This window comes from Erinaceus europaeus, chromosome 2, assembly GCF_950295315.1.
Source record: "Erinaceus europaeus chromosome 2, mEriEur2.1, whole genome shotgun sequence".
In the NCBI taxonomy this organism is placed as follows: Eukaryota; Metazoa; Chordata; class Mammalia; order Eulipotyphla; family Erinaceidae; genus Erinaceus; species Erinaceus europaeus.
Window position 1 is genome coordinate 184638072 of NC_080163.1, and position 72089 is coordinate 184710160.

Consider the following 72089-nt stretch of genomic DNA (forward strand, 5'->3'; position numbering starts at 1 on the left):
GCTCTGCGAGCAGTGGATTCATAGTGCAGGCACTGAGCCCCAGCAATAACCCTGGAGGCAAAAAAAAAAAAAGATGCATAATTTGAAATGTTAAGGTTAAGACACATACTTTAAATTAAGTTGGGGCTGAGGAGACAGGTTGATGGTTCTGCAAATGACTTTCTTGCCTGAGGCTCTGAGGTCCCAGATCTAATCCCCAGCACCACCATCAGCCAGAGCTGAGCAGTGCTTTGCCCCTCGTCTCTCTCTCTCTCTCTGTATTTTTCTCTGCATTGCTCTCATTAAAATATTTTAAGAGAGAGAACCACTCTTATAAATGAGTTGGTGATATTTTAGTGTTTACTAGGTAACAAAGAAAAAAGTAGAAAAATTAAAATATATATCTAGGAGAAATGTGGAAATGCTCCCTAATTTCATAACTCAGTATTTCCTCAATTAAGCACATGTGGCACAAAACGCAAGGACTAGTGTAAGGATCCCGGTTCGAGCCCCTGGCTCCTCACCTGAAGGAGAGTCGCTTCACAGGCGGTGAAGCAGGTCTGCAAGTATCTATCTTTCTCTCCCCCTCTGTCCTATCCAACGATGATGACAACAATGATAACAACAACAACAAAAAAAAAAAACAAGGGCAACAAAAGGGAATAAATAAATGCTTTGCCAGTGTTGCCTTTTTATAAATAAAAGTTAAAAAATGAATAAACTGAGGAACAGAACAGTGCATTGTTTGCTCAATTCAATCCAGTCAATAATTGGTGGGAGTTACATAGTGTTAAGTAAGAAGTATGTCATGGAGAAAGGCACATCCAGAAAAATTTTAATAGGATCATTTTCTACTAGGACTCTGAAAAACTTAACACATTCTGAATGACAACAGGAGATTTTTCTATATTGTCATTAACATTTAATTTTTTTCTTTCTTTATTAATTGGATAGAGACAGCCAGAAATCAGGAGGGAAGGGGGAGATAGAGAGGAAGAGAGAGAGAGAGCGCGACCTGCAGCCCTGCTTCACCACTTGCAAAGCTTTCCCCCTGCAGATGGGGACCGAGGTTCAAACCTGGGTCCTTGTGCATTGTAACATGTGCACTCAACCATGTGCACCACCACCTGGCCCCTTTCATTAACATTTTTTTTTCAGCACAAGTTTTCTGTGGCTTAATAAATAGTGTTAGGGCCCCTTTCCCATTCCATATTTACTGAGTTTTCTTGAGTTATCTGGAAGTGACAACTGATGGCTTTCAGACATGAATCACTTTACATTACACATGATCTAGTAGTGAATCACATCTGAACTCCGCATAACGGCCTTCCCCTATCCTTAATAATCAAAGTTTTCTAATCAGTATGGATTCTGTAGTGTTCAATGAGCTGGGAGCCAAGAATAAAGGCCTGTCCACATTCTCTACATTCGTAAGGTTTGATACCTGGATGAATTCTCTGATGTTCAGTAAGTTGTGAACTACGGATAAAGGCCATTCCACATTCTCTACACTGATAGGGTTTCTCACAAGTGTGAATTCGCTGATGATGAGTCAGTTGTGAAACACGAATAAAGGCTTTCCCACACTCCTTACATTCATAGGGCTTGTCACCTGTATGGATTCTCTGATGTTGAATAAGGTATGAACTTCGACTAAAGGCCTTCCCACAGTCCTTACATTCATAGGGTCTGTCACCAGTGTGAACTCTCTGATGTCGGGTAAGTTGTGCACGCTGTCTAAAGGCCTTCCCACAGTCCTTACAATCATAGGGTTTCTCACCAGAATGAATCCTTTGATGCCGAGTAACTTCTGAGCTATGAATAAAGCCCTTTCCACATTCCTTACATTCATACGGTTTCTCACCGGTATGAATTCTCTGGTGTACAGTAAGTTGTGAATGCTGTCTGAAGGCTTTTCCACATTCTTGACAATGATAAGGTCTAGCACCTGTGTGAATCCTCCGATGAACAGTAAGTTGTGAGCCACGAATAAAAGCCTTCCCACAGTCTTTACAAACATAAGGTTTCTCACCGGTGTGAATTCTTTGATGCAGAATAAGTTGTGAGTGCTGTCTGAAGGTCTTTCCACATTCTTTACATTGGTAGGGTTTTACACCTGTATGCAGTCTCTGGTGTAGTATAAGTTCAGAAGTGTGACCAAAGGCTTTCCCACACTCCTTGCATTCGTTAGGTTTCGCACCTGTATGGATTCTCTGATGTTGAGCAAGGTGTGAAGTGCGACTAAAGGCTTTCCCACATTCTTTACATTCAAAGGGCTTTTCACCAGTATGAGTTTTCTGATGTTGAATAAGGTGTGAAGCATGGCTAAATGCTTTTCCACATTCATTACAAGCAATTAGCTGTTCACTGGTCTCATTTCTTTGCTGTAGCATGAGGGATGTATGATGTTCTAAAGTGGGCATGCTCTCACAGGTGATTTGCACTTGCTTCAAAGAGAACTCCTGATTTCTTAGTCTCTCATGCTGACCTTTGTATTCCCAGTTATCAATAAAATGGGAGCCCTCAAAACCACAGTATTTAAGCCTTTCCATTATCTCCCAGTTCAGTGGCTCTACTTCAAGACTATCTTTTTGTGAACATTTCTCATGACTGGAATCCACATCTGAAAAAAAATATGTGTAGAAGTTTTTCTAAGAAAAATAAAAATTTCTATCAGAGCAGAGCAACAAAATACATGAACTCCAGAAAGCATTAGAGGGCAGAGAGAATAGAATCTATGAGGCTGAAGACAGAATTAGCAAGATTGAGGATGAATTAGAGACAACTGAAAAAGAAGTAAGAGATCTCAAAAAGAGATTAAGAGATGCTGAAAACAACAACAGAGTCCTATGGGATGACTTCAAAAGAAACAATATACGCATTATTGGCTTACCAGAGGAAGAAAGAGAAGGGGAGGAAGAAAGCATTCTCCAGGCCATAATAGCTGAAAATTTCTCTAGTCTAGACAACACCAAAGACATAAAGATTCAAGAAGCCCAGAGGGTCCCAAACAGAATTAACCCAGACCTAAAGACACCAAGACAAGTCATACTTAGATTGGAAAGGAATAAGGATAAAGAAAAGATCCTCAAGGCTGCAAGAGAAAAACAAAGAGTCACCTACAAAGGAAAACCCATAAGATTAGCAGCAGACTTCTCCATACAAACACTACAGGCCAGAAGAGAATGGCAAGATATCTATTGAGTGCTCAATGAGAAAGGCTTTCAGCCAAGAATACTATATCCTGCTAGACTGTCATTCAGACTAGATGGAAGCACCAAAACCTTCTCAGATAAGCAACAGTTGAAGGAAGCAACCATCACCAAGCCTGCCCTGAAAGAAGTTCTGAAAGGTCTCCTATAAACAGTCAGACCACCACAAATAGGACATATATCAAAACACTCTAAAACTCTACAAGAATGGCGTTAAAATATCTTCAATCTTTGATATCAATAAATGTCAATGGCCTGAATTCACCTATTAAAAGACACAGAGTAGGAAGATGGATCAGAAAACACAACCCAACAATATGTTGTCTACAGGAAACTCACCTAACTCAACAAGACAAAAACAGACTTAAAGTGAAAGGATGGAAAACTATCATACAAGCCAATGGCCCACAAAAAAGGGCAGGAACAGCTATTCTCATATCTGACATAATAGACTTTAAAATAGATACAATTAAAAAAGATAGGAATGGACACTACTTAATGCTCAGAGGATCAGTCAATCAAGAGGACTTAACAATTATTAATATCTATACACCCAATGAGAAGCCATCTAAATACATCAAACTTCTACTGAAGGAGCTACAGCAATATATTAACAGTAACACAATCATAGTAGGGGACTTCAACACCCCACTCTCTCAACTTGACAGATCATCCAGGAAGAAAATCAGTAAAGACATAAGGGAGCTAAATGAAGAGATAGATAAACTAGAACTATTGGACATTTTCAGAGTCATTCATCCCAAGAAACTGGAATACACATTTTACTCAAATCCACATGGATCATTCTCAAGGATAGACCATATGTTAGGCCACAAAGACAGCATCAGCCAATTCAAGAGCACTGAAATCATCCCAAGCATTTTCTCAGACCACAGTGGAATTAAACTAACACTTAACAATCAACAAAAGATTAGTAACAGTCCCAAAATGTGGAAGCTCAACAGTACACTTCTTAACAACTTCTGGGTCAAAGAGGAAATCAAGGAAGAAATCAAAATGTTTCGAGAGTTCAATGAAAAGGAAGACACAAGCTATCAAAATATTTGGAAACAGCTAAAGCAGTCCTAAGAGGGAAGTTCATAGCTATACAAGCACACATTAGGAAACAAGAAAAGGCACAAATAAACAGCCTGATTGCACATCTTAAAGACCTAGAAGAAGAACAACAAAGGAATCCTAAAGCAACCAGGACAGAAATCACTAAAGTCAGGGCAGAAATAAATAACATCGAGAATAGGAAAACCATACAAAAGATCAATGAAAGTAAATGTTGGTTCTTCGAAAGAGTAAACAAAATCGACAAACCTTTAGCCAGACTCACAAAACAAAAAAGGGAGAAGACCCAAATAAATCGGATAGTAAATGAAAGAGGAGATATCACAACAGACACTGCAGAAATTCAACATATCATGCGAGGCTTCTATGAACAACTATATGCCACCAAGCTAGAGAACCTGGAAGAAATGAATGATTTCCTAGATACCTACCAACTTCCAAAACTAAGTAAAGAGGAAGTGGATAACATGAACAGGCCCATCACAGCTAATGAAATTGAAACAGTTATCAAAAATCTTCCCAAAAATAAAAGTCCTGGACCAGATGGTTTTACAAATGAATTCTACAAAACTTTCAAAGAAGAACTAATACCTCTACTTTTAAAAGTCTTCCAGAAGATTGAAGACACTGGAATACTCCCTGCCAGCTTCTATGAAGCCAACATCACCCTGATACCAAAAGCAGACAGGGACACAACCAAAAAAGAAAACTACAGACCAATATCTCTGATGAACATAGATGCGAAAATATTGAACAAAATTCTAGCCAACCGGATACAGCAGTATATCAAAAAAATTGTTCATCATGACCAAGTGGGGTTTATCCCAGGCATGCAAGGTTGGTTTAATATACGTAAATCAATCAATGTGATCCACCACATCAACAAAAGCAAGACCAAAAACCACATGGTCATATCAATAGATGCAGAGAAAGCCTTTGACAAAATACAACATCCCTTTATGATCAAAACACTACAAAAAATGGGAATAGATGGAAAATTCCTGAATATAGTGGAGTCTATATATAGCAAACCTACAGCCAACATCATACTCAATGGTGAAAAACTGGAAGCATTTCCCCTCAGATCAGGTACTAGACAGGGCTGCCCACTATCACCATTACTATTCAACATAGTGTTGGAAGTTCTTGCCATAGCAATCAGGCAGGAGCAAGGAATTAAAGGCATACAGATTGGAAGAGAAGAAGTCAAACTCTCCTTATTTGCAGATGACATGATAGTATACATGGAAAAACCTAAGGAATCCAGCAAGAAGCTTTTGGAAATCATCAGGCAATACAGTAATGTGTCAGGCTATAAAATTAACATTCAAAAGTCAGTGGCTTTCCTCTATGCAAACACTAAGTTAGAAGAAATTGAAATCCAGAAATCAGTTCCTTTTTCTATAGCAACAAAGACAATAAAATATCTAGGAGTAAACCTAACCAAAGAAGTGAAAGACTTGTATACTGAAAATTATGAGTCACTACTCAAAGAAATTGAAAAAGACACAAAGAAGTGGAAAGATATTCCATGTTCATGGGTTGGAAGAATTAACATCATCAAAATGAATATATTACCCAGAGCCATCTACAAATTTAATGCTATCCCCATCAAGATCCCAAGCACATTTTTTAGGAGAATAGAAAAAAATGCTACAAATGTTTATCTGGAATCAGAAAAGACCTAGAATTGCCAAAACAATCTTGAGAAAAAAGAACAGAACCGGAGGCATCACACTCCCAGATCTCAAACTGTATTATAGGGCCATTGTCATCAAAACTGCTTGGTACTGGAACATGAACAGACACACTGACCAGTGGAATAGAATTGAGAGCCCAGAAATGAGGCCCCACACGTATGGACATCTAATCTTTGACAAAGGGGTCCAGACTATTACATGGGGAAAGCAGAGTCTCTTCAACAAATGGTGTTGGAAACAATGGGTTGAAACATGCAGAAGAATGAAACTGAATCACTGTATTTCACCAAATACAAAAGTGAATTCCAAGTGGATCAAGGACTTGGATGTTAGACCAGAAACTATCAGATACTTAGAGGAAAATATTGGAAGAACTTTTTTCCGCATCAATTTTAAAGACATTTTCAATGAAACGAATCCAATTACAAGGAAGACTAAGGCAAGTATAAACCTATGGGACTACATCAAATTATAAAGCTTCTTCACAGCAAAAGAAACCACTACCCAAACCAAGAGACCCCTCACAGAATGGGAGAAGATCTTTACATGCCATACATCAGAGTTTAATAACCAATATATATAAAAAGCTTGCCAGACTCAACAACAAGACAACAAATAACCCCATCCAAAAATAGGGGGAGGACTTGGACAGAATATTCACCACAGAAGAGATCCAAAAGGCCGAGAAACACATGAAAAAATGCTCCAAGTCTCTGATTGTCAGAGAAATGCAAATAAAGACAACAATGAGATATCACTTCACTCCTGTGAGAATGTCACACATCAGAAAAGGTAACAGCAGCAAATGCTGGAGAGGGTGTGGGGTCAAAGGAACCCTCCTGCACTGCTGGTGGGAATGTAAACTGGTCCAAGTTCTGTGGAGAACAGTCTGGAGAACTCTCAGAAGGCTAGAAATGGACCTACCCTATGACCCTGCAATTCCCCTCCTGGGGATATATCCTAAGGAACCCAACACATCCATCCAAAAAGATCTGTGTACACATATGTTCTTGGCGGCACAATTTGTAATAGCCAAAACCTGGAAGCAACCCAGGTGTCCAACAACAGATGAGTGGCTGAGCAAGTTGTGGTATATATACACAATGGAATACTACTCAGCTGTAAAAAATGGTGACTTCACCGTTTTCAGCCGATCTTGGATGGACCTTGAAAAAATCATGTTGAGTGTAATAAGTCAGAAACAGAAGGATGAATATGGGATGATCTCACTCTCAGGCCGAAGTTGAAAAACAAGATTAGAAAAGAAAACACAAGTCGAACCTGAAATGGAATTGGAGTACTACACCAAAGTAAAAGACTCTGGGGTGGGTGGGTGGGAGGGGAGAATACAGGTCCATGAAAAATGATGAATGACATAGTGGGGGTTGTATTGTTAAATGGGAATCTGGGGAATGTTATGCATGTTCAAACTATTGTATTTACTGTTGAATGTAAAGCATTAATTCCCCAATAAAGAAATAAATTATTTAAAAATAAAATAAAATAAAAATTTCTACAGTAGACAACAGAGAGCAGATAAAATAAAAACCATAAAAGGCAAATTATCTAAGTCTCAAATGTTACTGTGAATTTCTCTTTTTAAAAGTTGTTTTTTACTTATCTTTATTTATTTGTTGGATAGAGATAGTCAGAAATTGAGAGAGAAAAGGGAGATAGAGATGGAGACAGACAGAGAGACACCTGCAGCCCTGCTTCACCACTTGTAAAGCTTTCCCCCATACAGGGGCTCAAACCTGGGTCCTTGCACATTGTAACATGCACACCCAACCAGGTGAACCACTGCCTGGCTCCTGTAATTTCTTTCTTTCTCTCTATCTTTCTTTTTTCTTCTCCTCCTCCTCCTCCTTCTATGATTTATTAATGGAAAAGAGTGGGAGAATGAGAATAGCGGCATCGCTCTGACAAATGTGATGCTAGAGATTGAACTTGGGACCTTATGCTTGAGAGTCTAATATTTTATCCACTGTGCCATTTCCTAGGTTGCTATTGTGCAATTTCTATAAAGCATATGAAAACGCAAATATGATGAGCAAATATGGTGCTAGGAGGGAGCTAGGAAACAAATTAAGTTATGGATCCTAGAGTTTGATATAGATCTGAATTATTCAGAATGTCTGTTAACAATACCTAAAAAAATCATTCTAGACTGATTCAAAATCTATAGGAATAAGGCTAATGCATATGATTGTGCATGTGCTTGTATATATATTTCAAGAGTAGACGTGTGTTCTTAATTAAGGTAAGATACATATTACATAAAAATTCCCATTTTGGAGAGTCCGACAGCAGCATAGTGGGTTAAGTGCACGTGGTGCAAAGACCAGCATAAGGATCCTGGTTCAAGCCCCCGGCTCCCCACCTGCATGGGTGTAGCTTCACAGGTAGTGAAGCAGGTCTGCAGGTGTCTGTCTTTCTCTCCCCTCTCTCTCTGTCTTCCCCTCCTCTCTCCATTTCTCTCTGTCCTATCTAACAATGCTGACATAAATAACAACAACAGTAATAGCTACAACAATAAAAAACAAGGGCAACAAAAAAGGAATAAATAAATAAATAAAATAAAAAAGAATACAGCTCCATTCTGCTATATGGTGGTGCTGGGGTTAAACTTGTAGAATCAGGGGCTTCAAGCATGAAAGTTCTATGCTCTAATAGACTGCACTATCTCTCTAGAACAGTTCTCAACCTTTTTTTTTTTGTCAGCAGCATTTTACTCCTCCAGGCTGAATTACATACTTAAAAGATTTATTCATATTGATTTCTGCCATGAGGATTATTACTGAGACTCTGTGTGGACACAATTCCATCACTCCTGGCAGACTCTTGTTTTATTTTGTATTTTTTAGAGAGTGAGAAACAAAGAGAAAGAAAGATAAGGAGAGAAAGAGATATCACAGCACTGTTCCAACCTTTGTGAAGCTTTTTCTGTGTCAGTACCCCATGTGGTGGCTAGAGGTTTAATCTCAGGACCTCATACATGGTAAAGTATGAGCTTTAGTAGCTGAGTTCTTTCCCACTCCCTTTCTATTTTGTATTAGTTCGAGAGAGTTTCACATTGAAAAAAGAAAAAAAGAATCCTAGGCATCACTTGCTGCATGTGGCATCAGTTCTCAAACCAGGAGCCTCAGTCATTTCACTCTATCAGCTGAGCTGTCTTCTTGGCCATTTTAATTGTAAATTGGGGGAGAAAAATTTCCCCCATAGGGTTTATCTCTGGGACTCTTTTTAAAAAAATATTTATGTATTTATCCCCTTTTGTTGCCCTTGTTGTTTTATTATTGTAGTTCTTATTGTTGTTGTTGATATTATTGTTGGATAGGACAGAGAGAAATGGAGAGAGGAGGGGAAGACAGAGAGGGGGAGAGAAAGACAGACATCTGCAGACCTGCTTCACTGCCTGTGAAGTGACTCCCCTGCAGTTAGGAAGCCAGGGGCTCAAACTGGGATTCTTATACTGGTCCTTGTGCTTTGCGCCACCTGCGCTTAACCTGCTGCACTACCGCCTGACTCCCTAATTATTATATTTTATGTTTAACCAGAGCACTAATTCAGCCCTTGTTTATGATAGTGCTTGAGACTGAACCTGGGACCTCAGAGCCTCCTCAGGCATGAAAGTCTATTTGCATAGCCATTATGTTGTCTCTCCAGCCCCCATTAATCTTTTGGGGAAAAAAAAGTGGCCTGGGAGGTGGTGCAGTGGCTACAGTCTTGACTTTAACAGCATGAGGCCCTGAGTTCAATCCCTGGCATTGCATATTCCAGAGTTATGCTCGGGCTCTATCTCTCTTGCTTTCTCTTCCTCTCATGTTAATAATAATAAACTACTGGCTTTAAAGATAGGCACAGGGCTATAATCAATGAATATAGGCAACTTCTAGAAGTTAAAAAAGGCACGAAAACTGATTATTCCCTAAAGCCTCCGAAAGAAATTCAATCCTGTAAACACCCTTAATTTATCCCAGAGAGTGCGGGGTAGGGGTAGATAGCATAATGGTTATGCAAAGAGATTCTCATGCCTAATGCTCCAAAGTCCCAGGTTCAATCCCCTGCACCACCATAAGCCAAAGGTAAGCAGTGAGTGCTCTGGTAAAAAAAAATAATAATAATAAATGTAAAAATATTTTTAAAAAAAGTTTATCCCAGAGTAAGTTGCAATCTGAGTTTCTAATCTTACACAACTGTAAAATGATAAATTTGTATTATTTTAAGCAAACAAGTAACAACTTACTACTGAAGCCATAGAAAACCAGTACAGTGAAGAAACAACTGAGTAATTCATTAATGAATCACATCTGTTCAGTCCAATTTTTTTTCCTTTTCCTTTTTTAATTGTTACCAGGATTATCACAGGGGTTTGGTGTCCACACTACAAAGGATGTACTTTGATGAAGTTCAAAGTATAATAACTGAGTACAACCTTTTTGTAATATATGTCTGGGAATGAAAAGAAAAGAATTCTTTTTTGAGGGAGATAATGTTTCACTAAGTGGAGTTTAAGGTTAGTGTTCCCCAGTGGCCTGGGAGATTGCACAGTGGATAGAGCACTGGCCCTGCAAACAGGAGGTTCTGAGCTTGATCCCTGGCATATATGCCAGAGTGATGCTCTAGTTCTCTTCCCACATAAATATAAATCTTTTTTAAAAGACTGTTTTATTACAAAGCAATTTGAAGCACAGCTTCAAAAATAACTTAAGTGGGGGGAAAAATGTAGTGGTAACCCATTGGCCTATTATACCGAATCATCTCCCCCACTGGACCAGCTCTTGCTCACCTGAGCACCATGGACCTGTGATGGCACTTGCAGTCACCCAGAATTCACTCCCTTGCTCCAATAAACAGATGACGGCAGGCTTAGAAACAGAAAGTCCTGTTTTTTGGAAAAGAAATGGAGCATGATTATACTTGTTCCAAAATTCAAACCAATCCCTTGGTCACCAAGGAAAAGAAGCAGTTTATAAAGTGTGAAGGCTGTCCACAGGATGAAAAGACAAGAGATGCTAATGGGATCACTCATTTCTACTTTCATAATGTACAAACATTTTGCCCAAAACAGTGAGCTGAAATAGATCCAGTAACTCTCAAGTCTCCCTAGGAATTCATGATGAAGAAACCAGAAATTCCAGAAGGCTGATCCTTGATTATTTAAGTAGATAACTCTGGTGGCTAGTCTGCATTTCCCCTCTGCATGCCCATTAATCCATTTTTTTTTTCTACTAGAGCACTGCTCAGCTCTGGTTTAAGGTGGTGCTGGGGATTGAACTAGAGATGCTGGGAGTCTCAGGAATGAAAGTCTCTTTGCAATAACCATTTGGCTAGGTCCTTCATCCAGCCTTGTTTTGTGTGTGTGTGTGTGTGTGTGAGAGAGAGAGAGAGAGAGAGAGAGAGAGGGAAAGTGTGTGTGTGTGAGAGAAAGAGAAAGAGAGAGAAAGATGCTGCTTTATGTATACACAATTTCATTGCTCCCAGCCTAACATTTTTCATTTATTTTTACTTCAGAGACAGACAATACAGCACTGGGATTTTCCCCAGTATTGTGGCATTCCCAGCGCTGTGGTACTAGGACTGTAGCTTTTCAATTGGCAAACAACACACTCTACCAGGTAAGCTGTCCCTCAATTCCCATTCCTTGCTCTTTCTGGTCCTAGTCTGTATCCGGCCCTGAGCCCCAGTACATTATAAGTATTACAGTGACCCTCTTGATTCTCATTGAGTTTGGTGATGGAAATACCAGCAGGAGACGAGTGAGTAAGACTGAAGAAAGTTGAAGTATTTTCTGTCCCTCTGCTTCTGTCTTTTATCCTAAGAGTTCTGGAGGAGGCTACAATTACTACCAGCTAGGTCCTTCTTTATCCACTGACCCATCTCCTGGACCACAGCTAGGTCCTCCTCCAGGACTGTAGTTCTCACTATCATTAGATGGCAGCATTTCCTCTTGTCACCCCTCTTGCCAGAGGGAAGAATGGCTTCCCACTACTGTGGCCTCTAGAGCCTTTATTTCCTGTCTGGTCCTGCATCACAGCATGTTTTTACCTAGTGAGACCAAGTTGCTGTAGTTCTCCAAGGTCACATCCTTATACAGGTCCCTCTGGGCAGGCTGCAGGCACCTCCATTCTTCCTGTGAGAACTCTACAGCCACATCCCTGAATGTCACCAGTCCCTGAAGCAACAAACCCTTGTATTACTTGCAAGTTAAAGGACTTTGATGTTACTTATTACAGCAGTTTTAAAAATCCTAAAGTGTAGAGAATAGTATAATGACTCCCACAAATCCATCACTGTGCTGCAACAATAAATAAGACTTTTTTTGCAAATCTTGTTTCATTTTTTCCTCCCATTTTTTAACACCTCAGTTTTAACCCCTGGAGTATTTTGCAGCATTTTCTACACAACTTACATCTCACCTGTTAGTAGCTAATAGATTAGACTCTTTAAACAAACAAGAGGGAAAAAAGCTTATGGGCTGGGGGAGATAGCATAATATTTAAGCAAATAGACCTTCATGCCTTAAGCACCAAAGGTCTCAGGTTCAGTCTCCAGCATCACTATAAGCCAGAGCTGAACAGTGCTCTGGTAAAAACAAACAAAAACTATTATTTTGTTCTACTTCCACTTTTTCTTAAAAAAAAAAAAAAAAGCAGCTAGGAAGGGGCTGGGGCTGGGGCTGGATCGGGTTAAGTGCACATGGCACAAAGCACAAGGACCAGAGAAAGGATACTGGTTCGAGCCTCTGGCTCCCCACGTACAGGGTGGTTGCTTCACAAGTAGTGAAGCATGTCTGCAGGTGTCTGTTTTTCTCTCCCCCTCTCTGTCTTCCCCTCCTCTCTTGATTTCTCTCTGTCCTATCCAACAACAGCAATGGCAACAATAACAATAATAATAACAACAACAAGGGCAACAAAATGGGAAAAATGGCCTCCAGGAGTGGTGGATTCATAGTGCAGGCACTGAGCCCCCAGTGATAACCGTGGAGGTAAAAAAAAAAAAAAAGCATCTGTTGGGGGTCGGGGGGTCAGACAGGTAGTGGCCCACCTGGGTTTAAGCCTCCAGTTCCCATTTGCAGGGGGAAAACTTGATAAGCAGTGGTGAAGCAGTGCTGCAGGTATCTGTCTCTCTCCCTATCTCCCTCTTCCCTCTTGATTTCTGTCTCTAACCAATAAAAATATAGTTAAAAATAAAAAACAGGGAGTCGGGCAGTGGCACAGCGGGTTAGATGCACATGGCGCAAAGTGCAAGGACTGGCCTAAGGATCCTGGTTTGAGCCCCTGGCTCCCCACCTGCAGGGGAGTCACTACACAGTTGGTGAAGCAGGTTTGTAGGTATCTTTCTCTCCCCCTCTCTGTCTTCCCCTCCTCTCTCCATTTCTCTCTGTCCTATCCAACAACAGTGACATCAATAACAACAACAACAAAACAACGAGGGCAACAAAAGGGAATAAATAATTTTAGAAAAAAGAAAAGAGACACATAATGCCTAGTTTCCTCTTTTAAAATTTATTATTATTATTTTTACCAGACCAATGTTTTGCCTCTGTCTAATGATGGTGCTAAGAACTGAACCTGCAACCTTGTAGCCTCAAGCATTGAAGTCCTTTTACATAGCCATTGTGCTATCCCCCCCTCTCATCTCACTTAAAATATTTTTTGGGGGGCAACTGGGGAGTGGCACACAGGGTTAAGCATACACATGACCATGCGCAAGGACCTGGGATCAAGCCCCTAGCCTCCACCAGCTTTATAGGTGGTGAAGCAGTGCTGCAGGTGTCTCACTTCCTCTCTATCTCCCTTTCCCCTCTCAAGTTCTCTCTGTTTTATCAAATAGATAAAATAAATAATAAAGGAGTTAGAATTTATATTTAACAATTTATATTTATTAATGAGAGAGATGGGAAGAGGGGGTGGAGACGGAGGAGAGAGAGAATCATAGCATAACTTTGGCATATGCGGTGACAGGGATCAGATTCAGATCTTCATGTTTACATGTCCAGTGCTCTACCCATTGCACAACCTTGCTGTTTCATTTTGGATGAGATTAAAACTGATCAGTAGGTTCAGGTTTTAACAACTTGACTCATCCAGAGGAACATCTAAGAGAGGATACAGAGAAGGGTGTGGTAAGAAGGAGGTGGTAGAGCCAGCGCAGCAGGGATGAATACCTACACCAGGAAAGAAGTGTAATAAGCAAGTTTATGTAATTAAGCTTACATGCTTTTGAATATCTCTAGAGGTAAAAATTCTGCTAGAGGCCTGGGAGGTGACAAAGTGTATAAAACATTAAACTCTCAATCAACAAGTCTTGAATTTGAACTCTGGTATTACATGTGTCAGAATGATCTTCTGGTTTTCACCTTCATTAATAAATCTTAAAAATAAAAAAACTCAGGGGGCCAGGTAGCGGTGCACCTGGTTGAGCACTCATGTTACAATGTGCAAGGACCCAGGTTCGAGGCCCTGGTCCTTACCTGCAAGGGGAATAACTCTGCAAGTGGTGAAGTACGGCTAATGGTGTCTGTCTCTCTCTTCTTCTCTATCTCCACCTACCCTCTTGATTTCTGGCTGTCTCTATCCAATAAATAAAGATAATAAAAAAAACTTTAAAAAAAATCCCTAAAATAAAAAAGTGGGTGGGGGGGTTGCTAGCATAATGGTTATTCAAAGAGACTCTCATGCCTGAGTCTCCAAGGTTCCAAGTTTTATCTCCCACACAACAATAAGCCAGAGTCAAGCACTGTTCTGGTAAGAAACAAACAAACAAAATCTCTTTCATGCAGCAGAAGTCTCCTATTCTCCAGACCAGTCTAGTCCAGTCTATTCTATTCTCCACTTGAGAGCTGCTCCACTCTGGTTAATAGTGGCACATAGGGTTGAATTTGGGACTTTTGGAGCCTCAGGCATGAACATACTTTAGCTCAGCCATTATGCTTTCTCTCCTGCCCTACTTTCTGTTTGTACCTCACCTTCACTGGGGCTTCAGTGCTTTTCGTTTTCTTTTCTTTTCTTTTCTTTTTTTTCTTTTTGGTTGCTGTTATTTTGGTTTTTTGTTTGGAAAGATACCACAGCACTTAAGCTTCCTCCATTGTGTCGAGGGCCAGACTTGAACCTGGGCTGTGTGCGTGACAAAGCAGGTACACCATCCAGGTGAGTTATTTGGCTGGGCAGACTCTTTTGTTTTCCTTTTAAAAAAAAATTTTTTTTTAATTAATTTATTTTAATTTATTTATTTATTCCCTTTTGTTGCCCTTGTTGTTTTATTGTTGTAGTTATTGTTGTTGTTGTCGTTGTTGGATAGGACAGAGAGAAATGGAGAGAGAAGGGGAAGACAGAGAGGAGGAGAGAAAGACAGACACCTGCAGACCTGCTTCACCACCTGTGAAGCGACTCCCCTGCAGGTGGGGAGCCGGGGTTCGAACCGGGATCCTTATGCTGGTCCTTGTGCTTTGCGCTAAAAAATTTTTTTAAAAAAATATTTATTTTCCTTTTTGTTGCCCTTGTTGTTTTATTGTTGTAGTTATTATTGTTGTTCTTGATGTCATCATTGTTGGATAGGACAGAGAGAAATGGAGAGAGGAGGGGAAGACAGAGATGGGGAGAGAAGGATAGACACCCACAGATCTGCTTTACTGCTTGAACTCCCTGCAGGTGGGGAGCCGAGGGCTTGAACCAGGATTCTTATGCCGGTCCTTGCGCTTTGTGCCACATGCGTTTAACCTGCTGCGCTACCGCCCGACTCCCTGTTTTCTTTTTTTATTAGATAGAACAGAGAATTGAAAGGGGAGGGGAAGGTAGAGAGAGGGAGAGAAAGACCTATACCTGCAGACCTGCTTCGCTACTTTTTTTTTTCTTGTAGGTGGGGAGCAGGGGCTTGAGTCCAGGTCATTGCACTTGGTAATATGTGCACTTAACCAGGTACGCCACAGCCAGGCCACCAACTCTTCTACTTTCTACCAGGGTCTGGGAATGAGTAAAATCTAGCTTAGTGGGACATTATAAACTATAGTTATAGGGCTGGGGGGACAGCATAGTGGTTATGCAAAAAGACTTCCATGCCTGAGGCTCTGAAATCCCAGGTTTAAAGCCCAGCACCATCATAAGTCACAGCTGAACAGTGCTTTGGTAAAAAATAAGAAAGAAATAAAATTTGCATAACTAAACACATAAGTGTGTGTGTGTGTGTGTGTGTGTCAGAAATTCAGTACAGCTAGGAGGTGGCACAGTGGATAAAGCCTTGGACTCATGGGCATGAGGCCCCAAGTTTGATCCCTGGCATCACATATGCCAGAGTGATGCTTTGGTTCCCTCTTCTCTCTCTAATAAATAAATTTTAAATAATAGGACAACTGTGGTCCAGGAGGTGGCGCAGTGGATAAAGCATTGGACTCTCAAGCGTGAGCTCTTGAGCTCAATCCCTGGCAGCACATGTACCAGAGTGATGTCTGGTTCTTTCTCTCTCTCTCTCCCCCATATTTCTCATTTATAAATAAATAAAATCTTTTTTTTTTTTTTTAAAAAAAAGGACAACATACATGGGCCTTGCAAATAATGACATCTATTGCTGTTATTACTGTGGTGTCAAGGCAGGGACAATTTCATTACTTTCATGTTGACTGTCTTCATTTTTTGTTTGTTTGTTTTTGTTTTTGTGCCACCAGGGGCTCAGTGCCAGTACTACAAATCCACGGCTCCCAGTGGCCTTCCTTCTTCTTCTTTTTTTTTTCCTTTCTTCTCTTTCCTTTCTTCCTCTCTTTTTTTCTATTATATTTGATAGGACAGAGAGAAATTGAGAGGGGGAGAGAGAAAGAGAGACACCGGCAGACCTGCTTCACCACTTGTGAACTTCCCCTCCTACAGGTGGGGATTGGGAACTCTAATCTGGGTCCTTGTGCATGGTGATATATATGCTTAACCAAGTATGCCACTGTCTGACCCCCCCTTTTTCTTTTTACTGCAGAGTCAACAGAGACAAAGGGAAGGAGAGACAACAGAGCATCCTGGTGCCATAGCACTTCCATGTGTTGCCAGGGCTCAAATCCATGCTGTAAACACCCTAAAGTATGTGACCTACCAGGTGAGCTATCTCTTGGCCCCCAAGAAAGTCTTTAAAAGTGAGTACTGGGAATCGGGTGGTAGCGCAGCGGGTTAAGCGCACGTGGTACAAAGCGCAAGGACCTGCGTAAGGATCCTAGTTCGAGCCCCCGGCTCCCCACCTGCAGGGGAGTCACTTCACAGGCGGTGAAACAGGTCTGCAGGTGTCTGTCTTTCTCTACCCTTCTCTGTCCTCCCTTCCTCTTTCTATTTCTCTCTGTCCTATCCAACAATAACAATAATAATAATAACTACAATAATAAAACAACAAGGGCAACAAAAGGGAACAAATAAATAAATAAATGATAAATATTTAAAAAAATAAAAGTGAGTCCTGTATAAGGATCTGTGTCTGAGTCTCTGGTCATCACATGGAAGCACTGTGCACAAGGTGAAGCTTCCCAAATGGCGGAGTGGTGCTGTGGTGTCTCTCCTTCTAGCATCACTCATGCTAACTGTCCTGAGCTACCTACGCCATGCACCCAGCACAATCTCATACAAGAACAAACTTGACAATGACAACAGTATGGCTGGAAGAAGTGGCTCGGTTCAATGGGTGAAAGTGCAGAGACTGGGGAAATGGCTCAACTGGAAGAGCATTGCGTTCATATGCCTGAGGTTCCAGGTTCAATCCCTAACGCCACATGTACCAGAGTGTGCTCTAGTTTCTTTCTCTCTTTGTCTCATGTGAAACTGTCTCTCATATGTAATCAAGTAAAGCACAAGACTTGTACCATTGAGATCCAGGGTTCCATCATGACCACATTCCAGGATGAAGTGAGTTCAAGCACCTGACATGGGAGTACTCTGGGTGACACAAGATACAGTGTACGCTCTACCAGCGGAGCTATTCCCCACCTCCAAAATAGATTATTTGAAGGACAGAGAAAATTTTAACTTACCTGGGCCATGTCTTTTAGTAGAAATATCTGAGCTGCTCCAACTGTTCTAGAGTCTTCTCTTGGGCAAGTATAGAGTCCTGAAAAAGCAGAGCAGGGGGAGAAGGGGCAAATCTCTCAAAATAAGCTTGTCTCAACATTCTAGGGAGCTTAAAACAATTGTAATCCAGTGTCTTCAACTGAGGAAACAGTGCAACAATTATGCAAAAAGACATCCATGCCGGGTGGTGTTGTACCCGATTGAATGCACATGTAACCAAGTGCAAGGATCTGGGTTCAAGCTCCTAGTTCACACCTGGAGGGAAGCTTCATGAGCAGTGGAGCAAGACTGTAGGTCTCTCTCGTTTCTCTCGTCTCTCTCTATCTCTCTCTCGTCTCTCTCTCTCTCCCCTTTCTATGTCCCCCTTCCCTCTAAAAAAAAAAAAAGAAGACATCCATGACTGTGGCTCTAATATCTGGGGTTTAGTTCCCAGCACCACCATAAGCTCAAGCTGAGTAGTGCTCTTATAAAATAGTAGTAATGATGATGATGACAGTGGATTTTAAAAAATCCAGTGTCTCTGCTCTGCTTCCTTTACTGTCCCTTGTCCCACCACAAAATATGAATATTAAATATTTCAACTTGAGCCCCCACACCTATGGACATCTAATCTTTGACAAAGGTGCCCAGACTATTAAATGGGGAAAACAGAGTCTCTCCAACAAATGGTGTTGGAAAAAATAGGTTGAAACATGCAGAAGAATGAAACTGAACCACTATATTTCACCAAATACAAAAGTAAATTCCAAGTGGATCAAGGACTTGGATGTTAGACCACAAACTACCAGATACTTAGAGGAAAATATTGGCAGAACTCTTTTCCGCATAAATCTTAAAGACATCTTCAATGAAATGAATCCAATTACAAAGAAGATTATTACAAGCATAAACCTATGGGACTACATAAAATTAAAAAGCTTCTGCACAGCTAAAGCAACTACTACCCAGATTCGACTTCCGGAGGCGGAGCTACGAGCAGCAGATCGCTTTCTCTCCTCTCCTCTCCTCTCCTCTCCTCTCCTCTCCTCTCCTCTCCTCTCCTCTCCTCTCCTCTCCTCTCCTCTCCTCTCCTCTCCTCTCCTCTCCCGGATCAACTAGGAATACCAAAGGAGACCACCCGGACCAAAACAAGACAGGACTAGAATGACCACAGGAACCCAGTAAATCACCCGTGAGTACAAACACACGTGGCTGGTGACAGAGAGGAGAGAGGGGCCTAAGGAGAGATTAAGTGACTGCTAACAGTTCAACAGTTTATCAGTGGAGACACCACCTCCAGTCTGCTCCACAACAAGGGGACAGCTGAAGGGAGGAAAGGACTCCCCAGAGACTCACCAAGTGCAACTCTGAGTCTCCATTGCTATTACCCTCAGAATCTGGAGCAGCAACAGGGAGGGACACCAGGGGACAGAGATCTAACCGGGAAACTCAGGAGAAGACCTATACCTCGGTGGCATAACCGAGGGGCTGTGAAAGTCTCTTTGCATAACCACTGGATTATCTCTGCCACAACCTGCTTTATCTCTTGGTCAGGAGTCAGTGATTAAGCTAAAAAGCCTATTGATAGTTTAAAAGCCCTCAGGCTCCCATAGCCTACAGGGAAGAAAAAAAATAAAAGAGGCTTTTACACCTCTGAGCTCCAACTCAGGGATTGAAAAAACTGTTAACTTCCACCACGGTAAACCCTTTAATTAAATTACTTAGACACAAGTCAATCCAGGCAATAGTGATCAATAATTTGAAAAGTACTGATAAAGGGAACTCATAACATAATATATAAAATGGTTAAAACAACAAGAAAAAATATTGGAGACTTGAACCAGGACAAGAGTCCAGCTAAAAGTCCTCCAGAGGGTGAAGCACAAAACGAGTTCAACATCCAAACATTAGCTAAGGAAATAATAACAAGAGTGAGTAAAGAATTTGAAAAAATTGTAATCAGAAATGCAGGAACAACAAATGAGAATATGGAAGAAAATTCTAATTATCTCATGGTTATTAGAGAGCTGAAAGCTGAAATCGCTGAGCTAAGAAGGCAACTAGCTGAACAAGCTAAAACAGTATCAGAGCAGGGCAACAAAATACATGAACTCCAGAAAGCAGTAGAGGGCAGAGAGAATAGAATCTATGAGGCTGAAAACAGAATTAGCAAGATTGAGGATGAATTAGAGACAACTGAAAAAGAAGAGATCTCAAAAAGAGATTAAGAGATGCTGAAAACAACAACAGAGTCCTATGGGATGACTTCAAAAGAAACAATATACGCATTATTGGCTTACCAGAGGAAGAAAGAGAAGGAGAGGAAGAAAGCATTCTCCAGGCCATAATAGCTGAAAATTTCTCTAGTCTAGACAACACCAAAGACATAAAGATTCAAGAAGCCCAGAGGGTCCCAAACAGAATTAACCCAGACCTAAAGACACCAAGACATGTCATACTTAGAATGGAAAGGAATAAGGATAAAGAAAGGATCCTCAAGGCTGCAAGAGAAAAACAAAGAGTCACCTACAAAGGAAAACCCATAAGATTAGCAGCAGACTTCTCCATACAAACACTACAGGCCAGAAGAGAATGGCAAGATATCTATCGAGTGCTCAATGAGAAAGGCTTTCAGCCAAGAATACTATATCCTGCTAGACTGTCATTCAGACTAGATGGAAGCATCAAAACCTTCTCAGATAAGCAACAGTTGAAGGAAGCAACCATCACCAAGCCTGCCCTGAAAGAAGTTCTGAAAGGTCTCCTATAAACAACCAGACCACCACAAATAGGACATATCAAAACACTCTAAAACTCTACAAGAATGGCGTTAAAATATCTTCAATCTTTGATATCAATAAATGTCAATGGCCTGAATTCAGCTATTAAAAGACACAGAGTAGGAAGATGGATCAGAAAACACAACCCAACAATATGTTGTCTACAGGAAAGTCACCTAACTCAACAAGACAAAACACAGACTTAAAGTGAAAGGATGGAAAACTATCATACAAACCAATGGCCCACAAAAAAGGGCAGGAACAGCTATTCTCATATCTAACATGATAGACTTGAAAATAGATAAGATTAAAAAAGATAGGAATGGACACTACTTAATGCTCAGAGGATCAGTCAATCAAGAGAACTTAACAATTATTAATATCTATGCACCCAATGAGAAGCCATCTAAATACATCAAACTTCTACTGAAGGAACTACAGCAATATATTAACAGTAACACAATCATAGTAGGGGACTTCAACACCCCACTCTCTCAACTTGACAGATCATCCAGGAAGAAAATCAGTAAAGACATAAGGGAGCTAAATGAAGAGATAGATAAACTAGAACTATTGGACATTTTCAGAGTCATTCATCCCAAGAAACTGGAATACACATTTTACTCAAATCCACATGGATCATTCTCAAGGATAGACCATATGTTAGGCCACAAAGACAGCATCAGCCAATTCAAGAGCACTGATCATCCCAAGCATCTTCTCAGACCACAGTGGAATTAAACTAACACTTAACACTCAACAAAAGATTAGTAACAGTCCCAAAATGTGGAAGCTCAACAGTACACTTCTTAACAACTTCTGGGTCAAAGAGGAAATCAAGGAAGAAATCAAAATGTTTCGAGAGTTCAATGAAAAGGAAGACACAAGCTATCAAAATATTTGGAAACAGCTAAAGCAGTCCTAAGAGGGAAGTTCATAGCTATACAAGCACACATTAGGAAACAAGAAAAGGCACAAATAAACAGCCTGATTGCACATCTTAAAGACCTAGAAGAAGAACAACAAAGGAATCCTAAAGCAACCAGAAGGACAGAAATCACTAAAGTCAGGGCAGAAATAAATAACATCGAGAATAGGAAAACCATACAAAAGATCAATGAAAGTAAATGTTGGTTCTTCGAAAGAGTAAACAAAATCGACAAACCTTTAGCCAGACTCACAAAACAAAAAAGGGAGAAGACCCAAATAAATCGGATAGTAAATGAAAGAGGAGATATCACAACAGACACTGCAGAAATTCAACATATCATGCGAGGCTTCTATGAACAACTATATGCCACCAAGCTAGAGAACCTGGAAGAAATGAATGATTTCCTAGATACCTACCAACTTCCAAAACTAAGTCAAGAGGAAGTGGATAACATGAACAGGCCCATCACAGCTAATGAAATTGAAACAGTTATCAAAAATCTTCCCAAAAATAAAAGTCCTGGACCAGATGGTTTTACAAATGAATTCTACAAAACTTTCAAAGAAGAACTAATACCTCTACTTTTAAAAGTCTTCCAGAAGATTGAAGACACTGGAATACTCCCTGCCAGCTTCTATGAAGCCAACATCACCCTGATACCAAAAGCAGACAGGGACACAACCAAAAAAGAAAACTACAGACCAATATTTCTGATGAACATAGATGCGAAAATATTGAACAAAATTCTAGCCAACCGGATACACAGTATATCAAAAAGATTGTTCATTATGACCAAGTGGGGTTTATCCCAGGCATGCAAGGTTGGTTTAATATACGTAAGTCAATCAATGTGATCCACCACATCAACAAAAGCAAGACCAAAAACCACATGGTCATATCAATAGATGCAGAGAAAGCCTTTGACAAAATACAACATCCCTTTATGATCAAAACACTACAAAAAATAGGAATAGATGGAAAATTCCTGAAGATAGTGGAGTCTATATATAGCAAACCTACAGCCAACATCATACTCAATGGTGAAAAACTGGAAGCATTTCCCCTCAGATCAGGTACTAGACAGGGCTGCCCACTATCACCATTACTATTCAACATAGTGTTGGAAGTTCTTGCCATAGCAATCAGGCAGGAGCAAGGAATTAAAGGCATACAGATTGGAAGAGAAGAAGTCAAACTCTCCTTATTTGCAGATGACATGATAGTATACATGGAAAAACCTAAGGAATCCAGCAAGAAGCTTTTGGAAATCATCAGGCAATACAGTAATGTGTCAGGCTATAAAATTAACATTCAAAAGTCAGTGGCATTCCTCTATGCAAACACTAAGTTAGAAGAAATTGAAATCCAGAAATCAGTTCCTTTTTCTATAGCAACAAAGACAATAAAATATCTAGGAGTAAACCTAACCAAAGAAGTGAAAGGCTTGTATACTGAAAATTATGAGTCACTACTCAAAGAAATTGAAAAAGACACAAAGAAGTGGAAAGATATTCCATGTTCATGGGTTGGAAGAATTAACATCATCAAAATGAATATATTACCCAGAGCCATCTACAAATTTAATGCTATCCCCATCAAGATCCCAAGCACATTTTTTAGGAGAATAGAAAAAATGCTACAAATGTTTATCTGGAATCAGAAAAGACCTAGAATTGCCAAAACAATCTTGAGAAAAAAGAACAGAACCGGAGGCATCACACTCCCAGATCTCAAACTGTCATCAAAACTGCTTGGTAGTGGAACATGAACAGACACACTGACCAGTGGAATAGAATTGAGAGCCCAGAAATGAGGCCCCACACGTATGAACATCTAATCTTTGACAAAGGGGCCCAGACTATTACATGGGGGAAAGCAGAGTCTCTTCAACAAATGGTGTTGGAAACAATGGGTTGAAACATGCAGAAGAATGAAACTGAATCACTGTATTTCACCAAATACAAAAGTAAATTCCAAGTGGATCAAGGACTTGGATGTTAGACCAGAAACTATCAGATACTTAGAGGAAAATATTGGCAGAACTTTTTTCCACATAAATTTTAAAGACATTTTCAATGAAACGAATCCAATTACAAGGAAGACTAAGGCAAGTATAAACCTATGGGACTACATCAAATTAAAAAGCTTCTTCACAGCAAAAGAAAACACTACCCAAACCAAGAGACCCCTCACAGAATGGGAGAAGATCTTTACATGCCATACATCAGATAGGAATTTAACAACCAACAAATATAAAGAGCTTGCCAGACTCAACAACAAGACAACAAATAACCCCATCCAAAAATGGGGGGAGGACTTGGACAGAATATTTAACACAGAAGAGATCCAAAAGGCCGAGAAACATATGAAAAAATGCTCCAAGTCTCTGATTGTCAGAGAAATGCAAATAAAGACAACAATGAGATATCACTTCACTCCTGTGAGAATGTCATACATCAGAAAAGGTAACAGCAGCAAATGCTGGAGAGGGTGTTGGGTCAAAGGAACCCTCCTGCACTGCTGGTGGGAATGTAAACTGGTCCAAGCTCTGTGGAGAACAGTCTGGAGAACTCTCAGAAGGCTAGAAATGGACCTACCCTATGACCCTGCAATTCCCCTCCTGGGGATATATCCTAAGGAACCCAACACATCCATCCAAAAAGATCTGTGTACACACATGTTCTTGGCAGCACAATTTGTAATAGCCAAAACCTGGAAGCAACCCAGGTGTCCAACAACAGATGAGTGGCTGAGCAAGTTGTGGTCTAGATACACAATGGAATACTACTCAGCTGTAAAAAATGATGACTTCACCGTTTTCAGCCGATCTTGGATGGACCTTGAAAAAATCATGTTGAGTGAAATAAGTCAGAAACAAAAGGATGAATATGGGATGATCTCACTCTCAGGCCGAAGTTGAAAAACAAGATTAGAAAAGAAAACACAAGTTGAACCTGAAATGGAATTGGAGTATTACACCAAAGTAAAAGACTCTGGGGTAGGTGGGTGGGGAGAATACAGGTCCATGAAGGATGATGAATGACATAGTGGGGGTTGTATTGTTAAATGGGAATCTGGGGAATGTTATGCATGTACAAACTATTGTATTTACTGTTGAATGTAAAGCATTAATTCCCCAATAAAGAAATAAATTATTTAAAAAAAAAAGAGAGAGAGGAAGAGACAGAGGGACACCTACAGCCCTGCTTCACCACTTGAAAGGCAGTCCCCCTGCAGGTGGAGAAGGGGGGGCTTGAACCTAGGTCATTGTGCACTGTAACCTGTGCTCTCAACAGTGAGCCGTGGCCTGGCCCCTGGCTAAAATTTTTTTTTTAATTTTTTAAACTTAAAAAAAAAAAAAGAAACTACTACCCAGGGAGTCGGGCTGTAGCACAGTGGGTTAAGCGCAGGTGGCGCAAAGCACAAGGACCGGCATAAGGATCCCGGTTCGAACCCCGGCTCCCCACCTGCAGGGGAGTCGCTTCACAGGCGGTGAAGCAGGTCTGCAGGTGTCTGTCTTTCTCTCCTCCTCTCTGTCTTCCCCTCCTCTCTCCATTTCTCTCTGTCCTATCCAACAACGACAACAACAATAATAACTACAACAATAAAACAACAAGGGCAACAAAAGGGAATAAATAAATAAAATAAATATTTTTTTAAAAAAAGAAACTACTACCCAAACCAAGAGACCCCTCACAGAATGGGAGAAGATCTTTACATGCCATAAATCAGACAAGAGGCTAATAACCAGAATATATAAAGAACTTGCAAATCTCAACAAGAAAACAAATAACCCCATCCAAAAATGGGGGGAGAACATGGACAGAATATTCACCACAGAAGAGATCCAAAAGGCCGAGAAACACATGAAAAAATGCTCCAAATCTCTGATTGTCAGAGAAATGTGAATAAAGACAACAGTGAGATACCACTTCACTCCTGTGAGAATGTCATACATCAGAAAAGGTAACAGCAGCTAATTCTAGAGAGGTTTGGGGTCAAAGGAACCCTCCTGCACTGCTGGTGGGAATGTCAATTGGTCCAACCTCTGTGGAGAACAGTCTGGAGAACTCTCAGAAGGCTAGAAATGGACCTACCCTATGACCCTGCAATTCCCCTCCTGGGGATATATCCTAAGGAACCCAACACATCCATCCAAAAAGATCTGTGTACACACATGTTCTTGGCAGCACAATTTGTAATAGCCAAAACCTGGAAGCAACCCAGGTGTCCATCAACAGATGAGTGGCTGAGCAAGTTGTGGTCTAGATACACAATGGAATACTACTCAGCTATAAAAAATGATGACTTCACCATTTTCAGCCGATCTTGGATGGACCTTGAAAAATTCATGTTGAGTGAAATAAGTCAGAAACAGAAGGATGAATATGGGATGATCTCACTCTCAGGCAGAAGTTGAAAAACAAGATCAGAAGAGAAAACACAAGTAGAACCTGAACTGGAATTGGCGTATTGCAACAAAGTAAAAGACTCTGGGGTGGATGGGTAGGGAGAATACAGATCCAAGAAGGATGACAGAGGACCTAGTGCGGGTTGTATTGTTATATAGAAAACTGGGAAATGTTATGCATGTACAAACTATTGTATTTTACTGTTGACTACAAACCATTAATCCCCCAATAAGAAAATAATAAAGACTTTCATGCCTGAAGCTTTATTTTATTTATGTATTTATTGTTGAATGTAAAACGTTAATTCCCCAATAAAGAAATTAAAAAAAAATTTCAGCTTGTAGAACTTGGCACCTTGATAAACCCAAGGGAACCTGAAAATGGATTTAAGGCAGATGTGCTAAGGATCTCCATGGGAGGTGCTTATGACACTTTAACAGTCCCCTATCCTTCTATTTTTTTAATTTTATTTTGAAAGTATTTTATTTTTGATAGAGACAGAGAGAAGGTAGATATGGCAAGGGGAGAAAGAGACAGGGAGAGGGAGAGGGAGAGGGAGAGGGAGAGGGAGTGGGAGAGGGAGTGGGAGAGGTGGAGGGGAGGGGAGGGGGAGGGGGAGGGAGAGGGAGAGGGAGAGGGAGAGGGAGAGGGAGAGGGAGTGGGAGAGGGAGTGGGAGAGGGAGAGGGAGAGGGGGAGGGAGAGGGAGTGGGAGAGAGTGTGGGAGTGGGAGAGGGAGAGTGATGCAGCATTGCTTCATTGTGAAGCCCCCCCCCCCTGCAGGTGGGGCCTTGCGGCTTGAATCTGGTTCTTTGTACACTGCAAACAATATGTGTACTCAATCCATTATGCCACCACCTGGCCCTTCTTTGTTTTTTAAGATTTCATTTATTTATTTATGAGAGAAAACCAGTTTATCAAGTACATGATTTGCCTGGAATTTAACTCAGGACCACATGCTTCAGAATCCAATATTTATATATTTATTATCTTTATTAATTGGATAGAGACAGCCAGAAATGGAGAGGGAATGGGGGAGATAGAAAGGGAGAGAGACAAAAGACACCTGTAGCCCTGCTTCACCACTTGCAAAGCTTTCTCCCTGCAGGTGGGGACTGGGGACTTGAACCAGTCCTTGAGCATTGTAACATGTGTGCTTGACTTGGTGCACTACCGCCCTGCCCTGAGAGTCCAGTACTTTGTACTCGGCCATCTCCCAGGTACCACCCCCATTTTTTTTTCTTCAACAACTAGAGTCCTGCATATGCATGATTTAACAGTTCCAAGCCATCTTTTCATTTAGACACACAGAGAGTTGCTATGGCACCAGAGGAAGGAAGTTCCGGTACTATGGAAACGTGATGCTGGGGCTCAAACCTGAGCTGTGGGCATGGCTAGGGAAGCACTCTACTCAGTGAGATGTCTCTTCAGTGCCCAACTCCATCTTGTGGATGCTAATCTATACCCTCAACAACTTCATTATGTTCCCAACTGATTTTTCTTTGATGCTGCAGCAAGGAAAGTCACAATTCAGATTCGCCCCAAGGACAAGGATAGTGCCTGTAGATCAGAAGCAGTGTATATAATTACAGACCAAATCTCTCTCTCTCTCTCTCTCTCCCTTCCTTCCTTCCTTTCCTTCTTTCTTTCTTCCTCTCTTTCTTTCTTTCTCTTTCTTTTTTTGTTACCAGAGCAAAGTTCAGCTCTGGCTTATTATGGTGTGGGGGATTGAACCTGGGACTTTGAAGCCTCAGGTATGAGAGTCTCTTTGCATAACCATTATGCTATCTACCCTTCAACCTCAAATCTTTTTCTTTTTGCCTCCAGGGTTATTGCTGGGGCTCAGTGCCTGCACTATGAATCCACTGCTCCATTTTCCCCCATTTTTGTTGCCCTTGTTGTTGTTATTGCTATTGTTGGATAGGACAGAGAGAAATCAAGAGAGACGAAGAAACAGATGCTTTACCACTTGTGAAGCAACCCCCCTGTAGGTGGGGAGCCAGAGGCTTGAACCAGGATCCTCATGCTGTTCCTTGTGCTTTGTGCCATGTGCGGATAACCCGCTGAGCTACCACCCGGCCTCCTACTGACCAAATCTTAAGAAAAATAACATATTCTTCCCCCACTTCCCCTCCCCCCAATCAAAGAAGGGAAAAATATATTTTGGAGACATCGTTCATTAGGTAATGTGCCTGCCTTGCCATGCATGTAGCCCAGATCTGAGCTCTTGTGCCACACAGGAGGTGCTGTGATACCAGATGTACCAATGCTGTGGTGTCTCTTTCAGTCTGAATAAAAAAGTGGCCCAGACCAGGGAAATTGCACAGTAGTGAGGCCTGGCTTCACCTAAAAAGAAAAGAAAAATATATCCCTAAACAGAATTTTCTAGTTTCTCTAGGCTCAATAGGCAAGCCTTCTAAGTCTCCGTGAAGCCATACCACCCATATCAGAGGTTTGGTGAGTTACCAGCCTGTGGTCTAGGACTTGTGAATGCATTTAAGTGTTAAACTCTCAAGCATGACGTCCTAAGTTCAACTGCTGGCATCACATATGGCCTGGGGATAGATACCCTGGTGCTGTGTGTGCTCATACCCTCTCTCCCATTAATTAATAAATACATCTAAAAATATATGTCGCCAACTGCAGATGGACTCACCAGACAGGAGCAACAAAACTACAGTAACACAGGAACCTTACTAATATAGCTGCACATTAATACACCTAGTGCATTAGCCTGAGTTTCTAGAAACCTCTTGGTCCAGCACTCCCTATTTCCTGTTTGAGCCTTCCCTACTTCCTTTTATTTCTTTGTCTTTTTTTCCCAGAGCACTGCTCAGCTCTGGCTTTTGGTGGTACTAGGAACAGAACCTGCTTCCTTCCTTCCTTCTTTCCTTCCTTCCTTCCTTCCTTCCTTTCTTCTTTTAGAGACAGGGAGAGAGAGAGAGAGAGAGAGAGAAAGTAAAAACAATCCACTCGCTTTATTTATTTATTTATTTATTTATTTATTTTATTGCCACTATGATTATTGCTTTGTTTGGTGCCCACATGATGAATGCACTGTTCTCTGTGGCCATTACCCATCCTACCCCCTTTTTCATTTTTCATAGAGAGAGAGAAATTGGGAGGGAGGGAGGAAGAGAGACACCTGCAAAATTGCTTTAGTGTTCATAAAGTTTCCTCTCTGTGGGACCAGGGCTTGAACCTGGGTCCTTCTGCATGGTAATGTGTGTGCTCTAATGGGTGCACCGCCATCAGTCCCAGGAAAATCTCTAACAAACAGTACGATTCTAATATGTAAATGTAGAAGACATGATGGAAACAAACAAAAAATGGTCACCATTTTGGCAAATAGTTGGTAATAATGTTCTTTTACGCCAGAATTATCATTAGGGGGCCTGGAAAGATAACACAATAGTTATAGAAAAATGAATTTTCATGTCTGAGGTACAAAGGTCCCAGGTCCAGTCCCTGGTACTACCAGAACTATGCAGTGTTCTGGTTAAAAAACAAAAATAAAAGTATATGAAAATGTATTTAATTTTTTTTTTCAATTCTACTTGATAGGACAGAGAGAAGTTGAGAGCAAGAGAAGCAAAGGGAAATTTGAAGAACTGCACCATCATTTGTGAAACTTTCCCAGTGCAAGTGGCGACCCTCTGCAGTGCTTGAACCTGGGTCCTTTTGCATGGTTAAGTGCACTAAACTTTATGAACCACCTCCCAGCCCCCATGAAATGTATATTTTTGTTTTATTTCTTTGTCATAAGTGTTACTGCTGGGGTTCCACACCTGCCTGATTCCTCCACTTTTCGTGGTCTCTTTCCTCTTTGGTGAGAGACTCTGAGAGAGAGAGAGAGAGAGAGAGGAGAGATACTGCATCACAGTATATGAAGCTTCCTCCATGCAGGAGCTTCAGTATATAATGCCTGGGAGCTTGAACCCAGGTCCATGTGCACTCTACTTGCTGAACCATCACCCCAGCCCCACTAAGCAAAAGTTTTAAGTCAAACCTATTCAAAAGTTTTGGGTTGGCGAGGGTAGATAGTATAATGTTTATGCAAAGAGACTTTCATGCCCGAGGCTCCAAAGTTTCAGGTTCAATCCCCTGCACCAACGAAAGTCAGAGCTGAGTAGTGCTCTGGAAAAAGAAAAAACTTTAAAAAAAATTTGGGGTTGAGCTGCAGAGGGTAGTTTCACAGGTGGTGAAGCAGAACTGCAGGTGTCTCTTTTCCCTTATCCCCTTTCAATATCTGTTTTAGGAAATTTAAATATTTTTTTTAAAGTTTTGGGTCATTGAAATAGCTCACTTGGATAGTGTGCTGCTTTGCCATGTGTGTGACACAAGTTTGAACATGGCCCTCACCACATTCAAGGAAGCTCTGGTGCTGTGTTCTCTTTCACTCTCTGCCTCTGTCTCTAGCTCTATCAAATAAATAAATTAATTAATTAATTAATTAACTTAGAGAAATAAAGTTCGTAAATGAATGTATGGTGTTGTGCAGGGATCAGGTATGAAATGAGCAATTCAGTTCTCTTGAAAGTCATCCAGTGATTTATTCCAGTGGCAAATAATGGCGATTATGTCATTTTGGGTGGATGGGTGGGGTGGTTCTATTATGCAAGCAATTTTAGAAACAGGAAAGAAACTTTCATCATGAAAAATAGTATGGATTTCTGGGAAAGAGGAAGCAAATCAGATGCATCTTGAATTTGGCTTTTGGTTGTTCAGTAGTAATTATTTCCCCCTTTCAACATCTCTCCTAAGGATCTAAGAGAAAGGTGGTTCAGGAGGTCGCACAGTGACTAGAGCACCAGACTTGCAAAGCATGAGATGCTGAGGTCAATCCCTAGCATGACATGTACACAATTTCTCTCTTGTCCGTAAATACGTTAGTCTTTTACAACAAGGGCAACAAAATGGGGGAAATGGCCTCCAGGAGCAGTGGATTCGTAGGGCAGGCACCGAGCCCCAGCGATAACCCTGAGGAAAAAAATACACACACACCACTAGTCTTTTAAAAAAGGTTTAAGAGAAAGGATTAAAAAAGAAAGTAAAAAGGAATCATGAGCAAACTGGACATTTTTGAAGGTTCATCCCCTTCTATTTCCAAACAGTAGAGAGAGGTCAGGAAGACTAGATGTACTCAGTGGTCAGTGTCACGGGGTCACGATTTGTCCAAAACCACTAGGTTTTGTTTTTTGTTTTTCTAGCACTGGAGATAAGGTATCTCATACCCACATGCTTGGTACTGCAGAAAGGGTGCTATGTCAGTGTCACACAAATGCGATCACACCTGCAGCTTGGAGACATTCGGCCACCAATACAGACACGCTCACACGCTGTACAGTCTGCTGTACAGCTGGCATCACAGTCAGTCTACTCACTGCCGCGACGTGCACATGGCTCCTGCAGTCACGGCCCCCCACCCAACACACCCACATCTAAACGCCCCACACGGTCCCGGTCCCGGTCCCGGTCCCCAGCACTCGGCCCGACCGCTGAGCCTGCGCCCTGGAGAGACCCCGCAGCCGCACCAGGCGGACATCTGCACGCTGTGTAGACAGTCACACGGCCACAATGTCACGCAGCCCAAACGACACACCCCACTCCGAGCCCTGCAATCACAACCTCGGGCAAAGCTACACTCCAGATCCCGCGGCCCGGGCTGGATCACTCCCACTGTCACAGAGGCCCCACCCCACCCCACCCCACCCCACCCAGGACACACTATGACGCATGGCTGCAAGTACACAAGCGGACATACACCCTAGAGACGAGCGGTCACGGTACACCCAACGCATGAGTCAAGGGCACACCCATAATGACGCATCCTCAGTCCGCTCCCGCCTGAGCACACAAACCCGCGGCTCTGGACACGCCCCGTCCCCGTCCCCGTCCCCGCCCCGGACTCCCAGACCCCCTCACCTTCTGCCTTCCCTTGGTCCGCGGCGGAGTTAAGGATTTCGCTACGACGTCAAGAGAGACGTAAACGCCGGGCCGCTGTGAACTGTGGGAAACGTAGTCCCGAGCAGAAACAGTCACGGACAAGATGGCTATCTAGTAGCACAGCATCTGGGCTCGGCCTGTTTGATATTGCGACTGGGTGGTTCCAAAGAGGGAGTTCCCGCTCCCCACCGTACTACAAGGTTTGGGCCGATCTTCTTCCTAGGTAGGACTGCTCACCCCGAGAGCCCATAGTCACAGGGATAGGCCGCCAGATTGTCCTGAAAGAGACAAGGGCTCTGACCGGCAAAGCCTCAAGGGAAATGTAGTCCAAGGCCGGAAGAGACGACTTTGGTGTGGATGGGAGGGTGTCGGTCGACAGCCTAGGCTTTGGCCGGGGGGACCTTATGGGCCGCGTCGCGGAGACTTCTGGGAGTGCTCCCTCTCTCTCTCTCTCTCTCAGTGCGCAGGCGCGGGGCTGCGAGTGGACATTTTGGTCTTTGTCCGCGGGTCAGTCCGGCCCCTGGGTCCACGTGGCGCGTAAACTAGGAGGTGGGATGTGGGCATCTCGGCCGGGTGGGGTCGGGGAGCTGGAGGGGGAGGGTCCCGCGTCGCCTGGGTTGCGGCGTGGGAGTGGGGAGTGGGTCTACCAGCCTCGGACCTACGCGGAGGGTGGGGGCCGGGGCCTCCGCGCACAGGCCGGGCCTTGGGGCCCGCGGCCGGCCGCGAGTTTGGCCGAGGGAGGAGTCGGGGGCTCGGGCCCGCGAGTGGCAGCCCGGGGAGCGGGGTGCGGGGCCCGGCGCGGGGCTGCGCCTCGGGACACCTGCCGGGCCGGAAGCGCTGCGGCCTTGCGCCTGCACACCCGATGGGGGGGTAAGTGGTGAAGGAGTGGAAAAGACTTTATATGTGTATATAAGCATCGAAATACAGTTGTGGGTAGAATGCAGATCGCCATGCTTTTTTTTTTTTCTTTTAAAGTAAAACTATTTCAGAGGAACTTTGGTTTCGGGAACCCTCTTGCGGATCGTCTGCAGTGCCCTTGTCACTGGGGCGCTTGAACAGGCAGCTGCAAAGTCGCAGATGAAACTGTCAGCGGCCACACGCTGCGGCTGCGGCGGTGGCTCCGGGCCAGGCAGTTGCTATTTTCTGTCTGTCTCTGTCTCTGCCTCTGCCTCTGCCTCTCTTTTTCTGAAGACAATTTAAGTCGTCGATGTATAATAATTTACCCACAAGTCTGGACTAGGTTAGTGTCCTACCACCCAAATCAGTCGCGGTTTGGATTTTGTGAGATGAAGGAAATTACTTTTGCTTGGAAAGATGGTTTTGTTTTTCTTTCTTTCTTTCTTCCTTCCTCTCTTTCTTTCTTTATGGAAAAGCTATTCTGAGCAATTCACCCAGTCATCCTTCACATAATTAAAAATGATAAGACTAAAAAAAAGTATTTCGTGGAACGAATAGCTTTCAAGGAGACAGAAAATGTAGCAGAAGAAAACCGCTTATTTACAGTCGTAGCCAAGTACATTTTTTAAGTAACTAGGAATAAAAATAATATGCAGAACTTTAGAAAACACATTTCAAGTTCTGCTGAGGGGTACAACAGTATTTCTCTTCTTTGCAAAATAAAATGTTACTTATTTGCAGTCCACTAGGGTTATCGCTGGGGTTTGTGCCTGCACACAGACAGTCCCTCTCCCGGTGTTTATTGTTAGTATTATTTATTTATTAATTTTCCTGAGTGAAACGGTGAAGAAAACACTGTCTGGGAGTGAGGTGCCCACTGCATTGTGGCACCTGGTGAAATGGTGCAGATGGGGGTTCGAACCCGGTCCCTTGCATGTACCAACCAGGTGCACCACCTGGCCCTCGTTTTTATTAAAGACAAAGAACCGAGCATCACTGGTACTTGGCCGTGCTGGGGGGAATATTTTAACTTTTTTATTTTCTTTATTTGCTTAGTGGATAGAGATAGCCAGAAATTGAGAGGAGAGAGGCAGACAAAATGGAAAAAAATGGCCTCCAGGAGCAGTGGATTCATAGTGCAGGCACTGAGACTCTGCCAATAACCGTGGAGGCAAAAATAAATATATATATATTTGTTTTTTAAAGCTTTTATTTATTTTGTTACTCATATATTTTTAATGAAGAGGAGCTAGAGCTAGAAACCAGAACACTGCTCAGCTCTGGTATATGGTGGCATTGAACCTGGGACCTCAGAGCCTTAAGCATGAAAGCCTTGCAGAACCATTATGCTCTCTCCCCTGCCTATTTTATCATTTAAATCATACGTGAGGAAGAGAGTTTCATATGAGAGAGAAGCCAGTGCTGCTAGCACATGCACTGGGGTGGGAGGATGTCAAAGGAGCCATAGGCATGCAAGTCCTATCCCCTACCACCAGAATCAGAATTGTCTTGGTGTCGATATATTGCTGTTGTTTAATCAAAAGCTCATATTCAAATTCTGTTAATTGTCCCAACAATGTCCTTAGTTTTTAATATTAAAAGTACTTTGGTCCAGAAAATAGCTCACATGGATTGTGAGCAGCTTTGCCATGTATGTGACCTGGGTTTGAGCCCAGCCCTCATAGAATTAAATGAAGCTTTGGTGTTGTGGTCTCTTTCATTCTTTCTCTTCCTCTATGTCTCCATGTAAATAATAGTCATATTAATTTGTTTTACTAAGAAACAGACTAGAGCTCAGCTCTTGCTTATGGTGTTGCTAGAGATTCAACTTGGGACCTCTAAGCCTCAGCACTGAAAATTTGATAAAATATGTACTTAATAGGAGAGAGAACTCAAGGCCTCACACTTACAAAGCCATGTACCCTACTGTGACACCACTTCCTGCTCACTAAAAATAATTCTTGAATGCATAGGTGTGTGTAACTCACATAGTACATTTTTAACAGCATGATAAAGTTTTACTCAGAATCTGTTGCAACCAGTAAAAACTGAAAGTAGGGAAATTTTGAGTTTCTATTTCTGAATGTGTTATGGTCATATAGCTAACTTCCAATAATCATAAGTTGTCATAGTCAGGAGTACTAAATTCATTCAGTATTGAAGACCGCAGTTAACATACATTCAGGAAGTCTGAGAGTGTGATACTAGGTATCAGTAGCTACTCGTCAGGTTAGAGCAACTTTCCTCTGTAAATACAACTTTTACTTCCCCAATGTGTGTATGTGTGGAAATTTCCTATGGCATAATGGGTATGACTTTGAAATTTAGGATTCAGATAATCTTAGTTCCTTTGCTCTTGTAATTGTGTGTGCTTTTAAGCAGTAAAGCACATCATTTTTATTTTATTTTTTTTTCTCCCCTCAGGGCTACTTCCTGTTCATCCCTGGAAACTGCACCTTCTTCGGGCTGAGTTCTAGCATGGTACTTTGACCCTAGCATTAACCTTCTCGTGCTGTGTCATTCCTCAGTAGCAGGTTATAAACTGACTGAGCTGTATGTGAACTTCTGTGGAGGCAGGAAGACTGCTTGAGAGTAGAAAAAGTGGAAAGGAAACCTGTCCAGGTGAGTAAATGACAGTTGACAGTTGCTCTCTTGCACCGATCCCTCTGAAGTGATTTTTTTTTTTCCTAGGTCACTTTTATTTTGCAAGATAGACCAAAACCAGAACAGTACTCTGGTAAATGAAGTGCTGGAGATGGAACTTGCAGCTTCATGCTTACGTCCAGAGATCTACTGGGTCACCAGGGTGCTTTCTTCCTGTTCTTTTCTTTTCTTATCCTTTTTTTCCTCCTGCCACCAGTGTCCTTACTATGACTTACTACTTCATGGTTGAATCTACAGCTCCTGGTGGCCACTCCCACTCCTTTTGTTTTATTGGAAAGGACAGAAACTGAGAAGGGAAGAGGAAATAGAGGGAATGAGAGACACCTGTAGTACTGCCTCACTGCTTGTGAAGCTTCCCCCCTGCTTGTAGCAACAGGGGTTTGAACTCAGGTCCTTGTGCATGCTAATGTGTGTGCTCAGTTGCTTGCCCCTTTCTCTTTCCTTTTTTAAATTAAAATTTTTATTATCTTTATTTATTTGATAGAGATAGCCAGAAATTGAGAGGAAGGGGGAGATAGGGAGAGACAAACACTGCAGTAAGCTACTTTATTGGCCCCAACATAACTTTTTTTTTAATACTTTATTTTTTAAATACTTATTTATTCCCTTTTGTTGCCCTTATTGTTTTATTGTTGTAGTTATGTTGTTGTAGTTGGATAGGACAGAGAGAAATGGAGAGAGGAGGGGAAGACAGGGCTAGAGCAAGACACCTGTAGACCTGCTTCACCGCCTGTGAAGTGACTCCCATGCAGGTGAGAAGCTGGGGGCTCGAACTGGGATTCTTATGCTGGTCCTTGCACTTCACACCACCTGCACTTAACCCACTGCACTGTCACCCAACTCCCTCCTATATAACTATCACCCCCCCCCCCCCAGGGTTATCACTGGGGCTAGGTGCCATCATTATGAATCCACTGCTCTTGGAGCTCCATTTTTCATTTTTAACTAGATAGGACAGAGAGAAATTGAGAGGGGAGAGGAAGAGAGACACATAAAGAAAGACCTGCTTCACTCCCTTATTGGTGGGGAGCTGGGGCCTCGAACTAAGATCCTTACTTGGCTCCTTGCACTTTGTACTATGTGTGCTTAACCCAGTGTGCCACTGCCCCCCACATAACTTTCTTTTCTTTTTTTTAATTATTATCTTTATTTATTAGAGACAGCCATAATTTGAGAGAGAAGCAATGAAGCATGTCTTCAGGTGTCTTTCTCTTCTCGCTGTCTTCCGCTCCTATCTCAGTTTGTCCTATCCCAGCAGCAGCAATGGAGAAAAGATGGCTGCCAGAAGCAGTGGGGCTTGTAATGCAGGCACTGAGCCCCAGCAATAACCTTGGAGGCAAAAAAAAAAAAAAAAAAAAAAACCGCCAGCCAGAGCTGAGCAGTGCTCTGGTTAAAAAAATAAATAAACCATCCAGATACAGGGTGATGTAATTATCTTTTATAAAATGTTATGGGCAGGGGTAGATAGTATAATGGCTATGCAAAGAGACTCTCATGCCTGAGGCTCCAAAGTCCCAGGTTTAATCCCCTGCACCACCATAAACCAGAGCTGATCAGTGCTCTGGTAAAGAAAGAAAGAGAGAGAGAGAGAAAGAAAGAAAGAAAGAAAATGTTATGATTGGGGGACCAGGCAGTGGTGCACGGAGTTTAAAAAAAAAAAAAAAAGCACATAGTATGAAGCTCAAGAACCCACATAAGGAGGTGGATCTCAGTTCAAGCACCTGGCAACCCAGCTGTAGGGGGTTGCTTCACAAATGGTGAAGCAAGTCTGCAGGTGTCTCCTTTCTCCCTATCTCCTCTCCTTCTCAATTTCTCTCTGTCCTATCCAATAAAATGGAAATTTTAAAAAAAAGTTATGATTAAGGTCTGGGGAGATGGCATAAGGGTTGCTCAAAAGACTCATGCTTGATGCTCCAAGGTGTCAGGTTCAATCCTCCCGTACCACCATAAGCCAGTGCTCTGGTGTGTGTCATGAAAATAAATTTAAAAAATATATTTTTTTAAAAAGAAAATGGAGGCCAGACAGTGGTGCAACTGATTAAGGAAACATAGTACTACTATGAGTAAAGAACCATACAAGGACCCAGGATCAAGCCCCTCTTCCCAGCTTCATAAGCGGCAAATAAGGTCTGCAGGTGTCTGTTTTTCTCCCTCTTTATGTCACTCGCCACTTTCAATTTCTCTCTGCCCTATCGGATAAAATACAAAAAAATAATAAATGGAATAAATGGTTGCCAGGAGCAGTGGATTCATAGTTTCCCTCTTTCTCCTTCTCTGCTCTTCTGATTTGTTTCTGTCCAATAAACTAATTAATTGATTGAATTAGTAGCTATACTTCACACACACACACACACACACACACACACACACCAGGGTTATTAAACCCTGCACAACTCTACCACCCCTAGTGGCCATTTTTCTTTTTTTTATATTCATTTTCCCTTTTGTCTCCCCAGCATGTGTTTAGCTCTTACCTTAATAGTTTTCATCATCCTATCATAGACATTTCTCCAGTTTTTCACATACACCCCTTCTTTTTTTAAATCCTTTGTCTATAGCCTTTCTTGCCCAATTGGTTTTGAAGTATATATTTTAATAGCATTCTGTGAGGAAAGGTATATTTCTGAGCACTAGTATTACTAGTCTAACAAAATTACTTACTCAGACCCAAGTTCAGTCTCCCATCACCACCATACAGCAGAGCTGAGCTAGTTTGCCTTTCCTCCATTAAAAATAAATATCTAAAATGCATTTGTTTAAGGCTGTTCTATTGGATTGATAGGCTTATGCTTAGACTTTTTTCTTCAGAATATTGTCTTCTAGATTCTCATCTTTTTATTGAGAAATTTTATACCATTCTGACACCTTTTCTGATTTTTTTTCCTGAAAATTATTATGCCCTCTATTTTCTCTTTTGAAATATCACAGTGTGTCTAGGTAACTTATTTATTATGCAGGGTAGCAAGTGAACCTTTTTCAATGAGTAAGGTTTTTGAAACTTAACATGGATATTTCCTTTAACTAGTTTCTGTCCCCCCCTCCACTAGGGCTTGGAGCCTTCACAGTGCTGTTGTTCCTAGTAACCATCTTTTTCTTTTTGATAGAGGGTGAGAGATAAGAGAGGGAAAGGTAGCACTGCTCTACCGCTTGTGTAGTTTCCCTCCTGAAGGTGAGGACTGGGGTAAGCTTACACCTGGTTCTCTGTGCTTGGTAATATATGCGTTCTCTACCAGGAGAACCACTACTCAGCCCCTAATAAGTTTTCTAGAATTCCTTTTTCTTTTTTTTTTTTTTAATAATTTTTTTAAAAATCTTTATTTGCTGGATAGAGACTGTCAGAAATTGAAAGGGAAGGGGATGATAGAGAGGGAGAGAGACAGACACCTGCAGCACTGCTTCGTCACTTGTGAAAATTTCCTCCTGCAGGTGGGGGCCGGGGGCTTGAACCTGGGTCCTTGTGCACTGTAACATGTGCGCTCAACCAGGTGCGCCACCACCTGGCCCCTAGAACTCCTTTTTCTTAGCTATTGTGTTATCCTCTGAGTTGTTATTGTTTAAATTTTTTTCAGGAAATGCTATTTGATACATTTAAGTTTCCAAACAAATACCAGGGTATAATCAGTATAATCCTTCAGTTGTGATGAGAGACCGATACTGATAAATAGTAATAAAACCTGCCTCATCTTCCTCCTGCCAGAGTCCTTCAGTCTTAACACCACCTCCTTTGTCTCTCTCTCTCTCTCTGCCACGAGGGTTATCATTGGGGCTTGGTGTCTACACAATTGGCATGGGCCATTTGTACATACATACACATTTTTGTAAATCTTATTTATTGGCTAGAGACAGAAACTAAGAGAAGAGGGGAAGATAGAGAGAAAGAAAATGACAGATACCTGCAGCCCTGTTTCACCACCCATGAGCTTTCTCCATTCAGGGACCAGGGGCTTGAAAACCTGCATCCTTGAGCACTGTAATGTGTGCGCTTAAAGAGGTGCACTACCACCCAGCCCTGCCGCATTTGTGTATTTGTGTTATCGTTTGTGGGCCATACACAAATTATAAACTAGTATTTAATGTTAGGATAAAAGCCCCTAGATTTGTTGAATTTTGAGTCAAAAACCAGATTTATTGAATACGGAGACAAAACCAGACAGAATGATTGTGTTTGCCTTGTATGGCCCACGGGCCAAAGTTCCCCACCCCTGCTCTAGATAGAAAGCGAGGAGGAGGCTAGGAGACACTAATACCACTGTAGCACCACCCACCACTCGTAGGCACTCCCCCTACAAGTTCTTTTTGTGGTGACCTGGGACTTGAACCCAGTTCCTTGCATGGCAACATGTGCTGTACCAGGTGAAACATTTGCTGGCCCCATCCATTCATTCATCTTTTAAGATCTACTTATTAAATGGGGGAGTGGGGGATAGTAGGGGACAACCCTTTTATTTTAAATCCTAAATTCTAGCTGCTGGGTCACATGAAGGACTTTTTATTTTACATGTTTAGTTCTTTGTTTTTGTTGCCAGGATTTCACCACTCTGGACTGACTTTTCACATTTCAGATACATATAAGAAGGTGGGAGGTTTAGGGGAATCCCAGCACCAAAACTTAGGCTTGTTTGATGGGGGCCTGTGCTTGAGCCTACGTCATGCATTTTGCAGAGCAGGCTCACTGTTCAGGTGAATTGTTTTGCTGGCCCTCATTTGTGTGTTAAACTTTTGCATGTGCTTACATTATGGTAAAGTTTGTCAGTACATATGTGTTCATGATGTTGCCTATCATCTTTGTGTGTACGCCCTTTTTTTGGGGGAGGGGCAATCCAGGTTTTTTTGCTGGGGCTTTGTGTGGATGCTATGAATCCGCCAATCCTGGTGTCCATCCCCCCTCCCCCCATTTTATTCAATAGGACAGAAAAATTGGTAGGGGAGGGGAGATAAAGATGGGGAGAGAGAGACAGAGACACCTGAAGATCTGCTTTACCGCTTATAAAGTGTCCCCGTTGCAGGTGGGGATTGGGGGCTCAAACCCAGGTCCTTGTGCACAGTAAGTACTTTGTGTGCTTAAACAACGTGTGCCACTGCCCTTCCCCATACCTTTTTTTAAAAAAATAGTAATAATAGAGTTGTTGGTTTTTTCATTCCTTCAGATAGACCCCAGTTTTATATGTTTATTTTATTCTGTGTATTAATACCTCATTTGCTGTTCTAATTTGGTGAAATAAACTTGGAAATTTTACTTTTCAAGAATTATCTAAATATTATATACCCATGAATGTTACTTTTCTCCACACACCTTTCTATCCCCTTTTAATTTTAGAGGGAGGTTCCCTACTACCATCTCTGTAGCTTCCCTCTTTTGAAATTTCAGTTTTGAAATTCTGCCTTTATAATTGTCCCCTAAAAGTGCACATGTGTATAGAAACGTCTTGTTAAAAAAAAAAAAATGAACTCTGGGCTGGGGAGATAATGTAATGGTCATGCAAGGCTTTCATGCCTGAGGTTCTGATGTCCTAGGTTCAATCCCTGGAACCACTGTAAGCCAGAGCTAAGCAGTGCTCTTACCAGGCCCCTGCTCCCCCTAATCTTTCTGTCTCTTAAATAAAATGCTTTTTAAAAATTGAACTCCATCTGACAAAGTAGCATTAATACTAGGGAGGGAAACCCTATGAATTAACTAAATATGTGGAAATTTTCACTTACATGTCATACTTGATTAAATAATAGAAGTCAGGTTGGAGAGAAGCTGTGATTTTAAAATGCTTTTAAAACAATCTGTAGCTACATGGAAAAACTCATTAAGCAGAAGAAAATTAATGCTTGGCAAAAACACTTTGAATGTACTGTGAATACATTTGCATTAAAACCTAATCCTTTATTCTGCATTTAAAAGGTCATAGAGAAGCACTGCAAATGTAGGAAATGTGGAAGTACCTTCAGTCAAAAGTAAATCTTCATTCTTCAAACAATTCATATTGGAGAGATATCTTGTGAATGTTGGATAACTTCCTTTCAGATGTCACAACTCAGTCAGCAGAACAACTGTAGTGGGGAATACCCCTTTGCCTGCAAGGTATGTGGGAAGATTTTCAGTCACAAATCAACTCTAACTGAGCATGAAAATTTTCATAATAGAGAGAAACCTTTTGAGTGTAACGAATGTGGCAAAGCCTTCAGTCAAAAGCAGTATGTCATTAAACATCAGAACACCCATACTGGGGAGAAGCTTTTTGAATGTAATGAGTGTGGAAAATCTTTTAGTCAAAAGGAAAACCTCCTTACCCATCAGAAAATTCACACCGGAGAGAAACCTTTTCAGTGCAAGGATTGTGGAAAAGCTTTCATCCAGAAGTCAAACCTTATCAGACACCAAAGAACTCACACAGGAGAGAAACCCTTTGTATGTAAAGAGTGTGGAAAAACCTTCAGTGGCAAATCAAACCTTACTGAGCATGAAAAAATTCACATTGGAGAGAAACCCTTTAAATGTAACGAATGTGGAACAGCTTTTGGCCAGAAGAAGTACCTTATAAAACATCAAAACATTCATACTGGAGAGAAGCCCTATGAATGTAATGAATGTGGGAAAGCCTTCTCTCAACGAACGTCCCTTATTGTACATGTGAGAATTCATTCAGGTGATAAACCTTATGAATGCAATGTATGTGGAAAAGCCTTCTCTCAAAGTTCATCTCTTACTGTGCATGTGAGAAGCCATACAGGTGAGAAACCCTATGGTTGTAATGAATGTGGGAAAGCCTTCTCTCAATTCTCAACGCTTGCCCTGCACTTAAGAATACACACAGGTAAAAAGCCTTACCAATGCAGTGAATGTGGAAAAGCTTTTAGTCAGAAATCACACCACATTAGACACCAGAAAATTCATACCCATTAAAAATCCTGTCAAAATCTTGAAAACTAGAATGTATTCATCAAGATTTTAAACTTCATAGAATACCAGAAGTAATCATTCTGAAGAAGACATCACAAGTGAGGAAACTAAAACTAAAAATATGTAGGACATCAGATGATTCACATTGAGAAGAAAGACGGTTGTATGATGCAGAGCTCGTGCCCAACAAAAATGCTACAGCTAAGCAATGCTGAAACTTTTAGTCATATTTCCACTAAGACTGAAGTAGAAAATCTGCTCGTTATCTTTGCTGTCTGCGTAGATAGAGATCTTCAATATACTAAGAAATAAGTTTGAAATTCTGGAAAGAAAAAGACTGATATTGATTTAGCGGAACAGAAGAGATACTAGAAATACCTATGCATTATTAGAATTTAGAGCATGACAGAAATGATACTAGGAGGTAAGAAGATGTGCAACTGTCTTCTAAATGATAGAAGTAATTAATCTCCTAGGGAAAAAACGACTATAAACTCTACAAAAGGGTAAGGTCAAGGGATTAAACCAGAAATATGAAAACTATATAATTAGATAGTTACGACTTTGGGAGTAGGAAAACATTCCTTGTAATGAATTCAAAATTATCTAGCAATTCTACTCTGGAGTATATACCAAGCTATTTACTGTGGCATGATTTGTAGTAGCCATAAATTGGAAACAACTAACCATTAGGAGCCAAATGGGAAATGCGTAATACTGTATATCTGTAATATGGAATAAATGAGATCTACATGTCTTAACTGAGAAAGATATCTAAAATGTTGAGGGGGTAAAAATGAAGTCTTGGGGGCTAACACTTGTTAGTTTCAATATTAATTTGATTTTGTACATTTGAATTAAGACTTCCCTCATAAGATTCAGTACTATATATTGATAGTAGATACATATAAGTGTGTGTGTTTTATGTTTTTGAAATGAATTGGAAGGATACGGCCCACTTTTGGTAGTGGTTACCTGTGAGGACTGAAGAGAAGAGAATGAGTGGGATATAGAGTAGGGTTGGTTAAAGGCAATATGAGTTTTATATATAGATACACATTTAAAAACAAAAACCTGCAATGAAATATTCAAGATACTAGATAACTCTGTATTGTGGTATATGGATATTTTGTCTTATTTTTTGTACTTTTCTGTATTTTTAAACTTTCTCAAGAAAAGGGGTGAGGATGGGAACACTGTACTTGTAGAATCATCTTCTAATGGATTCAGTCCCAGTCAAATACTAAACTTTTTATAGAAAATATTTCTAAAATTTTATCAATAAGTGGATGAACTTTCTCTTTATGTAATATGAAATTATCTATTTTATTAAAAAGTTAAATGATAGCATAAGCCAGATCTGTTTTAATATATTTTTGTGTTATTGTGTACCCTGTATGGTCTGTATCTTCACATATCTAACATTTTCAACATCATTTGAGTTTAGAGTTTCTAAAGAACTTTTAGTTAAATAAGGGTATGTGCATAGACTTAATATAATTTGTCTTTTTCAGATAAAATGAATTTTGAATGTTAGTTTCCCTGTCCTGTAAATGTCCATGTGAACAGCTTGTGCATAAAAACAAATCACATTTTGGATTGTTTTGATTTTTAAAAAGAGGAAAACATTTCTGCCTCCCATAATGTCTGTAATTAAATGCCAGCATCTCAAGTTTTAACCTGCACACTATTTCATTCCTTCTGTTGCTTTAACAGATACCTATTTTTTTTTTTTAGCTTTACTGAGGTATAATTGACAAATAAAATTGTAAAATATTTTATGTGTACAATGTGATGATTTGATGTCCATACACCTTGGGAAGGAATTTTCTCCATTGAATTCTCTTGATTGTTTGTTTTACATGATAAAATGGGCATGAGAAGAGTTGTTCAGGGGCAAGGACATAGCTCATCTAGTAGAGTATGCATGCCATGTACAGTGTGCCGGGATAGAGCTTAAGCACTACATAAGAGCTCTGTGGGGCTAAAATATCTCTCCTTTAAACAAAGGAATGAAAGAAATTGAGCCTGGAATTGATAATTCATGCATGTGTGAGGCTTGAGTCATACCTCCCCCCCCCCCCCCCCCGGGCACTGATCAACTCTGGTTTATGCTTTTGTAGGAGATTGAATTTGGGTTGTTTAAGCCACAGGCTCTTTGCTATCTATCCCCATGCCCAACTGACATTAAATTTTTTTTCATTTGATAGAGACAAACAGACAGAAATGGGAGATAGAGGGAGAGCATTGCTCCAGTACTCATGAAGCTTCCTTTCTTGCAGGTGGGGACTGGGGGCTTCAACCTGGGTCCTTGTTCTTGCTAACTGCACTCAACACAGTGTACCACCATCCAGCCCATCCCCAACTTTCACAGAGACAGGGTGAGAGGAGAGACACCATAGCATTGCTCTACCACTTACAAAGCTTCCCCTTGTGCATTATGGTCATCTTCCCATGTGATATTGGGTCCTCATGTGGTAAAATGTGAACTATCTCCCACTCCCCACTCACCTGTTCTATTTACCTGAGCACTGTTCCACTTGGACTTCTGATGGTGCCAAAAAAACACTTAAAATAGTTGTCACACTCATTTTTAAAATGCTTCAATATCACTGTTTACCTTTTGCTGAAGATTTGATCATTAACTATATTTGAAATATCTGAGGGCACTGGGTGGTGGTCAGCAGGTTAACTGTATGTGGTGCGAAGCCAAGGACCGGCCTAAGGATCCTGGTTTGAGTCCTCTCCACCTGCAGGGGGGTTGCTTCACAGGTGGTGAAGCAGGTCTGCATGTGTCTATCTTTCTCCCTCTGTCTTACCCTCCATTTCTCTCTGTCCTATCCAACAATACTACTAACAATAATGGTAACAGCAACGATAAGGGCAACAAAAGGGGAAAGAAAAAATAGTCTCCAGGAGCAGTGGATTCATGGTGCAGGCACTGAGCCCCAGCAATGATAATCCTGGAGGCAAAAATATATATACTAAATATATGAATCTTAGTCTCTTCTAACATGAAATCAGTTTTTTTTCAAACTGTCCACTTCTTCTAGCGTTTGCCCTTCTTCCGTAGCCAGTCAACAGCGTCAGGTTGGGCCTGATGTAAAGTTTCGAGACCTCCTTTGAATCTGGAGAGGTGGCAGTCGTTGACTATGTGGGTCATAGTCTGTCTGGAGCCGCAGGGGCAGTTCGGGTGGTCTCTGGCTCCCCAGCGATGGAACATAGCGGCGCACCGGCCGTGGCCTGTTCGATAGCGATTGAGGAGGGCCCAATCGTAACGTGCTAGGTCAAAGCCGGGTTGACGCTTGCAGGGGTCTGTGATGAGGTGTTTGTTCTTTACCTCAGCTGACTGCCAACTCTGTGTCCACTAAGGAATTACATCAGATACTTAGCATTTTAATTGTCCCTGTGCACTGCTCGTACTATGTCACAAGTTACATTTCTGAAATGTTTTTCCCCTACTCTTGATTTACTTACCTCTTTTGACTACTTCTGTTTATGCAGCTATGAAATGGAGTAAATCAAACTTGAATCTAAAATAAAATTTAACTTTTTGTTTAGGAGTCTACTAGCAACTGGACTACCTTTTTAAAACAATTTTTATTTATCATTGGATAGAGACAAATTGAGAAGGAAAAGAGACAGACACTTGCAGTCCTACTTAACCACTCGTGAAGCTTTCCCTTTAAAGGTGGGAATCAGGGGCTTGAACCCTGGTCCTTACACTGAGGTTATGTGTATGCTTAACCAGGTGTGCCATCATCTGCCCCCCCCCCCAATTTTATTATCTTTGTTTATTGGAGACAGCCAGAAATCGAGAGAGATGGGGATAGGGAGACACAGCCCTTTGCCACTTGTGAAGCTTTCCCCCTGTGGATGGGGAGCAGGGGCTTGAACCCAGGACCTTGCACATTGTAATGCACACTCAATTAGGTGTGCCACTACTTGACCCCAAAATTTAACCTTTCCACTCTCCAGTAAAACTAATTTGCATTAGATTCAGAGTTGTCATTTAGCATGTCAGGAAGCAGACGGTCAAAGGATTTTTTTTTCTTTTTAGTGATTTATAAGATAGTAGGGGTATAGTGTCACAATTCTACCACAAAAGTTTTGTGCTCCCTCAGCCCCTAAAGATAACCACTGTAGTTCTTCGAGAATCTTAGAGACATTTTTTTTCATCCCTCAGGTTATTTCAGTTTTCTTCCTTGCCTCCAGGGTTATCACTGGAGCTTGGTGCTGGTACTACAAATCCACCACTTTTTTTTCCCTTTTTTTTTATTATTTTTTTAAGCACAGAAGTTGAGAGAGCATTAGGAGACAAAAACCTGCAGACCCTCTTCACTCGTGAAACTTTCCCCCTGTAGGTGGGGGTGGAGGGGCTCGAACCCTGGTTCATGTGCGTATCTGTACTTAACTGGATATGACACCACTAAGCCCTGTCCCCAGTAATTTTTAGGTTAATGTTCCTTTTCATGCAACTCTCATCTCAGACATTGAGTTTGATTTGTTAACTTTACATTCTGTGGAGCTAGTATAAAACTGACCAGCAGTGACTACAGTGATTACTTTCTGCTTTAATTTCAGACATGGGAGATGTCATGTATCCTGTCATATAAATGGTTTTGACTCTTAACCACTCTAGTTGACTTTCAGATAGAGAGGAAGTGACAGCATGGCATGCAAGGTTACCCCTCCACTCCTTTCCCTCTCTTTGCCCCTCCATCTCTCATTTCCTTTTTTCTTTTTAAGCTGCCAAGGCTTTACAACATCCGCAGCTTGACTCATTTTTTCCATGCCTGTCATCCATGAAGCCACCTCCAGTCATGCATAGTCATGTAGTGTTGGGTCTCTAAACTGGGCCTTGCACCTAATAAGGCATCTGTCTGCTATCTTGTGATCCCAACCTCCATTTTTGTTGGAGAGCCAAAGCAAAATTAACAGACCCACAAACATTTTAAAACTATCTGGAATAAAGATAATTGAAGATAAATTTATGATTATTAGGACTGCGAAGTAAGGAAGGTTATATGGAGGGCTTTCTTGCTTTAGGCACCGAAGGTCCCAGGTTCAACTCCCAGTACCTCCATAAAGCCAAGCTGAGCAGTGTTCTAGTAAATTAAAAAAAAAAAAAAGGTGTGTGTGGGGGAATTAATGATTATTTCATTTATGGATCCCTTATTCTTAGATACCTAAAAAGGTGGGAGGTTAAATTATTTGGAGGTGTTGGAAGCTGAGCCCCAGTGAGCTATTCCTCTGGCATACCTGTTTATTTTTCAATTTTCTGTTAAATAAAAAATTATTTTCTAAAATTACTTTATTGGGGGATTAATGTTTTACATTCGACAGTAAATCCAATAGTTTGTACATGCATAACAATTCTCAGAATATATATATATGTATATATATATATATATATTTTTTTTTTTTTTTTTTTGTAAAGAATAGGAGACATATTAGCACTAGAGCTTCCTTTACTGAAGTGGGGGCCAAGCTTAAATATGGATGATGCACATAGCAAAGCAGCACTCTATTCCAAGTGAGCTATTTAAAAAAATTTTTTATTATCTTTATTTATTGGATAGAGACAGTCAGAAATCATAGGGTAGGGGGAGATAGAGAGGGAGAGAGACACCTTCAGCCCTGCTTCACCACTTGCAAAGTTTTCCCCCTGGAGTTGGGGACCGGGGGCTCAAACCTGGGTCCTTGTGCATTGTAACATGTGCGCTCAACCTGGTGCACCACCACCTGATGCCTATGAGCTATTTTTTTAACCTCCCTCCCCCACCAACACTAAATGAGCTATTTCATTGACCCTCAGTGGGAATTTTAAACTTTGAAAATCCCTGCCATATATAGTCCTACCCCTTGCCCACTGTTAGTTTTGCTCAAGCCACTCTACACCTGTTTATTATTTTATTTATAAAATGGAAATATTGATAAGACCATAAGATAAGATGAATATATATTTTCACACATTGTCCACCCCCAGAGCTCCATATCTAATCCCCTCCCTTGATAGCTTCCCTATTCTTTATCCCTCTGGACGTATGGACCCAGGATCATTGTGGGGTGCAGAAGGTGGAAGGTCTGGCTTTTGTAACTGCTGCTCTGCTGGGCATTGGCAGGTCAGTCCATACTCCCAGCCTGTCTCTCTCCCTTCTTCTTCTAGCGTTTGCCCTTCTTCCGTAGCCAGTCAACAGCGTCAGGTTGAGCCTGATGTAAAGTTTCGAGACCTCCTTTGAATCTGGAGAGGTGGCAGTCGTTGACTATGTGGGTCATAGTCTGTCTGGAGCCGCAGGGGCAGTTCGGGTGGTCTCTGGCTCCCCAGCGATGGAACATAGCGGCGCACCGGCCATGGCCTGTTCGATAGCGATTGAGGAGGGCCCAATCATAATGTGCTAGGTCAAAGCCGGGTTGACGCTTGCAGGGGTCTGTGATGAGGTGTTTGTTCTTTACCTCAGCTGACTGCCAACTCTGTTTCCAAGAGTCTGGAACAGAGAAGTTCAGTGTAGGCGTAGGGGACCAGATTGGGTGACGAGAAATCAAGCGTTGGACAGGGTGGGCGAAGATATCCGCGTATATTGGCAGGTCTGGTCGAGCGTAGACGTGGGAAATGAACTTAGATGATGCCGCATCCCGACGAATATCTGGTGGGGCGATGTTGCTAAGAACTGGCAGCCATGGGACCGGGGTGGAACGGATGTTTCCAGAAATTATCCTCATGGAGGAATATAATTTGGAGTCGACCAAGTGGACATGGGGGCTACGGAACCATACTGGGGCACAGTATTCTGCAGTGGAATAGCATAATGCCAGAGATGATGATCGTAGTGTGGAAGCGCTTGCGCCCCATGAGGAGCTGGCCAGTCTTGCAATTATGTTATTCCTCGCGCCCACCTTTGCTGCAGTTTTTATGAGATGTTCGTGAAATGACAGAGTGCAATAGAGAGTAACGCCAAGGTAGACTGGCTGGGCTTCATGCCGGATTCTCGTATCGCCAAGCTGCACATTAAGCTCACGCGAGGCCGAGGCATGGTGTAGATGGAAAACAGATGATACCGTTTTTGCAGTGCTAGGGATTAGTCGCCATTTTTTACAGTAATCAGATATCAGAGACATGTCTTTCGTGAGTGTTTCCTCGAGGATGTCGAACTTGGATGCCTGAGTTGCACAGCAGATGTCATCGGCGTAGATGAACTTCCTTGAAGAAGTTTCTGGGAGGTCATTGATGTAAATATTAAATAGCGTAGGAACCAGAACAGAGCCCTGGGGGAGGCCACTTGAGACAGGTCTCCATCTGCTAGACTTGTCACCCAGATGCACCCGGAATCTTCTGTTTTGGAGAAGAAACGATATAGTGTTGGCCACCCATGGAGGCAGGCATCTTGAGATCTTGACTAGGAGACCACGGTGCCAGACCGTGTCATAGGCTGCTGTGAGATCAACAAAGACAGCACCCGTCTTTAAATTCTGGAATCCATTTTCAATGGATTTTCAATTCTCTCTCCCTAATAGGGCAGGACTCTGGGGAAGCTGGGTTCCAGGACATATGGTGGGGTTGTCATGGTATCATCTGGAACCTGGTGGCTGAAAAAGAGTTAAGATATAAAGCCATACAAATTGACTTATCATGAATCTAAAGGCATGAATATTGCAGATGAAGATTTGGGGTCTCCATTTTAGAAAAACAATAGGTCTGTTTTAGATATATTCCAGAGGGCCCATGACTTCACTAGTTTTTGTTTAAGCCTTGCATCTAATACGCAGTTGGACCAAGGTTATTGTCTGGGGAGATGGTGGTGTCATAGTTGGAAAAGGGACTAGAAAGCCGGATCAGGGAAGAGAGTAGCTCCCAAATATGGGGAAAGTATATAAATATTGTTAACTGTAAGCCCCACCAGTTTGATCTAGAGTCCACATTCAGCACAGGAGCCTGTGTAACCTCTGCATCCCTTTAGATCTGGGCTCCCATTCTGTGGTCACAGCTCAGAACATTCCAGGCTGCACTGATTTCAAGACCCATCTTCCTCAGGTAGTTGGTAGAGTATATTGTCCAACCTCCCTTCAGAGGATGGAACATTCCCTGCCATTACTGATCCACATTGAAGGTAAGGTTCTATAGGGGCCCACAAAGGGGTCCATTATGTTGTTCCTGATGAAGATGACCAGTGACAGTGGCAAGAGGGATCTGTTAAGAGGTCTAGGCCCATCCTGTCTATACCTCAGTTAGCAGATGTTTTTCCTCTCAGGAGCTCCTGTTGTAATAAATAAACGTTCACCTCTTGGTGTGTGGAGTGTCTTCGGCTTCAACATTCAACATAAAATTGGATTGACAGGGCCAGGGAGATAGCTCCAGTAGTAGCATGCCAGCCTTCCCTTCCTGAGCACCTAGCAGTTACAGGTTCAATCCTTGGCATTGTCACTAAGTGGTGATCTGGGCTCTAATAAAATTTGAGAAGAAAACTTACATTTTATTTTTGTTGTTATTGCTGAGGCTTTACCACTCCAGACTGACTTTTTCAGATAGAAAAAGGAGAGGGGGCTAGACAGTGGTGCTACCTGGTTAAGAGCACATGGCACCATGCACAACGACCTGTGCTCAAGCCCCTGCACCCTGTCTGCAGGGGGAAGCACTTCATAAGCAGTGAAGCAGTGCTGCAAGTGTCTCCTCTATTTCCCCCTCCCATTTTCTGTCATATCTAATAAAAATAGAAAAAAGGGAGTCAAGCAGTAGCGCAGCAGGTTAAGTGCACGTGGCACAAAGTGCAAGGACTGGCAGAAGGACACCGGTTCAAGCCCCCGCTCGCCACCTGCAAGGAATCACTTCACAGGCGGTGAAGCAGGTCTGCAGGTGTCTTTCTCTCCTCCTCTCTGTCTTCTCCTCCTCTCTCCATTTCTCTCTGTCATATCCAACAACGACAACAACAATAAAAACAAGGGCAACAAAAAGGAAATATTTTTTAAAATCTTAAGAAAAATAGAAAAAAGATAGTTGCTAGGAGTGGTGGATTCATAGTACAGGGGTGAATCCCAACTATAAGAGGGAGAGGGAGGGAAAGGCAGGCCTGGGGATGCAAAAAAAAAATCTATATTTGAAAAGCATGTTCAGGGTAGATAGCATGATGGTTATGCAAACAAGATTCTCATAGCTGACCTCCACTAAGGATTACAGACTGTCCAACCACATAGACCTGAAATTAGGGCAAGTGGGTCCCCATATGCCTACACTGGACAGCACTCCCAGCCCCACATGGTGTAAATATTATTGCTTGGCTCTCTAATTTTCTGTTTCTTGGTTCTGCCTCATTTGGGTGATCGATCAGCTGACATTGGAATGCTGTAGGGCACTGGGCAGACCTCAGCTGGTAATACACAACTGCACACATTTTGACTTCATTATATTCATACTTGAACTTTTCAGTTCTACTGCTGAAGCTAACCACTAGAATGCCCCCTCATTCCACCTTACTGGCCAGCTTTCCAAGCAGCCTCTATTGGCAAACTTAAATTACAGCACACAAAGTTGAAACAGACTGGACACAGTGTAATGGACCAAAGAAAAGGACTCTGGGGAGGGAGGAAGAAGGAAACTGGGGGCCTGATACATTATAAAACTTCACTCCTGTCAATTCTTCTTCTAGCGTTTGCCCTTCTTCCATAGCCAGTTAACAGCATAGCAGGACCAACAGCTTGAAAGCTGTCAGGAGCTGCTTGTTGCTGGCTTTGAAAGTGACTGGGATCCATGTGGATTCAGTCGGCTAGGAAGGATCGTCAGTTTCCCCAATGAATGGGTACTCACGGGATGCACCACGAGAAGGTCGATCCTATGCACCCACTCCTGTCAATGACAGCACTTTAAAGATTCCCTCCACCACCTGGATCCTCGGTTACATTGGTGTTTTAGTGCTATGAATATCAACTGCCAGTGAACTTCACACACCCCCACCCCCCACACACACACACATGACAGGGAGAGGAGAGAGACCATAGCAATGCTCCAACATGGATGAAGTTTCTCCCTTGCATGGTGTTCCCATGAGGTGGCTGTGGGCTTGAACCTGAATCATCCAACATGGTGAAGTGTGCACTCTACAGGCAGTCTTTAATTGGGTGTTTGCATTGCCTGAGAATAGCAGACTCAAATCTCAAACATCTTATCTCAGGCAGTGTGTCAGGCTTTCTAAAGGTGAAGAGTAGGGAGGTAAGGGGCTGGGCAGAGACTGCAGATGCTAACTCCGGCTTTTGCAGGAAGCCACCACAAATTCTTCGCCTAGGATTGTTAGACAAAGAACCTGAGACATTGCAGCTTTTTCATATAGGAGCTCCAGCTGTGCTCTGTTCAGCATAATCAAGGTGGGGATGACCCACAGTATTTTTCTGCAGGCCTGCTCCTGGATTTGTGTTAGAGATGTGAACAGAATGGAGATGGAATGATTCATTAGCAAGCACACACATGTGCGTACAAAGGTGCACCGCACCTGTCGCCAGGGCCTGTATGGAGACAAGATGAACAAGATCCCCTCCATCCCTGTCCTGGAGCTTCATGCATGGGCTACATTAGCGTTCTTCCCAGAACCAAAGTTGGGGGCTAGCACCTGAATCCCTGCCTGCTTGGGTGTTCCCGAGTCAGGCAATTGATTCCACTAGCCATCAATGCTCATGCGCGCTCCTGAGCAGGCTGTACATGCGAGTCTTTCCAGCCTGGGCCAGTGTCACCATGGTGGTCTCCAAGGACTCTCTGCTGGTTGTCCGGTTCTGCTCGGCTTCTTGGTCTTTCTCCCCCTGTGCAGGTGAGTCGGGGCGACCAGAATTGGGGTGCGGGAGGAGCTTGCAGTGTGGAGACCCCAAGTCGCAGTTACCTGTGTATGTGCCTGTGGAGAGGCCTTGGCTGTGTGATCTGAGTAGCGTGTCATCGCAGATACTCTCCGTGGGTGGGCGGGGCCTTCAGTGTGACACTGTGACCTCACAATGGGGTGACGTCAGTGGTGACGACTGACAGACGCGGTGTATGATTGGACGTCGCCAGGGAGGGTTTTGTTTGTTTGTTTTTACTTTGCTTCTTTCTAGGAGAGAGAGTTGGGAGGGAGAGAAGGACGTCACAGGACCACTCCACCATCCAGTGAGCTGCTTTTGCTGCCATCCGTGCTGCTCCCCTGTGGTGCTGGGGTTCTAACTCCAGGCTTCACTGTTCACCACATTAGGTGGGAAGACAGGTAAGAGACTGAGATAGAGGGAGAGATGAGACACCTATAGCACTGGTGGAGCTCTTTCCCACCTCCCCCCCCTTTTTTAACTTATTGTTTTAATATATATGAGATATGGAAACACACACAATAGAGCACTGCTCTGCTCTGGCTTATGGTGGTGCTGGGGATTGAACCTGGGACTGCAGAGCCTCAGGTATGAGAGTCCTTTGCATAACCATTATGCTCTCTCTCTCGGGCCTTCTATTTCTTTCTGTTGTTATTGTTGTTTTTGCTACTGTTGTTGTTGGATAAGACAGAGAGAAATCAAGAGAGGAGGGAAGACAGAGGGGGAGAGAAAGACACCTGCAGACCTGCGGGGGGCTTGAGCCGGGATCTAATTCCTGTCCTTGAGCTTCACACCATGTGCACTTAACCAGCGGTGTTACTGCCCGGCCGCCTATTCAGCACTTTTAACAAAGGTTCTGGGGATTGAATCTGTGACCTCAGAGCCTTATGTATTAAAGTATTTTTGCAAAACCATTATACAATCCTTCCCAATTGCACGTCTTGGCCTTTCTAACTGCAATTTTTCACTGTTTTTCTCCACATCTACCCCAGCCCATGACCCAGCTTGTCTTAGTCTGGTTTATGGTAGTGCTGGAGATTGAACCTGGGATGTCAGAGCCTCAGGGACTAACGTCCTTTTGCATAATAATGATGCTATCTCCATAGTCCCCTGTATTTTCTTCAAACCATAGCATGCTCCACCATGTATAAAACTTCCCCTTATAGGTAATCCCATCCGTGGCCTGGGACTTGAACCCAGGTCCTTTTTTGCTTGATAACATGTGTGCTTTGCTAGGTGAGCCATCTGCTGGCCTGTAAAAAATGTATTTTTGAGAGAAAAAGAAAACAATACATACAGAGAGTGAACCAATGTGTTACTCTGGCATATGCAGTACTGGGGATCAAACTCTGGACTTCATGTTTCCAAGTCTGATTGTAGCCACACCACCTCCCTATCCACAAAATTTCAAATTTTTTTTTTGTCTCCAGGGTTATTGTTGGGGCTCAGTGCCTGCACCACGAATCCACTGTTCCTGGAGGCTATTTTTTCCCCTTTTGTTGCCCTTGTTTTATCGTTATTATTATTGTTGTTGCTATTGATGTCGTTGGATAAAACAGAGAGAAATGGAGAGAGGAGGATAAAACAGGAGGACAGAAAGACAGACACCTGCAGATCTGCTTCACCTGTAGGTGGGGAGCCCAGGCCTCCACCTGGGATCCTTACACCGGTCCTTGCACTTTGTGCCATGAGCGTTTAACCCACTGCCTGGCCCCCGAGATTTCAATATAAAAAAAAGATTAATTTATTTGTGGAATGTGAAAGTATAATAGTTATATATTAAACTTTCACAACTGCATCCTCAGGGTCCCAGGTTCAATCCCCAGCACTACCATAAGCAAGAGTTAAGCAGTGCTCTGGTGTTTCTTCTCTCTGCTTTTCTCTCTCATTATAATAAATTTTAAAAGTAAAACGTTTCATACATATTCATATGCATATACATGTGTGTATATATGAGAGGGAGACAGGGCACCACCAGAAAACTGATCAACTCTTGTTTGGTAGTGTCGGTGGCCCCTGGGGCCTCAATGATACAGATCCTTGAGCTCAAACACATTGAGATATATCTGTCCAATACTCTGTCATTAAAAATATTAATCAATTAATTCACTTATTTATTATTATGTGTGAGAGACAGAGGGTGACAGACAGACTAGAGCACCACTTAGCTGTGGCATATCATAGTGTTGGGTATTGAACTTGAGGTCTCTGGGACTTCAGTCATGAAGTGAGATATCTTCTGAGTGATGGTTGGGGATTGGTGCACCGGGTTAAGCATGCACATAGTACTAAGTGCAAGGAAGGACCTGTGCAAGGATCTGAGTTCAAGCCCCCACTCCCCACCTGCAGGGGGGGTCGCTTCACAAGCAGTGAAGCCAGTCTGCAGGCAACTATCTTTCTCCCACCGAGTCCCCCTCCTCTCTCAGTTTCTCTCTGTCCGATCTAATAAAATGGAAGAAATGGCTGCCAGGAGCAGTGGATTCATAGTGCCAGCATTGAGCCCCAGAGATAACCCTGAAGGCAAAACAAACAAACAAAAACACTTCTGAGGGGGCTGGATGGTGGTGCACCTGGTTGAACACAAATGCTATAATGTGCAAGGACTGGGGTTCAAGTGCCCACATGCAGGAGGAAAGCTTTCATGAGTGATGAAGCAGGTCCGCAGGTATCTTTCTCTCTTCCGCACTATCTCCCCCACCCCTCTCAATTTCTGGCTGTCTCTATCCAATAAATTTAAAAAAAAAAACACTTTTGAGTTATCTTACTGGCCTCACCCTACTTTTCTGTGTTCTATTTGTTTTTGTTTTCTTGATTTTTTTCAAAGATAGAGACACCACAGTACCAAAGCTTCCTTCAATACCATGGGGAGTGGGTTCAAACGTGGGCTGTGTACATGGCAGTACACTGTCCAAGTGAGCTTTTTCCCTGGCCCTCTTGTTTGCATTTATTTTATACTATTTTATTTTATTTTATCTTATTTTATTTATTTTTTTTTGTCTCCAGGATTATCACTGGGGCTCAGTGCCTGTACTGCAAATCCACTGCTCCTAGAGGGCCACTTTACCCGTTTTGTTGCCCTTATTATTGCACTTGTTGTAGTTGTTATTGTTGTCATAGCTGCTGTTATTGTTGGATAGGACAGAGAGAAATGGAGAGAGGAGGGGAAGACAGAGAGGGGGAGAGGAAGATAGACACCTGCAGACCTGCTTCACTGCTTGTGAAGCGACCCCCCTACAGGTGGGGAGCTGGGGACTCAAACCGCGTTCATAACGTTAGCCCTTGTATTTTGTGCCATGTGCACTTAACCAGCTGTGCTACCGCCCAGCCCCCTCTTGTTTGCTTTTTAATGTGTGGAGAACCAAACCCAGGCCCTTGTGCTTGCAAGACATGTGCTTTACCATTGAGTCACTTCTTTGAAGATAATGTTTGATGAGAAAGTAGTTGTGCCTTTTATGTCTGAATCATCTTAGACAAGCCAAGGACTTGGAAACATGTCATATTCGTTTCAATAGAAATATCTTCTCGGGAGCTGGGCGCAGCAGGTTAAGCACAGGTGGCGCAAAGTGCAAGGACTGGAATAAGTATCCTGGTTCGAGACCCCGGCTCCCCCCCACCTGCAGGGGAGTCACTTCACAAGTGGTGAAGCAGGTCTGCAGGTGTCTATCTTCCTCTCCCCCTCTGTCTTCCCTTCCTCTCTCCAATTCTCTCTGTCCTATCCAACAACAATGACATCAGTAACTACAACAATAAAACAACAAAAGTGAATAAATATTTTAAAAAATCTTCTCTATACTTATTTATTTATTTGACCTGGGAGCTGGTGCAATGGATGAAGCACTAGACTCTCAAGCATGAGGTCTGAGTTCTATCACCAGCAGCACATGTGCCATAGTGACATCTAGTTCTCTCTCTCTTCTCTCATTAATAAAGAACTTTTAAAGAATTTTTATTCATATTAACATTGGCTTACAGAAGTCTACGATTCCATGGGTGCAGTTTCTATATATATGTATGTGCAGCTCACTATACCCACCACCAAAGTTCCTGTGTCTTCCCTTCCTTCTAATAACCATCGTAGTTTTCACAAAGTCTAATAGACAGTTTGGTTACTGTTTTTGCAAATTCATTTGCTTTGGTTATTCACTATATGAGTGAAACCATCTGGTAGTTGTCTTTCACCTCTTTACATATTTCACTTAGCATAATAACCTCTAGTTTATACATTTTCTCCAAAACAATACATTTGTAATTACAGAATAATATTCCACTGACCATATATCCCACAATTTCTTTATACAGTAGTTTGTCAGTGGGCATTAAGAAACCACTCTTTAGGGCAGGGGTAGATAGCATAATGGTTATGCAAAGAGATTCTCATGCCTGAGGCTCCAAAGTCCCAGGTTCAATCCCTTGCACCACCATAAGCCAGAGCTGATCAGTGCTCTGGTAAAAAATATATATATATATATTGAAAAAAAACCACTCTTTGAATCTTGTTGTAAGTTTATTGTTATATTAGTTTTCTATGTATGAATTCCCTCATGCCAGATAAATTTCAGTGAAATCTTAACTGTATAGTGCCTAGTGGGTGGCATAGTGGATAAAGCATGAGGTCCTGAGTTCAAATCCTGGTATCCCATGTACTAGAGTGATGCTGTATTTATTTACAAATAAATACAGTTAAAATAGTTGTATAGTGGGGGCCAGGTGGTAGTGCAGTGGGTTAAGCGCACATGGTGCAAAGCTCACAGACTGGCATAAGGAACCTGGTTTGAGACCCCAGCTCTCCACCTGCAGGGGGGTCGCTTCACAGGTGGTGAAACAGGTCTGAAGATGTCTATCTTTCTCTCCTCCTCTCTACCTTCCCCTCTTCTCTCCATTTCTCTCTGTCCTATACAACAATAACAACAACAACAACAATAAACAACAAGGGCAACAAAAGGCAAAAAATAGCCTCCAGGAGCAGTGGATTTGTGGTGCAGGCACTGAGCCCCAGTGATAATCCTGATAACTCTGGAGACAAAAAAAAAATAACTGTATAGTATGAATGGTGAACAGTTGCTTGGTTGACTCATGACTGTATTGACAATAACCCATTTTACATTAAAAAACATTATTATTTTATTTGATATAACAGAATAATTGAGAGGAAGGGGGATAGAGAGGGAGAGACAGAGAGATACCTGCAGCATTGTTTCACCACTTGTGAAGCTTTCCTCCTACAGGTAGGGACCAGGGGGTTGAACCTGGGTCTTTGTGCATTGTAATTTGTGCACTTAGTCAAGTGCACTACCCTGTCCCCCATTTTCCCTCTTTATGTTGATTATTATAAAACTGAGAGCCAAGTGTGTAGCCCATCTGTAGCAGGTATAGGTAAACCATAATGGTCTCATTTATTTTAGCTCTGTTCTTGGATTATCGGTCTTCCTCCCAACCTCCATTCCTTCTTTCCTTCCTTCCTACTTTCCTTCCTTCCTTCCTCCCTTCCAGCTGGAGCTTAGTGAATGTGTAATTTCACTGCTTCTAGGATTTTTTTTTTATTCAGATACAAAGACATAGAGCAAAAATGAACAAAATTGATCTTAGTCTCAGGCAGAAGTTGAAAAACAAGATCAGAAACGAAAACACAAGTAGAACCTGAAATGTAATTGGCATATCGCACCAAAGTAAAAGACTCTGGGGTGTGTGGGTGGGGAGAATACAGGTCCATGAAGGATGATAAATGACATAGTGGGGGTTGTATTGTTAAATGGGAAACTGGGGAATGTTATGCATGTACAAACTATTGTATTTACTGTTGAATGTAAAACATTAATTCCCCAAAAAAGAAATTTTAAAAAATGAACAAAATAAAAATAATTAAATACACAATCACAGTTGATAATTCTAACATACTTGTATCATCAGCTAAGTAGAACAAGCTAAAAATTGGTAAGTATTTAGGAGATTAAAACAAAACAAATATATATATATATATATATATATATATATATATATATATATATTCACCTAAATGAATATGTGAATGCTACAGCAAACAATTGCAGAGTGCATGTCCTTAGGCTTAATTAATGGCATTTGGGGGCTGGGCAGTAATGCAGTAGGTTAAGTGCACATGGTGTGAAGCTCAAGGAATGGCATAAAGATCCCGGTTGGAGCCCCCAGCTCCCCACTTGCAGTTGAGATCGCTTCACAATCAGTGAAGCAGGTCTGCAGGTGTCTTTATCTCCCTTCTCTATCTCCCCCTTTTCTCTCAATTTCTCTCTGTCCTATCCGACAACAATAACAACAATAATAAGGGCAACAAAAAAGGAAAAAATGGCCTCTGGGAGCAGTGGATTCATAGTGTAGGCACGGAGCCCCAGTGATAAACCATGAAGTAAAAAAAATAATAATAATGGCATTTTAGGGCAAGAAATTTCTCTTCTTTGAAATTCCTTGTCCTTGTCTGTTAATTAGGAAAGTAACTATATTGTATGACAGTGATGAGGATAAAATGGTAAGGTACATAGTACTAAACATTCCCCATATTTGTTTGTGTTGTTGTCTCTCTGTAACTAACATGTATTGATTCCTCTTTAGCTCCTTGCTCCAAGAGGCTAAGGAGTGATTGAGAAATAGAAAGTGATGGACCCAGAATATTCTGGGAATCGTCATTACAGGTTCACTATTGGCAAGTGCAGATTTACACTGGTGAGGATTGTTGGATTTGGTTCATGGTGTTTTGCATTTGTGTCTGGGAAAGATCTGCACATTTCTATGATTATAAACCATGTTTCGGTGTGGATGATATAGCTACTTAAAAAAATTAGGGACCAAGCAGTGTCTCACCTGACTGAATGAATAAATTATCATATATAATACCTAGGTTCAAGCCTCCAGTCCTCACCTGCAGAGGGAAAACTTCACAAGCAATGGAGCAGTGCTACATGTGTCTCTCTCCCTATTTCTCTGCATAAATGGAAAAAACAGCCACCTCAGTGCAGTTTTGTGCAGGCAAGTATGTATAACAGTGAGGCAGAGAAACAGAGCGTCACTTTGTTGCATATGATGCCAGGGATCAAACTCAGGGTTCTATTTTTGAGTTCAGTATTTTATCCACTGCTCCATTGCACGGGTTGCAATAAGAGTCCCGGAAGCTAGAGGTAAAAAGAATTTATTTTCAAAAAATTATTGTGACAGGGCTGGGCAGTGGTGCACCGGGTTAAGTGCACATAATGGAAGTGCAAGGACCAGCTCAAGGATCTCGCTTTGAGCTCTTAGCTCCCCACCTGTAAGGGGTCACTTCACAAGCGGTAAAGCAGGTCTGCAGGTGTCTTTCTGTCCCCCATCTCTGTCTTCCTCTCCTCTCTCAATTTATCTCTGTCCTATCTAACAGCAACAGTAATAACAACAACAATAGCAACAACTACAACAATGGAAAGGGGATGGCCACCAGGAGCAGTGGATTTGTGGTGCAAGCAAGCACCAAGCCCCATGAAAAGAAAACAGTGATTGTAACCAGGCAGTGGTACACCCACTGCATGTGCAAGAATCTCACTTCAAGCCCCTGTTCCCCACTTATAGGGGGGAAGCTTCATAACTGGTGGAGCAGGGCTGCAGATCTTTTTCTTCCCATTTCCCCCTCCCCTCTCCATTTCTCTCTGTCCTATGAATTAAGAAGGAAAAAATGGAGTAGTGAATTCAATGTGTAGGCCCTGAACCCCAGCAATAGCCCTGGTAGCAATATATATTTACGTGAGCCTGGGAGGTGGCACAGTAGATAATGTGTTTACTTACAAGCATGAGGTCCTGAGTTGAATCTTTAGCATTACATATGCCAAAATGATACGCTGACTCTCTATTAAATAGATCAGTTTGAAAAAAAAGATTTAGGAGCTTAGTAAACTCACCTGGTAAAGTGCACATTTAATTGTGCTTGAGGACCTGGGTTTGAGTCCCTGACCACCACCTGGGAGCACTACACAAAGGGGAAGTTTCCTAAACAGTAAAGAACTGCTAGTGATGTCTCATCTCCTTTCTTTCACCCGGTAAAGAGTCTGAGAGCAGTGGAATCATGAAGACACAAGTCCTCAGCACCAAAAAATGAGTAAAGATTTATTAATGAGAGAGACAGAGACAAACCAGACACCACTGTGGTGTATATATATGGTGCTGGGGATTGAACTAGGAACATCAGATACGCAAGTCAAATGCTTTACCAACTGAGGAACTTACCCAACTACAAAAGGAGAATTTTCTTTTCTTTTCTTCATTTCTTTTCCTTTCTTTTCTTCTCTCCTCTCCTCTCCTCTTCTCTTTTCTTCCTATTCTTTCTTTCTTTTTTTTTTTTACCAGAGCACTGCTCATTTCTGGTGGTGACCTTGGTGCTTATGGTGTTGCAGGGGATTGAACTTGGGACATTAGAGCCTCAGGTAGGAGAATCTCTTTGCATAACCATGATGCTATCTACCCCTGCCTTAGAGGACTAAAATAAAGTTTTTTTGGTGTTATTTATTTACTGGCTAGAAACAGCCAGAAATAAAGAGGGAAGGGGATGATAGAGAGGGAGAATCAGAGAGACACCTGCAACACTGCTTCATTACTTGAAAAGCTTTCCTCTTGCAGGTGGGAACTGGGGTTCAAACCCAGGTACTTGTGCATTGTAACATGTGCACTCAACCAGATGTGCCACCACCCGGCCTCAAGGATTTTCTTAGTACAAATCTGAGTGACCTATTCTTAGAATCAAATCAGCATAGCAGAATGGAGAATTGACTAGGAATTCTGCTAAAATTTTTGGGTCACTGTATTTATGAAGAGTCTCAATGTTCTGAGGGACACTTAACTTCTCTTTTCACAGTGTGGATTATATTGTATTTCTTTTTTTTTTTAATTTTTTTATATTTATTTTATTTATTTATTCCCTTTTGTTGCCCTTGTTGTTTTATTGTTGTAGTTATTATTGTTGTTATCGTTGTTGGATAGGACAGAGAGAAATGGAGAGAGGAGGGGAAGACAGAGAGGAGGAGAGAAAGATAGACACCTGCAGACCTGCTTCACCGCCTGTGAAGCGACTCCCCTGCAGGTGGGGAGCCGGGGTTCGAACCGGGATCTTTATGCCAGTCCTTGTGCTTTGCGCCACCTGCGCTTAACCCGCTGCGCTACAGCCCGACTCCCTATATTGTATTTCTTAAGGAGAGGAGGATCCGAGGAAGACAGCACCACTTGTTTTTATAAAACCATGGATGTTTGAGGGCAGAGGAGATAGTATAATCGCTATGCCACGAGACTCTCATGCCTGAGGCTTTGAAGTCCCAGGTTTAATCCCCTGCACCACCATAAACCAGAGCTGGTAAAAACAACAACAAAAACCAGGAATGTTAAAAGTTCCCATTTATCTTTTATCTTTTCTTCTAAAAAATACTGTCATTTTTTATCATGTCTTTTTTTTTTTTTTTTGCCTCCAGGGTTATTACTGGTGCTCGGTGCCTACACTACGGATCCACTGCTCCTGAAGCTCTTTTTTTCCCCTTTTGTTGCCCTTGTTATCGTTGTTGTTATTATTGTTGTTGTTATTTCTATCATTGTTGTTGGATAGGACAGAGAGAAATTAAAAGAAGAGGGGAAGACAGAGAGGGGGAGAGAAAGATAGACACCTGCAGACCTGCTTCACTGCCTATAAAGCGACCCCCTTGCAGGTGGGGAGCTGGGGGATCGAACCGGGGGCTTTATGCTGGTCAGTGCACTTTGTGCCACATGCGCTTGACCCACTGCATTCCTGCCTGCCCCCTTTTTTTAAAAAAAAAGATTATTTATTTACTAATGACAAAGATAGGAGAGAGAAAAAGAACCAGACCTCACTCTGGTACATGTGCTACTGGGGATTGAGCTCAGGCCTCATGCTTGAGTCCAATGCTTTATCCACTGCGCCACCTCCCAGACCACTATCATGTATTTCCTTATACTTAAATTTCCCATGTAATTGAGCACCATAAACCTTATCATCAGTTCTCATTCCATAGAAATCTGGGGCCAAATAGTATTGTCACTGTCCTGCGCTGACATTTTCCATATAGAAAAGATCAAGACAGGAGAGCAGGAAAGATAACCACAACACCAAAGCTTCCTTTTTAACAGTGGGGGCTGGGCTTGTGAACTCTTCAGATGTTGTCTTGCTGGCCCACAATGTTCCTTTTTTGTGCCTGTTTTTTTTTTTTTTTTAAATATATTTTGGGGCTGGGTGGTGCAGCTGGTTGAGTACACACATTGCAATTCGAAAGGACCAGGGTTTGAGCCCCCAGTCCCCACTTTCAGGAGGAAAAGCTTTGTGAGCGGTAAAGCAAGGCTAGTTGTGTCTTTGTCTCTCTGTCTCCTCTGCCCTTTTGATTTCTGGCTGTCTCTATCCAATAAATAAATAAAGACAATAAAAAATTTAAAAAATTTTAATTTTATTGGCTACAGATAAATCAAGAGGGAAAAGGGGGATAGGGAGAGAGACAGACACCTACAATATTGCTTCACTACTCATGAAGCATCCTCCCACCTGCAGGTTGGGTCTGGAGGCTTGAAATAGAATCCTTGTGCATGGTAACATGTCCACAACAAGGTTAGTCACCAGCTGGCCCATTATTATATTTTTTAATATAAAAATCTATTTATTTATTAATGGGTGGGTGGGTATTTGGTTGTTCCTGGGAAAACATAATCTCATCTATTTAGTATCTAATAGTCTATGTATTGGAAAAACCTTATATTTGGTATGGCTCTGAGGACTGGATGTCATTAAGGCCTTCACAAGGGGAAATGATTTTCCCTCTGGATATATAATTTTTTTTTGCCTCCAGGGTTATCACTGGGTCTTGGTGCCTGCACTACAAATCCACTGCCCCTGGAGGCCATTTTCCCATTTTGTTGCCCTTGTTATTATTGTTGCCATTGCTGTTGTTGGAGGGGATGCTCTAAAGATGCTCTGCAGCTGGGGAGCAGGTGGCTTGAACTGGGATCCTTATGCTGGTCCTTGCACTTGGTGCCATGTACGCTTAACCTGCTGTGCCACTGCCCGGCCTCCCCATCTTTAAAACAGAAATGTGAAAATGTTTTTTGTGTAATTGAAGAGGTTGTGCTGATTTTAAGTGTTATCTTTGTATTTTAAAACATTTTAAAAATATTTTGTTTATTTATTTAATACAGACAGAGTAATTGAGGAGAAGGGGAGACAGGCTCCCCATCTGCAGGGGAGTCGCTTCACAAGCGGTGAAGTAGGTCTGCAGGTGTCTGTCTTTCTCTCCCCCTCTGTGTTCCCCTCCTCTCTCCATTTCTCTCTGTACTATCCAGCAACAATGACATCAGTAACAGCAATAATAACTACAACAATAAAACAATAAGGGCAATAAAAGGGAATAAACAAATATTTTTAATTTTTTCTTTTTATTTATTTACTGGATAGTGACAGAAATTGAGAGGGGAGGGGGAAATAGAGAGGGAGTGAGACAGAGAGACATGTGCAGCCCTGCTTTACTACTCGTGAAACTTTCCTTCTGCATGTGGGGGCCGGGGGCTTGAACCTGGGTCCTTGTGCACTGTAATGTGTGTGCTCAACCAGGTGTGCCACCGCCTGGCCCCCAAATTAAAAAAAAAAACTTTGTTTATTGGATAGATATAGCCAGAGATCGAGAAGGGTGGGATAGGGAGAGAGACAGAGACACACCTGCAGACCTGCTTCACCGCTCATGAAGCTCTCCTCCTGCAGGTGGGGATCAGGGGCTCTAACCTGGGACTTTGCACACTGAAATGTGTGTGCTTAACCAGGTGCGCCACCACCTGGCCCCAAATAAATATTAAAAAAAAAAGAAAATATTAATGTTCAGAATATCTAAACTAATATCTGACTTAATGATGAACTCGAGATTGAATAAAATTCTGTAACTTTATGTAACCCTGTTTTCTGGAGTAGCAATTTATATTTATAGTCGCAAAAGAAAATGGTATGTATGAAATCACAGGTACTGAATTAATCCATGTTGGAAGTACATGTGCTTACACACAGTATTTCACCATTTTGGAAACTAGTTTTTTTTTAAAAAAATTTATTATCTTTATTTATTATTGGATAGAGACAGCCAAAAATCGAGAGGAAAGGAGGTGACGGAGAGGGACAGAGAGACACCTGTAACACTGCTTCACCGCTCACAAAGCTTTCCCACTGCAGGTATCGACTGGGGCTTGAACCTGCATTCTTGTGCATTGTGACATGTGCACTCAATCAGTTGCACCACCACCTAGCCCTAAAACTGGTTACTTTATATATTCCCAGACATATTTTAATAGTTAACAAATCCCAAGTTTGAGTGCCCACTCCCCACTTGCAGGGGGGATGCTTGAAACAGGGTTGCAAGTGTCTATCTCCCTATTTCCCAAGCCCCTCTCAATTTCTCTGTCTTATCACATAATATAGAAACAAAAATAAAGCAAGGCCACTGAGAGCAGTGGATTCAGTGTTGGAACTGAGCTCAAGCAGTAACCCTGGTAGCAAAAAAACAAATAAATAAACAAGAACCCCCATAGTATGCTAAAAGTTTTTTTTTTCCTGTAGTAACAAGATTTTGTAGAACATAGATTCTCCATATGTATTGTGAATTTATTTTAATTCATTTTAAAGATAGGTTTATTTATGAAAGAGAAAAAGAACATGAACCGACCATCACTTTGGTACATGCAATGCCAGGGATCAAACTTGGGATGTCATTATTGAGAGTCCAGTGCATTACATCTTGGGCTGTACTTTTTTTTTTTTTAAAGATTTTATTTATTCATGAGAAATGATAGGAGAGAAAGAACCAGATATCACTCTGGTACATATGCTGCCGGGGATTGAACTTGGGACCTCATGCTTGAGAGTTCAAAGTCTTATCCACTGTGCCACCTCCTGGACCACCTTGCTGTACTTTTTAAAAAATCATTTTTATTGGGGGAGATGGTAATGCACTTTTTTTTTTTAAACCAGAGCACTGCTCAGCTCTGGCTTACAGTTGTGTGGATCAAACCTGGGACTTCAGAGCCTCAGGCATGAGAATCTCTTTGCATAATATTTAAGCTATCTACCACCACCCCTATTTTTATTTATCAGATCATTGCACAAATCTGGATTATGATGTGGGAATTAAACCTATGACTTCAGAGACTCAGGTGTAGAAATCTTTTAGATTAACCACTATGCTATCTTCCCTGCTCCACTATAAGCCATATATAAGCTTATTCATGTATTTTTTCATTGTTCTGTCTACTGTGACTTGAAATTTTCCTCACCATGTCTTTTTAAATGTAAAATGTAATATAATTTGAGCAAATTGTAAAATAAGTCTCTGAAAGTGAGTATCTGCTTAAAAATATCATATAGATTTCCCAGCAATATGAATTTTTCCAGTTTCACAACATTTATTCAATGACTAACAACTTTTCATGATATGATATGGGTTTTCTATTTATTAGGAATCCTATAAAGACCTTTCACAACAGTGATTACAATCAGAGCTGTTAGTTTGCAAAGCTAATAATCTGTCTCTGTTGGAAAGGTCTGAGAGATGTTTGAGAATATTATAGATTGAAAAAAAAAACCTGAGTCAATTCAGTTTTAGTACATAATCAACAGAAAAACAGGGAAGGAGAAAGATTACAAAATATATCAATATTTTATTATGCTACAAAATTACAAAAATACAAACATTCATCAATAGGCTAACAGTAGTTTTTTGTTTTTTTTTTTAATGAAAGAAGACACACCAGAGTGCTGTTCAGGTGGTGCTGGGGATTGAACCTGGGACCTTGAACTTCAGGCATAAAAGTCTGTTGCATAAGCATTGTGCTGTCTCCCCACCCCAATCGTGGTGTATTCTTAAAAATTGTATAGTATAGAGAATGAAAATGACTACATTAGTGACACATGGAATAAGTTATGAATCTTGAAAATGAGTGAAATAAAAGAAAATGATTCATGGTGTATGAGAACATGTTAAAAACTATTTCATTATAAACCAGGGAAGTGGTAATGTTTAGGGGAAGTAACAAGTATCTCTTAATCCATAGGCCAGTGAAAAATATAGTTCATGTTTTCTTTCCTTGTGTAGATGATTTTTTATATCCATTTTTTTTTTTTAATTTCTTTATTGGGGATTAATGTTTTATAGTCAACAGTAATTTTCTATCTTTAATCTGTTCTTCTGTTACAAATAAACTGAGCATGTAGGAGTACTTGTAAAATTAAACAAGTATGTATCAACAACTGTCTTGTAAACCTTCAACTCCCCCCATTAAGTTAAAAAAAAAACACTTCACTGCTGAATTGAATAACAAATACACCTAATTTATATGATACTGAGCAGCTGTTCTATGGTGTATTAGTTTAAATTAATGCCTGATATTACATTTGAAATAATAATTACCCTGTAACAGGTTTAAATATGTTTGTTTTAAAAAAGTAAAAGTTACATTAACATGAACACATTCTTCAAAAACAAGTTGCATCACTCATTGCTTTACCATGTTTTCTCCCTTGTGAGTTCTCTGATGGACAATGAGACTTCTCTTATAACTGAAGGACTTTCCACACTCACTACAAATATAGGGTTTCTCTCCTGTGTGAGTTCTCTGATGTACGATGAGATTTGGCTTATGACGAAAGCACTTCCCACATTCATTACACTTATATGGTTTCTCTCCTGTATGTGTTCTTTGATGGTGAATGAGGTATGATTTCCTGCTAAAGGCTTTGTCACACTGAGGACATTCATAGGATTTCTGTCCTGTATGTATTTTCTGATGTACAGTGAGGGTTGCTTTCTGACGAAAAGACTTACCACATTCATTACAAATATAGGGTTTCTCCCCTGTGTGTATTCTCTGGTGTAAGTTGAGATTTCTCTTCTGACTGAAGGATTTTCCACACTCATTACATTCATAAGGTTTCTCTCCTGTGTGAGTTCTGTGATGATCAATGAGGTATGATTTCATTCTAAAGGTCTTCCCACAGTGGGGACATTCATAGGATTTTTCCCCTGTATGCGTTCTCTGATGTGCAACCAGGGTTGTCTTCTGGCGAAAGGACTTACCACATTCATTACAAATATAAGGTTTCTCTTCATTATGAGTTTTCTCATGAAGAGCCAGTGTTGTTTTCTGGGAGAAAGATTTTCCACATTCATTACAAAAATAGGGCTTCTCCCCTGTATGAGTTCTTTGATGTACAGTAAGGTTTGCCTTCTGATGGAAGGACTTCCCACATTCTTTACAAATATAGGGCTTCTCTCCTGTATGAATTCTCTGATGGAGGGAGAGTGTTGTCTTTTGGCAAAAGGACTTCCCGCAGTCTTTACACTCATATGGTTTTTCTCCTGTATGAGTTCTTTGATGACGAATGAGGTGTGACTTCAGTCTAAAGGCATTTTTACATTGTGGACATTCATATGATTTCTCCCCTGTATGCGTTCTTTGATGATCAGTGAGGGCTGTCTTGAGGCGGAAGGACTTACCACATTCATTACAAACAAAGGGTTTCTCTCCTGTGTGCATTCTTTGATGATCAATGAGATATGACTTCCTTCTAAAGGCATTTCCACATTGATGGCATTGATAGGGTTTTTCCTCTGTGTGAATTCCCTGGTGCAGAATCAATACTGATTTCCTACAGAAGGACTTCCCACATTCAGTGCATGTATGATTTTTTTCAGTGTTGGTTGGTCTTCTTTTATTACATTCAGATGGATTTTCCCAGTTGTATGCTTTATTATATATAATTGAGTCTCCATGTTTAAGGACATATTTATCACTGTCATTATATTCAAATGACTGTGTTGGAGTTTCCATCGTATGACACTGGATAAGCATATCATTATGACTGAGAGCCCTGCCATGTTGATTATGGCATTTGACTCCAGGGTGAACTGTCTCTGGCTTAGTACTAAGGAGTGGTAGCTCATATTCATTATACTCACTAAGTCTTTTTCTTGCAGGATTCAAATTATTAATAATTAATTCTGAAACATTTTTAAAAATATTTCCATGAGTGTTATATTCAATAGGGGCATTTTTTGAACTAACAGTTTTCCCCAAAGTAAGCGTCTTTTCATATAAATGACAGTTCTCCTTAATCAGTTTTCTGTGGTTAATACATACAATTGAACTAGAATACTTATCATGGTGTTCCTTGAATTTCATTAAAAAGTCACCAGCTTTCCAGTTTTCTAGTAAAAAAAAAAAAAAACAATTTGTGAATATACACACATTTTCTATGGAAAAGGAATTGTATTAGGGTCTACCAGATGAGGTCAGAAAGACCTATGACACCTTATATCCTGAATGTACAAAGACATCTAGAGAATCTAAAGAATGGCTCTGTTCCTTTGTGGAAAACAAAATGTAAGTAGTGGTCACTAATATCTTTACTTACTGCCTCTAGGGTTATTGCTGGGGGCTGGTGCCGGTACTATAAATCCAACACTCCTGGTGCCCATTTTTCCCCTTTTATTAAATATATATTTTGTTTGATAGGACAGAGAGAAATTGAAAGGGGAGGCGATATATAGAGGGAGAGAGAAAGATACCTGCAGGCCTAAGTTTCTGCTCATGAAGTGTCCTCATTGCAAGTGAGGAGCAGGGGCTCAACCTAGGTCCTTGTGCATAGTACTAATTGAACTTAATCAGGTGTGCCACTGCCCAGCCCCCAACACTAATATTTTTTTAATCAGACCACTGCTAAGCTCTGGCTTATGGTGGTACAGGGGATTGAATCTGGAACTTTGGAGCCTCAGGCACAAGAGTCTATTTGCATAACCATTATGCTATCTACCTCTGCCTTTAAAAAATTTTTTTATTGGGGAATTAATGGTTTACAGTTGACAGTAAAATACAATAGTTTATACATGTATAACATTTCCCATTTTTCCATTAACAGTTCAACCCCCAACACTAGTATCTTTTTAAAAATTATCTTTATTTATTTATTTATTGTATAGAGACAGCCAGAAATTGAGAGGGTAGAGGGTGATAGACAGAGAGACACCTGCAGCCCTGCTTCACCACTCAGGAAGTTTTCCCCCTGCAGGTGGGGACCAGGGGCTCGAACCTGGGTCCTTGCACACTGTAACATGTGCGCTCAACCAGGTGTATCACTACCCAGTCCCACTAGTATCTTTTATGCTTTGCAAATTTCATAAGGGAATTTATGGAGTTGGGCAGTAGCGCAGCGGGTTAAGTGCAGGTGGCGCAAAGCTCAAGGACCAGCTTAAAGATCCTGACTCGAGCCCCTGGCTACCCACCTGCAGGGGAGTTGCTTCACAAGCAGTAAAGCAGGTCTGTAGGTGTCCATCTTTCTCTTATCCTCTCTGTCTTCCCCATCTCCCTCCATTTATCTCTGTCCTATCTAAGAATGACATCAACAACAATAAAACAATGGCAACAAAAGGGAGTAATAAAAAAAGAATAACATTTAGAAAAAAAAAGAAAGAGAAATTGAAATGAATGTTATAACAGTCAATGAGAAGACAAAATAATAGAAGAGGTGCTCATGCTAGGTCAGGTGGATTCAGAGACAATAAAATAAGTATCAAGGTTATTAATTGGCCCAGGAGGTGGTACAATAGATAAAGTGTTGGACTCTAAAACATGAGGTCCCAAGACTGAGCCACAACATCACATGCGCTAGAGTGATACTTTGGTTCTTTTTCTCTCCTGTCTCATTGATAAATTAATAAATATTTTTTTAAAAAGGATGCTGAATTTTAAGTAGGACGAACAAGAAAGATTAATAGGAAATGCTGTTCAGATAAAATATTAGAAGAAGGATTACTTTTGGAGGACACAAGTCAAAGCCTATTGACAACTTGTTACTGATACTTCACTGCTCTTGGATGTCTTTTTCAAGAGAGAGAGAGAGAGACAAGGAGAGGGGAGAAATAACACAACACCTAAGCTTCCCCCCAGTGCCATAATACTCCGATATGGTATGCTGGGGACTTAAACCTGGGATGCACAAAATGGCCATGTACACACACACACACACACACACACACATCCACACACACACACACACCAGGGTATTGTGTACGTATAGGTTCATTGAATGACTTTTTTCATTCATTCAGACAGAAAGACACAAACATAGCACTCTCCATGTGGTGCTAGGGTTCAAACTTGGGCCATGTGCAGGTGCCCTCCTCTATCTGGTGAGCTGTTTATCCAACTTCCAGGCTTAATATCTTCCTTCCTCCCTCCCTCCCTCCCTCCCTCCCTTTTTTCTTCCCTTCCTCCCTCCCTCCCTTTCTTCTTCCCTCCTTCCTTCCTTCCTTCCTTCCTTCCTTCCTTCCTTCCTTCCTTCTTTCCTTCCTTTTTCTCTTCTAGTTGTTGTTGTCCTCCTCATCTTCCTCCTTCTATCATCTGGCTTTCTAATATTATTTCTATAGTAGATAATCTTCAAGAAAATGCTATTCATTGGGGCCAGGTGGTGCACCAGATTGAGCACACATATTACAGTGCACAAGGACCTGGATTCAAGTCCCTGGTCCCCACCTGCAGGGAGAAAGTTTTGCAAGCAAAGTAGTGTTGCAGGTGTCTCTGCTTCTCTCCCTCTCTATCACCCCCTTCCCTCTTGATTTCTGGCTGTATCTATCAAACAAAGATAATTTTAAAAAAAGAAAGAAAGAATGCTATTCTGGGGGTGGGACGGTAGCATACTGGGTTAAGGGGTTAAGCGCACATGATGCAAAGCACAAGGACCAACTTAAGGATCCCAGTTCAAGCCCCCTGC

At 41.6% G+C, this 72089-nt stretch overlaps 3 protein-coding genes across 9 annotated transcripts in view; 1 reads left to right on the forward strand and 2 right to left on the reverse strand.

The window, feature by feature from the left end:
* Positions 1 to 650: 650 nt before the first annotated feature.
* Positions 651 to 32162, reverse strand: ZNF565 (zinc finger protein 565). Of its 2 annotated transcripts, XM_060185837.1 has the most exons (6): positions 32029 to 32145; positions 28300 to 28449; positions 17967 to 18043; positions 12017 to 12143; positions 10758 to 10853; positions 651 to 2602 (listed from the first exon to the last, which is right to left on the reverse strand). In XM_060185837.1, exons 3-6 carry the CDS (start codon positions 17973 to 17975, stop codon positions 1335 to 1337), a joined length of 1500 nt encoding a protein of 499 aa, XP_060041820.1. In that variant the 5' UTR covers positions 17976 to 18043; positions 28300 to 28449; positions 32029 to 32145; the 3' UTR covers positions 651 to 1334. The 2 variants fall into 2 exon arrangements, with proteins under 2 accessions (XP_060041820.1, XP_060041821.1); XM_060185838.1 differs by lacking the exon at positions 28300 to 28449 and having other exon boundaries at positions 32029 to 32162.
* On the forward strand, positions 32115 to 44277 carry ZNF146 (zinc finger protein 146). Of its 4 annotated transcripts, none has more exons than XM_060185847.1 (3): positions 32115 to 32249; positions 35371 to 35568; positions 41508 to 44277. In XM_060185847.1, exon 3 carries the CDS (start codon positions 41624 to 41626, stop codon positions 42500 to 42502), a length of 879 nt encoding a protein of 292 aa, XP_060041830.1. In that variant the 5' UTR covers positions 32115 to 32249; positions 35371 to 35568; positions 41508 to 41623; the 3' UTR covers positions 42503 to 44277. The 4 variants fall into 4 exon arrangements, with proteins under 4 accessions (XP_060041830.1, XP_060041829.1, XP_060041831.1 ...); XM_060185846.1 differs by having other exon boundaries at positions 32134 to 32272; XM_060185848.1 differs by lacking the exon at positions 32115 to 32249 and adding an exon at positions 32437 to 32556.
* Positions 44278 to 66964: 22687 nt separating this feature from the next.
* The window catches only part of ZNF567 (zinc finger protein 567), a 22020-nt gene continuing 16895 nt past the window's right edge, over positions 66965 to 72089 (reverse strand). For all 3 annotated transcript variants that reach the window (XM_060185819.1, XM_060185818.1, XM_060185820.1), the window contains exon 5: positions 66965 to 69528. In XM_060185819.1, the coding sequence (XP_060041802.1) occupies positions 67817 to 69528 (1712 nt within the window). In that variant the 3' untranslated portion in view covers positions 66965 to 67816. The remainder of the gene's footprint in view (positions 69529 to 72089) is intronic.

Excerpts from the sequence above, each read along its gene's own strand:
- ZNF565 (XM_060185838.1), bottom strand. Across the intron at positions 10,854-12,016 it reads CAGCAACTTGGTCTCACTAG|GACTTTCTGTTTCTAAGCCT; the intron begins GTAAAAACATGC and ends TCCAAAAAACAG. Across the intron at positions 2,603-10,757 it reads CACAGGTCCATGGTGCTCAG|ATGTGGATTCCAGTCATGAG; the intron begins GTGAGCAAGAGC and ends ATTTTTTTTCAG.
- ZNF146 (XM_060185847.1), top strand. The coding sequence starts at position 41,624 with ATGTCACAACTCAGTCAGCAGAACAACTGTAGTGGGGAATACCCCTTT.